This window comes from Nicotiana sylvestris, chromosome 3 (assembly GCF_000393655.2).
Source record: "Nicotiana sylvestris chromosome 3, ASM39365v2, whole genome shotgun sequence".
NCBI classification, from domain to species: domain Eukaryota; kingdom Viridiplantae; phylum Streptophyta; class Magnoliopsida; order Solanales; family Solanaceae; genus Nicotiana; species Nicotiana sylvestris.
In genome coordinates, this window is record NC_091059.1 from 61,111,586 (window position 1) to 61,183,674 (window position 72,089).

The 72,089-nt window shown below is 38.6% G+C and overlaps 1 protein-coding gene and 1 pseudogene across 1 annotated transcript; both read left to right on the forward strand.

Annotated features, from left to right (window-relative positions):
* The first annotated feature begins 19,144 nt into the window (after positions 1 to 19,144).
* Positions 19,145 to 21,007, forward strand: LOC104223786 (uncharacterized). The gene is made up of 5 exons (XM_009775292.2): positions 19,145 to 19,800; positions 19,848 to 19,923; positions 20,116 to 20,394; positions 20,477 to 20,593; positions 20,660 to 21,007. Exons 1-5 carry the CDS (start codon positions 19,145 to 19,147, stop codon positions 21,005 to 21,007), a joined length of 1,476 nt encoding a protein of 491 aa, XP_009773594.2.
* Positions 21,008 to 54,130: 33,123 nt separating this feature from the next.
* Positions 54,131 to 58,792, forward strand: LOC104245818 (7-deoxyloganetic acid glucosyltransferase-like; annotated as a pseudogene).
* Positions 58,793 to 72,089: the final 13,297 nt, after the last annotated feature.

Genomic DNA, 72,089 nt, shown 5'->3' on the forward strand with positions numbered 1-72,089 from the left:
GGATGTATAATGATCTTCTCCTAGATGGGATCGAATAGAAAAGTTCTTTGCTGGTTGAGTAAGTAGTTTCTTGTAGCTCGGAGTGGATTGCGAAGTTCTCATAATCTTCATTTAGGAGGTATAGTATATGTGGTATGTTGTGTGGGGTTGAGGTTTGCATGTGTAAGGTCACGGTTCAGTTTTGAAAGAAAGGTCATAAATTCTTAGATAGCATGGGCAGTTTTAGGTGACTAAATGAATGAGATCACCGATTGGTGGCTTGATGAGGGTATACATTTCAGATAGGGCTATGTGCTTAAGTTATGGATGCTTATTGGTATTGCGGCACTATCTTGTCTGACCGTCTGATGATATTCAAGTCTGCTTGGTGGCACAGAAGAATTATAGGTGTACCTCTCATGAGATGATTGAGTACTAGAGGTGTGCTATATATGCGAGCGGCGGAATTGGGATCAGATATGGTAATTAGTGTGCTTTATGGACTTGGAGACTAGAAGTTCTCATATACAGGTTAGCTCGTGGTTGTGGACGTCAAATATGTGGGTAAGTTAGTCAGATGATAGTGTGTGCTATGATTCGGTCATTGTGAACCTTCGGAGGATTATTTATCTATTGTGTGTGACTAGAGTTGATATGTGGTTCATTGATAGACCTATATGGATGTGTGTTTTGCATCGTGACGGCTTTGTTGACTTCGAGTTACCATTGGTGAGGGATGTGTTGATTCGGTTGTTATCGAGCTATTAGTAATCAGGGGGATATATGAGTTACCTTTCCGTGTTGTGAGCCATTAGGATTTGTTGATTATAGGAACATATGGCACGATGTTATTAAGGCCTCTCAGTGGAATTCGAGCGGGAAGAGCACTGGGTATTGCTCGGTGGATGGCATATCGGTTATGTCCTTTCGAGTTGTGCGGTGTCATGTAATTTCCTCGCGGTGGTTATGATGATTGCTTGGGTTTTAGACATCATATTGCGCACGGTTGTTGATTTAGAGCATAGTAACTTAAGGTGTCTCATGTGGACCAGTGTTTGGATGAGGTCGCGCATTGGAGCGAAGTTATGTGAAGGTATGACCTTGCGGGTTAGATTCGTGTGTTCTGTTTATATGATGTGTGATGGGTTCTTAGCCTTGTGTTGTGGTGGTACTGGTGAGCTTGCGGTACAGCTCTTTTATTTGAGTCATTTTCATGAATTGAGTAAGTTCAGATTGTGGCTTATTGGTGCACGGATTGCACAAGTCGTGGCTTTAGTCTGTATTGATGTGTCAATGTCACCAGAGTAGTTGTGTTGGATTAGATGAGATCATCGGGATCTTTAATGACTGCAAACAGACTTGATTTCAGCATGTTGGAAGGATAATATCGAGGTTCAGCTTAGAAAATTTGCGATGATCTTTGCCAAAGGAGAAGTGGCTTCATGAATCGTTGATCTGAGAAAACGGTTATGGCTTACTGTGTGTTTCATTTATCATTGGCAGTATATGGAAGTGTTGGAATGAGACTCTAGTTAATAAGAGGTTTCATATCGATATTCGGTATTGTGGGCAGCTGATATGATTAGAAGTTATTACTGTAGGCGTTTGAGATATGTGGTATATCATGTAATCGCACCAAGGTTGCGGGTATGGGTTATTACAGCTTGTTCGGGCTTAGTCTGAGTATTGATGTGAGATTTTAATCTTGTGGATGAGTTCGGAAGTGGAAATGTGGTTCTAAGTTTCATGGGCTAGGTTGGACTGTGAAATTTCAGTTACACTGTGTTATCGGACCTATGCGAGATAGGGTGACATGGGATCCCCCCGGGTATATGCATGGTAAGGTTATTCAGCGATTGGTTGGCTTTTGGAACAACTCTGGGCACGTTCGAGGACGAACGTATGTTTAAATTGGGGGAGGATGTAATGACCCGACCGGTCATTTTGAGCTTTTTCACTTTGCTCGCCAGTTCTCGGGCATGAATTGCCGCGTGTGATGTATTATGACTTATGTAAATCATTGGTTTTGGTTTTCAGGGTAATCAGAATGAATTTGGAAGAACAGTTCTCAGTTTCAAGCTTGAAATTTGAAAAAGTTTGACCAAGATTTAACTTATTGGTATATGATCTTGGATCAGAATTTTTATGATTGTTTAGCTCCGTTAGATGATTTGGGACTTAGGATCGTGATCAAAATGCATTTTGGAAGTCCGTGGAAGGTTTAGGCTTGAATTAGCGAAATTGAGATTTCGGCGTTTTCCGGTTGATAAGTGACATTTTGATATAGGGGTCGTAATGGAATTCCGGAAGTTGCAGAAGCTCCGTTGTGTCATTTGTGATGTGTGTGCAAAATTTCAGGTCATTCAGATGTGGTTTGGTTGGGTACTTGATCAAAAGCGTAATTCGGAAGATTTTGGAATTCTTAGGCTTGAATTCGATGCAATTTGGTGTTTTAATATTGTTTTGAGCGTTCCGAAGGTTTGGACAAGTTTCAATGATGTTAAGGGATGTGTTGGCATGTTTGGTTGAGGTTCCGAGGGCCTCGAGTGAGTTTTGGGTGGTCAATCGGGCCATTTCATATTTTTAAAAGTTGCAGAAAACTGATGAAAGATTTCAGGAAATTTGACCTTCGCGTTCGCGAAGGGTTAGCTGGTGAGGCTGAGGAATTAGCCTTCACGTTCGCGATGAAGGGTCCGTGTTCGCGAAGGGCTAGAGTCTTGTGCATCGCGTTCGCGAGGTCCATGCCGCGTTCGCGTAGAGCAAAGTGGTCAGCTGGGTTTGAGGTCAGGTTATTCATCGCGTTCGCGGGTGGAGGGGTGCGTTCGCGAAGCATTGTCTGAGGAAGCATTGCGTTCGCGATGGGCAGGTCACGATCGCGAAGAAGAATTTTTGGTCAATGTTATTTTTGTGCTTCGCGAACGCGAGTCATTGACCGCGTTCGCGAAGAAGGTTTTTGATGCCTGGGCAGAATGTTTAAATAGTCATTGTCCGCGATTTTGGGGTTAACTTTCACCATTTTTTGACGATTTTGGAGCTTCTTGAGAGGATTTGAAGAGGGATTCAAGAGATAACACCTGGAGGTAAGATTTTTGAACTCAATACTCGATTCATGTGTGAATTCTACCTAATTATTCATGGAAATTGAGCCTAAAAATTGAGAAATTAGGGCTTGAATTTGGAGGGTGTAAATTGGGAATTTGAAGAGGCAATTGAGGTCCGATTTTGATGTTCTTGGTATGTATAGAATCGTGAGAGGATGAGGATTCCATTGATGTTAATCTTGTCGGATTCTGAGACGTGGGGCCGGGGGCCGGGTTTGAACAATTTCATAATTTTGATGCATATTGGATATTTTCGAGTGGGCTTTGTGCCCTTAGCATATTTTAATAGTTATGTACTGATTGTGACTAGATTTGGAGCATCCGGAGATCGATTTGTGAGGGCAAAGGTATCACGGGCTAGAGTTTGGACCGCATCGAGGTAAGTAATGATTGTAAATACTGTCATGAGGGTTTGAAACCCCGGATTACACATCGTAGTGTTACCTTGAGGTGACACACATGCTAAATGGCGAGCGTGGAGTCGTGCACCGTTGGAGATTGTAACTTGGTCCGTCCCGTACGACTGTTAAGTCGCGTATTTGATTTGAAATATTATGATATTCCGTATTTTAGAGATTGATATTATATTTTGGGATGTATGTCATGCTTGGGGCCTTGTCCGACCTGTTGAGACCCCTAAGGGTATTTTTACTATTTTTTCTCACTCTATTTGTTTTGAAAGCATATCCGCAGTCATGATTTACCTGTTTATTGTTTAAATCTGGTTTTATAACTTTAATTCTTTAAATGTTAAAACTGTTTGGGCTGAGTTCCCTGTGTTACTGATGGTCCGAGTGATTGTGAGGTTGATGATTGAGATAGACCGAGGGTCTGATTGTGAGGGTATTGACTAGGATAGATCGAGGGTCTGATTGTGAGGTTAATGACTGAGATAGACCGAGGGTCTGATGGTGAGGTTAATGACTGAGAGAGGCCGAGGTTGTGAGGATTATATATTTATGGATCGGGCTGCACATCGTAGCATATATATATATATATATATATATATATATATATATATGTATGTATGTATGTATGGATCGGGTTGCACGCCGGAGCGATATATGGATCAGGCTGCATGTTGCAGCGATATAGTGCTTTGGCTGTAGGAGCCCCTCCGGAGTCTGCACATCCCCAGTAAGCGCAGTCGACTATATATATATGGATCGGGCTGCACTCCTTAGCGATATATGGATCAGGTTGCGCGCTGCAGCGGTTACTATATGGTACTTATTGAGTGTGAGTGCTGAGTGTGAGCGCTGATTGATGAGAGTTGAGTCTCGAGTGACTGAGAGGCTTGCCCTAGGGGCTATAGATTTACATGTACATGAGTGATGCTTTGCTTGAGCGGCCTGTTTATGAACTTACTATTTTTCACTCCTCCTTAAAGTGAGTTTTTACCGAATATGTTGATTTAATTACTGCTTTCACTCATCTTTAGATATACATGTACATGAGCAAACACTTTAAACAACTTTCATTCAAACTGAAGTTTTTAAGTTATGAAATGGGTATAAATTTATGTGTTGCCCGAGGGGCTGTATACGAACTATGTTTTGCCCGAGGGGCCTATTATGGTTTTCATCTCTTTTATTATAAATGGTATTGAACCCCTACTCAAACTGTTGGAAAACATTTTCAAATGATTTTTTTAAAAAGCTAGATTTTAAATGAGACAATTGACTCGTATTCTAATTTGGAAAGCCTATTGTGCTTATTGAGCTTATCATAAATGTGAATTCATCATTTCCTACTATCCAGTCTTTATTTACTCTTATTAATTACTGGGTTAGAGTACTCACATTACTCCCTGCACCTCGTGTGCAGATTCAGGTATTTCGGAACCCGGTAGCGGGTGTTGATTGCTTAGACGTAGAGTCATCAGAGTTAGCAAGGTGGTTGCACGACGTTCGTAGTACTGATTCATTCCTCTCATTTTCATTACTGTACTCAGTACACTTTTCACTATTTTTTTGTTGTATTCAGACCTTGGTAGATGCTCATGACTAGTGACACCCCGATGTCGGGCTTGTGTAATTATTCTGCACTTTTCTATTTGATGTTCATTATGAGATTATCGGTTTATAAATGGCAAAAAAATAACTTTTATTGAAAAATGGTTGATTTGGGAATTGTGTTGGCTGGCTTTATTTTCACGAGAGGCTCCATCACGATCGGGTCCGGTTTGGGATCGTGATAGATTGAGATAAGGGATTTCAAGAATTTTCTAATAGATGCAAGATTAGATGAGCTGAAAACTGTGGGAAGGCAATACACATGGACTAACAACCATGTACATAGTAGGATTGATAGAATCCTGGCAAATGAAAAATGGATACAACAATGGCCTTACATGGAGGGAATCATTATGAATCTAGGTTTTTCTAATCATTATCCTCTATATGTGGGATTTGACATCACTAACCAAGTAGGCATGAGACCTTTCAAATTTCTCAACTGCTTGGCAAGCCTAAGTGAGTTTGATACAACTGTAAAGCAATTCTGGAGGAGCAGCAAAAGAGGACCTGCCATGCTATCTGTGTGGAATAAGCTCAAAGCACTGAAAGGGGCCCTGAAACAACTAAACAAACAAGAGTTCAGTGGAATATGGAGTAAGATATAAGCAACAAGGGGGAGGTTAGAAAGTATACAAGACCAAATGAACATCCCAGCTCAAGATGCTGAGATAGTAGCCCTTGAAAAAACTACAAAGTTAGAATTTGAGAAATGACTGATGGTTGAGGAGAGTGTTCTAAAATAAAAATCTTGAATACAGTGCCTTAAACTTGGAGATTCCAATACAGCATACTACCATGCTTGCATGAAAAATAGGCAAGCAAGGAATAGTATTGGCATATTAATCACTAGCAATAGGCAAATCTTATAAAGTCCAACTGAAATGGAGGAAAAATTCTAAGCTTCTATAGGGGTCTACTTGGTACTACAGCAACACAACAACCAGTTGTTAACCCAAAGATCATGCAGAATGGCCATATATTAAATAGGAGGCAACAATTGCAGCTAATAAGACCATTTATCAGAGAAGAAGTGAAACAAGCTATAATGGACATTGATGACAACAAGGCACAAGGGTGTGATAGATATAACTCTTTCTTCTTTAAGAAAATATGGCACATACTGGGTGAGGAAGTAACTGCGTCAGTTATAGAGTTCTTTGAAAGTGCATATATGTGCAAAGCCATCAATTGCAAAATCATCACCTTGATACCAAATGTTCAGAATCCAACAAAAATTAAGGACTTCAGAATCCAACAAAAATTAGTATGCAACAATCACGGACAACCCAAGTGGATATTTATACTAAGGCTGGCAATTCAGCAAAGACTTGCTACTAAAGAAAAGCTAGCAAGATTGGATATAATTGCTGAACAAATATACTCATTATACAACAAAGAAAATGAGATAGTGCAACACCTATTCTTTGACTGTGAGATAGCTGGAGAGATATTACAACAACTACTGGAATGGCAAGGTACACGAAGACCAAAGAAAGCTTGGCAGGAGGAAGTGACATGGCTGGAGCGGGAGAGCAAAGGAAAGAGTGCAAGTGCAGCAGTATGTAGGATGACCCTAGCAGCTGCAGTCTACCACGTTTGGCAAAAAAGGAACAAAGTGATTTTTTAGAAGAAGAGGAGAACAAGTAATGCTATACTACGACTGATCATTCAGAAAATACATATTAAGGTTGGCAATTTTCCTTATTTAGATAGAGCAATGGCTAATTTGAATTGGTATCATGAAGTAAAACCGAGTATGAAGCAGCAGTTAAGCAATAGAAGTAATAGTGATAGGTAACTCCTAGTTGGGGCTTCATGTCCGGTAGGAAGTATGCTAGAGCTTTTTATAGTAGATTGTATGAGTTGTAAATATTATTACTTGCTAAATATAATACTTTAATTACCAAAAACAAAAACAAAAAAACAAATTCTCCCATTGCCAAAGGGCAATCTCACAATTAGATATTTGTGCGTTACTATATGATAGACATTGCTTTGCCAACTTAATCCACACTAAATACTTGTTTCCGTCTGTTACTTCTATTTATATAATTTATTTTTTTAGTGTTTTTTCAACGGAAAAGATCAGTTTCAATATTAATAGAATTCATTAACCAAATAGAAAATTAAAGCATATTTGCATTGTGCAACAAAATTTATAATAAGTAAATAAACAAGACAGATATGACGAAACTGGAGTAGCCATTATTAATTAGTAGGTAATTAATCAAAACAGCAGTAAGAATATATTTCTCTTTGAAATCAAGGTAATAGTATGTTGGTATTACTGTGTTCAAAATCAGAAAACCAGAGAAGTAAACAAACGTTAGTTCAATAAACAAAACGTAAAATAATTCCGACCCCACTGAATGCACAGTGTGTCCTTAAGGAATTTACTCCCCTCACGGTTGCCCAAGGTATACGAATTAATTCCTCCCAGGATAGAACGGAAAAAATATTTTGCGATAGCGGCACTTTAAATCACAGAACTTCAGCGAACATAACAAACGGAGCAAATCACACTTGACACTTATGTTTATTTAGAAAATAATGCAACAATGTAGAAAAGAGGGGAGAATATTTCAGATTTTCCTTCTTTAAAAATGAGGCCAAGCCTCTAAATTTACAGACAATGAAAGGGTGAGATGAAGAGGTGCAACCCAAGAGGTGCCTCTTCCATTTTCCATTCACACCCCTTAATAAAAACGCAGCAATCCCCCACATGAATGGGGAATGAGCATATGTGTAAAAACATGCATCAAAATACAGTGTGATTCACAAGTAAAGATTAATCGTATCTGGATAAGTAGGTTTTCCTTTGAACTTTTCGTAGTGAACTTATGTCGTATATATACTCGGTCAATTGGTATATTTGATATCTTTGAACCGTCAAGCTTTGGTGTATACCTAGACAACCATAAGACACGCAATTAATCCTTAACCGTCTTTGGTTCTCACAATTGTGTTTGTTTCCGCCATGAACACTGCCCGGTTTCATGAGTGCTTAGAGAATGGACCTTTACTTTCATTTCCCTTAAAACGGCTTACACTTCACACTCACATAGGTGATATCTAAACGTGTAATCTTATAGACACACTATCTGGTCATATCCTGCCAGACTTAGCAAATCATTAAAAAGCTTTAAGATTTATTGACTCATCAAAAAGCCTTAATGCTTTACCTTGATTTCTAAACATTGTCTTCATCACGAGAATGGGTTGAATTATTTGATAATGTTAAACCGTCATTCATAACTTTGTTTGATCTCTTTGAACCTAGCTCTTGGGATCTCTAGTCTGCTAGGTAGAGTTACCGCCATGATGACTTGTCCTAGGCCTTAGCCCCATTCCCTTTGATGATATTTCAACTGCCTCTCTATATAGGCCTTTTGTAAGTGGATCTGATATGTTATCTCTTGACTTTACGTAGTCAATCATGATAACACCACTAGAGAGTAGTTGTCTAACTTTATTGTGTCTCCGTCGAATGTGACGAGATTTTCCGTTATATATAACGCTCCCTGCCCTGCCTATTGTCGATTGACTATCGCAATATATACATATAGGTGCCAAAGGTTTGTGCCAAAATAGAATATCTTCCAAAAAATTCCGGAGCCATTCAGCTTCTTCACCGGCCGTGTCTAAGGCTATAAGCTTCCACTGTAGAGCGGTCAATGCACATTTATTTGGACGATTTTCAAGACATCGCTCCTCCACCGACTATTTAGAATCGGTTGAACTGGTGATCTAATTTGCATCACTATACCCCTTTATTATCGCGAGATACTTCTTGTAGTGCAAAGCATAATTTGGACTATATTTCAAATACTTCAAAACTCGTTTCATTGTCATGAAAGTTCAATGCAAACTTTCTTATGTTGTAGACTAATACGTCTCGACTTTCGATGTCATATCAGATTATTGACTACACTTAATGAAGCAATAATATATTACAACAACAGGAATGATCGGCATCAGTTGTGCCTCAATCTTTTAATATATAACACATTTCGCAATCACTCCACCATTTTCAAGTATTTTATGCTATTTATTCATACGTCTATATGATATGCAAATTATAACACCTTCATTTATGAAACAAATCCAACTTTCAATGGATTTTGGTCATGTTCATCGATTGGTTCACCTCATTATAGACCAACGTATTAATATGTTCGTTCATGAATGGTCATATTCATACAAAACATACAAACGCACTTTTTATAAAAAAAATCGCAACCTTCCAGGTGACACCTTTCATAAAAGAGCTAAAAATTATACATGTTCAAGAAAGAACAAAATATTTCTGTAAAGGCACGTAAACTACTTTTGAAATTATAGTTTCATCACTAGTCATCACTAAGACTGAACAAGTAATGAATTCTCTGACTACTATATCAATATCCTTAAGGATTCATGGGGTTCGAAGAATCATATCATCTTGTTATTCAAAATAATATAGACATCACGTCTTAGCTTTTGTTATGCATAAGCTAATGCCCCCACATTTCACATGTTTCATGTGCCTTTTCTATCAACATATAATCCATATATAATCAAACAATGACTACATAATTTAGAGTATTCTTAATGTAAATACACTAGTTTGAAATCATTTGAAAACATTTTAAAGTCAAAATTCGCATGCCATTGTTTGGATGCTTGTATAGTACATAAAGTGACTTAACAAGTCGACACACCTTTCTTTTTCCAGGAACCACGAAACCTTCATGTTGTTCCACATAAATTTCTTCCTCCAAATCTCTATTTAAGAAGGTTGTCTTTTACGTCCATCTGGTGGATTTCAAGGCCATGCACGGTGGCTAACGCTATTACCGTCTGAATAGATGTAATTCTCGTTACAGGTGAGTATGTGTCAAAGTAATCAAGACCTTCTCGTTGTCTTAATTCTTTGGCACTCAATCTTGCCTTATATTTGTCAATAGTACCATCATCTTTCATATTTCTTCTGAAAATCCACTTAGAAAGAAAAGGCTTATTTCCTTGAGGAAGATCAACCAATTCCCAAGTATGATTACTTAATATGAATTATATCTCACTATTGACTGCCTCTTCCAATATTGTGCTTCCGAGGAAGACAATATTTCTTTAAACGTTTGAGGCTCATTTTCCAACAAGAATGTTAGAAAATCTGGTCCAAAGGAAGTAGTTATCCTTTGACGTTTACTACATCTTGGAATTTTCTAATTCAACGTACTTTCCTTTGCTTCTTCCCGATTTCGCTTAGATATTTCACTAGACGACACACATTCCTTTTTATACAGATAAATATTCTCAAAGAATTCAGCATTATCTGATTCGATAACCATATTAATATGAATATCGGGATTTGCTGATTTATGAATCAGAAAACGACATGCCTTACTAAACAGAATCAACAATGTTCGATCTGATTTTTATCTTTTTGGGTTTAAGAACTTACACTTTACCCAAATACCCCCCACACTTGAAAATATTTCAAGTGGGGTTTTCTGCCTTTCCATTCTTTTTATATGGAATGGAGTGTGTCTTGCTATAGGGAACGGGATGAGTATTTGGTTAGTTGTAAGCATAGCTTCCCCCCACAAGTTTTGGGTAAACCAGAACTTATCAACTAGGCATTCATCGTCTCCTTTGACATTCTATTCTTTCTTTCCATAATTCCATTAGATTGCGGTGACTAAGGGATGATCGTTAGGTGAATAATTTCATATTCCAAACATATTTCTTCGAAAGGAGATTCATATTCGATGCTCTTATTACGTTGTTGAGCCAACCACAAGAATTGTTGTTTGTGTCACGACATAGCCAGAATTAATAAATGGTGAAGTTTTTAATCTTCAAACCAATCTGACACATTCAGAATTAATAAACGGTGAAGTTTTTTAATCTTCAAACCAATCTGAAACATTTAGAATTAATAAACGGTGAAGTTTTTTAATCTTCAAACCGAGTAACATCTGATACAACTAGATCTAATAAACGGTGAAGTTTTTAATCTTCAAACCGAACAATATGTGACACAATCAAATTTAATAAACGGTGAAGTTTTTAATCATCAAACCGAGTAGAAAATCACTAAGATTTTAATCTTCAAAACGAGTATAAAGTCACTTAGACTTCAATTTCCGACAAACGAATAGGAAGTCACGAAGACTTTAATCTCAACGAACGAGTAAAAAATCACGCAGATTTTGATCTCGAAGCAGGAGTAGAAAATCACGAAGATTTTATTCTCCATAACGGGTGTAGAAAATCACAAAAATTTTAATTCTCTTTCCAAATGATTTTCCAACTAAACCATTGTACCCCTAAATATTTCAACCGTTTGATATGTGTTATTCTTATTGATCCAATATCTTGTAGTGGCATAAATCACAAAGTTGAGAGAAAAAATAGTACCAGTTTAATGTAGTTCTGCTCTCTTCAAACATCGGCCAAAATAAATTAATCAAGCCCGAAAAGTCGTGCCATTTGGCTCATTCAAAGACAACCGTTCTTAATCATTACACTGAGTGATGTACTCCAAAGCTAAGTAAGATTTTCCTCCCAACAGAGAATAGATCTTCTCATTATAAATATGGTCCCTTCATCATTTGCCTTGTAATCGTGTATCACAGTAATTGTAGGAATATTTATGCCTGCATCATATGCCATTAATCATGATGGCATCTTTGCCAATGCTTAACAAGTATTGGCCATAAATATTGACCATGATCAATGGACATTTCATGTGCCAGGAACTCTTGGCATGACAATTGACAAAGCAAAGGCAACTGTGACTCCTTTCTCAAACGACACAATCAGTTGGTTATTAAACCAGTGCCCTATCAACGTAATTTGTTGGTGGTATAAAATTAATTCGACCTTGTGACTCGTCACACCAATATCATTTTCTATAATTTGGGTTGTGACTTTCCATCAAATAGCACTTTGAATCAATACCACTACTAATAGTAGTTATATAGCACCGTATCTGTGTGTCATTTCAATCTCAAGCATGCATTATTGGAATGCAATTGCCATCACCAGAGCCAATTAAAATTCATGGTAGATTGTTTTATTCAGCATGGCAAGGCCATGTACGTAAGACACAATACAAGCAAACAGTTCTCTGGTGCAAAGGCTAACAGATTTTAAACCAACTCTTCTTCTCCTTTAATTTATGTCTTTCTATATACCTTGCATTAGTATTTTTCCTTTGCCAAAAGGGACACATGTCCATTTGTTGAGCAATTGAAGAAAAACTAATAATTGTATACCAACTTTGAAACTGATCTGGTTTGTCTTCGCACTGGAATGTACAAAATTCATCCCAAAAATATGCACTCCGCATATATATAGAACTTAAAACAAAGCACCACCATCTTCATGTTCTTGCATCGTAGCAAGATTTTTATTTATCAACCATCTGCCAATAATTCTTTTACTCTGTTTAGTCTCCAACAAGCAGATGTTAAGATGCACACAGAAAATAAAAATTAAATTCCTTAAGATTGTTGGTATTACTGCGTTCAAAATCAGAAAATCATAGAAGTAAACAAACGTTAGTTCAATAAACAAAACGTAAAACAATTCTGAGCCCACTGAATGCACAGTGTGTCCTTAAGGAATTTAATCCCCTCACTGTTGCCCAAGGTATACGGATTAATTTCTCCCAGGATAGAACGGAATAACTATTCTGCGATAGCGGCACTTCAAATCATAAAATTTCAACGAACTCAACAAACGAAGCAAATCACACTTGACACTTATGTTTATTTAGAAAATAATGCAACAATATAGAAAAGAGGGGAGAATATTTCAGATTTTCTTTAAAAATGAGGTCAAGCCTCTAAATTTATAGACAATGAAAGGGTGAGATGAATATTTCAGATTTTCTTTAAAAATGAGGTCAAGCCTCTAAATTTATAGACAATGAAAGGGTGAGATGAAGAGATGCAACGCAAGAGGTGCCTCTTCCATTTCTCATTCACACCCCTTAATAAAAACGCAACATAGTATACTCTCTATATATACATACATACTATCAGGAAGAGACCTACGTTCAACCTCCCCTACCCCCGCAGGAAATCAAAAAACTATGGGTTGCATCGATAAAGCAGAAGTTTCAACCGTCGTCCCTCATGTTCTCATCTTCCCTCTTCCTATACAAAGCCCTGTCGATTCCATGCTGCAGTTAGCCGAACTCTTGTGTCTCGCAGGCCTAAAAGTCACTTTCCTCAATACCAACTACAACCAAGAACGTCTCCTCTTTCACACCAATATTGTCGAATCCCGTTTCGACAAGTATCCTGAATTTCGTTTTCGAACCACCTCTGATGGACTTCCTGAGGAAAATCCACGCTCGGCTGAATATTTTTGCCAGATTATTAGCTCTTTGCAAGCCATGGCTGAGCCCTTCCCTGGAGAATTCCTCGCTACAGAGCCGGTGACATGCGTTATAGCAGATGGGCTGTTCTATTAAGTAGTTGATATCGGGAAAGACAAGGTAGCCGGAGAAAAAAGATAGCCAAAACCGAAGCAAACTGTTCCGTTTGTTACCGGAAAGAATGATGCTCATAAAGTTGCAATAAAGGCGTACCACCCGATAGCATTTAATGGAAAATATTATATATCATTTATACACTGCCCGTTACAAAAAAATATGACATTCATCTCTGTCGTTACACATTCTTCAATGACCCTCATTATTGACATTAAATAGGAGCTTGATCCTAGGATCTTATTCCTTAGGTGTAGCTATAAATAGGAAGTTCTATTATCATTGTATAGGCAGGAAGTTCTCTAGAAAAACTTATGCTATAAACTATTAAAAGCTTTATACAATTTGATCTTCTTGCATTTTTTATTTCTTTGTTGTTGTGCCCGGAAGCCCTGCTCCCGAAACTGCTGCTTCTGCCATTTACTCTTCATCCCATGTCTAAGTATTGTATATTTGTTCAATTCTTTTATTAATTCAGGATCGAATTAAATCACTTGTCTAGAAACCACGTATAAATTCAATTGTACTATTTTACCGGTATACAGTTTGGTGCCTACAATGGGGTCTAGACAGTCGTGTAATTAATTTGATCCTTGCCTCTTTTACTAATATGTTTTAATTATCTATTCTTAGCAAAAATCACAGAAAATGACAGATAATGGTATTAACAGCATACATAATCTTGAGACCCAAGGAGACCAGACTCAGCACGAGGATTCAATCAGTGATATCCGCGCTGAGGGAAACGATGTCCACGGCAGGCGGTACCCGCGACATGTTCATGAGGCGACTCTCGAGGATGTGAAGATGAGCATATTGTTGAAGCGGTAAGAGTCCTGCAGGAATAACAATGTCACGACCCAAACCTATAGGCCATGACGAGTGCCCGAGTTCTACCTATCGAACACCCCTAGGCATATGTCTAAGATATAAATATAAAATAAGTGTAGGTCATGCATAACGTCAGGAAAGAAACTACTGATTCATAAGAACAACATATATGGGAAAATATATATATATATATATATATATATATATATATATATATTACGGAATACGGTAGGGCGAGCCGACAAGGCCACGTACTATCCAACTATACATAACTGTCTACAGACCTTAACAGAGTGTACAACTATATAAAGGACGGAACTGGGTCCTGTCATATCCATATTGACACAAAATTATAGTACCAAACTCAATAGCAACTCTGAAGCAAATGGAGCACACCAATCTATCTAGGCAAGGATCCTAAGATGGGGGACTATCAACATGTCTACCTGCACCTGCAGATATGAAACGCAGGCACCCCGGTAATAGGGGCACCAGTATGTATGATGTGCCGAGTATGTAAGGCATAAAATTTAGTATATAACAGACATAAAAGAAACATAGAGTAAAGGACTCAACCTTTAAGTCTGAATAGCTTTGTGAATCATGAAACATTTATAATGTCTTGCATATGCGTATAAATGCCATATCATGCATAGGTTTATGCGTACATATATCATCAAGCCTCTTAGGGTATCCCATCATATCATCTCAGATTCGGTGGGCAAAATCATAAAGGTAAACCAGCTGATCAGGTGGTGGTGCGTATATAACGCCAAGACATTTCCCCATACCCCATATACATATAATATACGCGTATATAACGTCATCTGGTCATGGGTCAATATACATATATAAATAGATGCAATGCATAATGAAGTAAGTCAATAAGATCTCTTGAAATATTATGAGACCCATGAATAGACGTTATGATAGTTGGACATATGGGGAATTCAGAACATAAGCAACCCTAGTTATTATAGTAAGTCATTTATGAAAGATGTGTTCTTACTCGTTTCGTTGTATCATATGGATCACGCCAAAAGGAAAGAAGGGATAGCCTCAACATACCTCAAGTCGTCAATGCAACTTAACAACAAACTTATGACAAGTAGCGCGCCAACCTTATAACAAAGAAATGCATGTACAACTTATATGTTGCTAGTATATCGTGTATCTCAAATGATAACTCGACTCTAAAATAAAATGGACAACATTTCCCCTGATTTTACTGCTCCCTCAAGCCTACTATAGGCGAGATATAAACACAATACAATCAGCAACTCCAAACAAACCTAATTACAAATTCGGACCTACAATACAACAAAAACCCCAAATATACCATGACACATCCAATCAAGAAGTTATCAATTAGCCTAAAACTGGTCGACGAGAGACCAACCTACTACCCTACCAGATGTGGCGCTTATCCACACCCTTTTATCGTTCCAAACTCCATAAATCAGTAGCACAATAGACCAATATGAGTGGACTACAAAACAGTCCACTAAAAGTGGAATAAATTAAACTCACAGCTTCCGATCGTCTTCCCGTGAGTTCTAACTATTAGGAAACCAATTTATCAACCTTCCTTGACATTTAAACACTTAAATATGGAAATTAGATGTTTTCTTATCTATGAAGTACCTTCCAAAACTCTAACTACAAGGAAAACGAGAGGCGGTATAATGATACTTACGTCATAGAGATTTTTATGATGTTATCGCTTCTCGATTTCGTAGCTGGGATGTTAATATTCTTTGCACCCTATTAGAGAACTCAAGCATAGGTTTTATGGGTGTTATCTGGTTGGGTTCTAGGTAAAAATAAAGAGAGAGGCGACTTAAGTCCTATATATCAACTTTTGAAAAGTCAAAGAGGTGCTAGCTTGGCACCCTAGCATTGGCCCATCTTCTGATGCTCATATCTTTTTATCCGGCTATCATATGAACAAACGGTTAAGAGAATTGGAAACTACATTCCAAGACCTCCAATTTGGAATATAATATGTCCCATAAAGACCCCATATAGTACACAAAAGTTATTGCTCAAAATGCTCTATTACAAGGATAATCCTTAGTCGTTTTTTCCGCAACTTAAATCCAATTTTTTCAAAACTTTATATTTTATATCCAAACATCATATATAGTCATATTTTGACTTTAAATCATTTAAGTTATGATTACCAAGTCTCGTATACATTATATATCACCTTGGGGCGCATAGGGTGAAACAATCTTCTCCACTTTAGAAACATTCGTCCTCGAATGTTAAACTCCAAGAGATCTGTAGAAATTTTGGCAGAGACTCCTCTATAACGGTACTAATACCAACCTATCAAATAGCAAACCCAACAATACAAATCCACACAGGTCCACAATCATCAATAACTCCATTTGCCTTACACGACCAATTACAATAATTAACATAAGAATCAAGTACCATATACGTACCTAAAGGTTGTGATCTCTCAGTCCGATCCTCCTTCGATAGAGGAAACAAGTGAGGATCCATACTTATTCAGCTTCCCAAGTCATATCCTCCATATTCTTGTTCCTCCAAAGTACTTTAACGAAGATACGTCTTTAGTTTTCAATCTATGAACATGTTTATCTAGTATATCAATGGGAGCTTCCTCATATGATAGTTGATGTATGACCTGAACATCGTTAACCGGAATGACTCTAAAAGGATCTTTGATACACTTATGGAGCATAGACACATGAAAAATTTGATGTACTAACTCCAAGTTGGAAGGCAAGTCTAACTCATATGCTACCTAGCCTACTCTACGTATGAACGTATAAGGTCCAATGTACCGAGGGCTAAGCTTTCCTTTCTTACCGAATCTCACAACGCTTTTCATTGGTAATACCTTTAGGAATACCAAGTCATCTACCTGAAACTCCAAGTCTCGTCGTTGATTATCTGCATAGGACTTCTGATGACTCTAAGCTGCTAATAGCCTTTCCTATATAAGCTTAATCTTCTCAACTACCCGTTGTACCAACTCTGGTCCTACTAACTTAGTTTCCCCAACCTCAAACCATCCGATAGGTGACCTACACTTCTGTGCGTAAAGAGCTTTGTATGGAGCCATTTGACTGCTGGAATGATAGCTATTATTATATGCAAACTCAATAAGTGTAAGATGATCATCCCAGCTATCCCTAAAGTCTATCACACAAGCCCATAGAATATCCTCCTGTGTCTGAATAGTAAGCAGTATGCTCAACCTAACCGTCTGTTTGGGGATGAAATATTGTACTAAGACTTACTTGAGTTCCCAGTCCTTTTTGGAAGGACCTCCATAAATTAGCTGTAAAATGAGCACGTCTATCTAAGGTAATAGATATAGGACACCATGAAGTCGTACCATCTGCTTAATGTAAAGCCTTGCATAATCCTCTACTTAATACGTAGTCTTGACACGCAAAAAATGGGCTGATTTTGTAAGTTTATCAGCAATCACCCATATAGAATCAAATTTACGCTAGGTACGAGGTAAGCCAATGTTGAAATCCATATTAATTACTTCCCATTTTTTAGTCAGAATCTCTTTAGCCTGCAATAATCCACCGGGTTTCTGATGTTCAATCTTAACCTACTGAGAATTAGGGTATTGAGCAACAAACTCTCCTATATCATTCTTCATTTCGTCCCACAAGTATACCTCCCTGATATCATGATACATCTTCGTCGCTCTTGGATGAACAGAATAATGAGAATAGTGAGTTTCTCTCACACTACTAAAAAACGGCCAATATTCGACTGAAATTTCCGACAGAAAAAGGTAGTGGGAAATTTCCGACGGAATCAGTCAGAAAATACATAAAAATTAATTTTTCAATTTTTAATAATAGTTACGACTAATATTTCGTCTATATCCGTCGTAAATTTGGCGAAAATTCCGCGCCACTGTTAGCGACCAATTCGGTCGGAAATAATTTTTTTTTTTTTTTAAAAAAAAAACGACCGATTCGGTCGGAAATTTTTAGTAAATCGAGGTTGACTGCTTTGACCAAATTACCGACCGAATCAGTCGGAAATATTTTTTTAAAACCCTACCAACGCACTTCTTTCTTTTTCTTTTCCTCTTTTCTTCCTTCTCTCTTCTCTCTCTCACTCAAACTTCCCCCACCCAAACCTACCACTGCCACCAACCAGCGGCACTACTGGCACCGCTGAAGCTCCGTCGAGACTCTGTCTCCACTGCCCGATCCTTTCTTGTGCATTGCTACCTTCTGCAGTTGTCCATATTATCCGTCTTTTTTGCTTTTGCAATTTGCACACTCCTAACAATATATTTTATGGAATTAATTACACTAATATTTGTTTAAACTATTTTTTATCTCTATTAACTGTCGCACTTAATTAACAATCACTACTTAGAACAGTAAGAGCAGATTTGAGAAAAATACTACTCCTATTAGATGGCCTTTTTTTAAAATGTCAAACAATTTAAAACAAATTCAGTTTGTCAAACGACTAATTTTGAGAATGAGAGACGTATACTAAATAAATTGTTGAGGGAAAAAAAGGAAAATAGGACTTGTGGCCCTATTTTTCCAGAGTGGTTTAAAGAATTTGTAAGTATTACTTATTATTTAACATGATTTTTATTATATGTTGCTACTTGACTTATTTGGTTTCTTTGGTCGTTTAATTATTTTATATTTACTGTCACTTCTTGTATTTTTTGTTTTGTATTTTATTATGATTATATTACAGATATGGCATCTAAGGGGAAGGAAAAAATAAAATCTAAGAAGAAAAAACAATCTGTTCCAACTTCCTCAACTATGCCAAATATGAGTCATCCTCTTCCTCATCCTCCTCAATCGACTTCATTGCCATCCACCATGTTCACTATCCCCCCTCCATCTAATAATTCAGTTCAGTATTATTCTATGCCTGCTAAAGGCAGTCAAAGTAACATCGTTTTTAACTTTGTACCGACATCTTCTATACCATTATCTTCATCGGGCTTTCATGGTGGCTCACCAGTTGTTGCACCCTCGATCTTTTATGGTAGTCAACATACTAACTCACCAGCTGTTGCACCCCCGGGCTTTCATGGTAGTCAGCATACTGGCTCACCAGCTGATGCACCCCCGAGCTTTCATGGTAGTCAGCATACTGGCTCACCAGCTGCTGCACCCCCGAGCTTTCATGGTAGACAGCATGATGGTGCATCTTTTGTTGCTCCATCATCTTCCAGTCCATCATCATCATCAATTCCCAGCATATCCAGGTTGGATATTGGAGGCTCTCACCCAGCTACATCTAGTGCTGCTTATGCACCATCTCGTAGACGCAGGCAGAATCTTGGAGGGGATGTACAATTTGATAGTTATAATCGATTGATAATCGTCCCTCGCAAGGATGGGTAAGAAGGTTCTTATACAAATTTTTATGTTTTGAATGTACATTTAGATACATTAACATTAAGGAGAATTTATTTGCAATTAAAAGGTGTTTATTAATTATATATATGTTAACTTTAATGCAGGTTTTTGCCATCCTTTCAAGCTACACATTTGGTTACAGATTCTATGAAGTCATTTTATCATGAGCCGTAGACTTCTTGGGGAAAGATACCGTACAGCATCAGAGAGCAAATGTGGAATCAATTTAGGGTAAAAATTAATTATATTTATTAATAATTATCGTCTTCATCTAATGTTACTTTTTTATATTGCAGACAAGGTGTACATGGCATACTCAGCATCAAAATGCAATAAATAGTATTTTTGATAAGAAAGCTGCTATAAGGATTAAAGATACTATGTGCGCTGCTCGAAATTCCGGTAAAATGTCAGAATGGTTAAGAGAAGATATTTGGGATAAACGTATTGAGAAATGGAATACCCCAGAATGGAAGGCAAAGAGTGAACAAGCAAAGGCAAACCGTGCCTCTAAAAAAGGTGGCTCGTTACACACAGGAGGTTCGATTACTTTTGAGACCCATAAAGTAAGAATGGTAATTATTTATAAAAAATGTCTTAGTTTTACATATAGAATTTTACGTTTGTAAAGTCTAACTCATACTTTTTCTTATGAAGGAAAAGCAAAGAGGGCGAGATGTGAGTTACGCTGAGGTCTTCGAGGAGTTGCATAAGAAAAAGAAAAAGGATGGTACAAGAGAACACTGGGTGGTGATGCGTGTATCAGACACATATGTAAAATTCTAACTTCATAATTATTTATGAAGTTTGTTTACATAATATTTATATTTTTCATTTCAGGAAGATTATCATAAAAGGTTGGAAGAATGGCAACAAACTCAGCCTCCTTCAACTCAACCAACACCTGATGATATGGCTTCATTGTGGACAGAGGCAGCGGACGGAGCAAACAAAGGCAGAGTCTATGGACTAGGAGTACATCGACCTACAGGTCATCCAAACCCACTCTTAGCCAATTCTTCTCCTCAAAATCAAGAACAGATGGAAGATATGAGAAACGAAATTCGTGGATTGAAGCAACAATTCAACTCCCAATACAGAACATTTGTTACGATGCAGAAATTCATGCGTAAACATGGGCATGATTTGTCTGATGATGAGGATGAACAAACTGAATCTGATGTGTAGTAGTTTAGTTGTGATGTTTTGGTTGATTGGTAAACTTGAATGTGAGAGACAACTTTAATTTATGTATTGCTTTTAAACTTGAATATGGGCTTATATTTGGATGTTTTTATGCCCAAAATTGTTAGGTTTAAATGTTGGTATTATTGGTTTAAGTTGTGTTAATGGTTGGCATTGTTGATTTAGAATTTGTTAATGTATTGTTAATTTAGATAGTGTTAATGTATTGTTGGTTCGTATTATTGTATTAATGTATCGTTGGTTTAGATTGTTGGTTGGTATTTTTTTGTTTGTGATAGTTTGATAGGTGGTGTAGCTCGAAATTGGGCAGAATTTTGCCCAGTTTTGTACAAAATTCCGACTGAAACGGTCGGAAAGCTCCCCAGATTTAACAATAAATTGTCAGATTTTCGACTGATTCGGTCGGAAAGTTTTTTTAAAAAAAATTTAATATTCAAAAAATTTTGATGGATTTCGTCAGAAATTAAATAAAATTTAATTTTAAATTATTAATTTCCGATAGATTCGATCAGAAATTTAAAAAAAACAAATTAATATTTAATAGTTTTCGACGGATTCCGTCAGAAAATAAATATAATTTAATTTTTAATTATTAATTTTCCTTGTATTATTACGACCGATTCAGTCGGTAAATTCCGACCACTTTAGTCGGAAAGGTGAATTATTTGGTAGTCTAACCTTTTCAAAATTTGCGACCACTTTAGTCGGAAATCACCGACGGATTCGGTCGGAAATTGTTTTCCGACCAACTTTTTTCCGACCGACCAAATTCGGTCGGAAAGTAGGCGAAAAAACGTGATTTCCGACCGAATTCCGACCGGTTTGGCCGTCGGAAATCTGCCATTTTCTAGTAGTGCCATAACCTGCTGGTGCAGCCCTGCCATATTATGAACACATAATCAACCTTGATATCTAAGGACTCCATCTCCTGTAGTCTCAAATAGTGTCTTCTCTTTTTGAGGGGTTGTGTCTCTATAATGAGCTAGCACATGATCCTCATACTGGAGTTCCTTCACTTCAGTTACTAAAAAGGATGTTGCTGTGTCCTGAATAGTAACTTCAGTATCACCTGAATCTAGTAATCGAACTCCAAGATCAGCTAGCTGATGAATCTCATGGGCAATTTCTCTCTCTCTCTCTCTCTCTCTCTCTCTCTCTTATCTGGCTATAAATATGATAGGCTACCCATAGATCTACGGCTGAGGGCGTCGGCTACTACATTTACCTTCCCTAGATGGTATAAAATATCAACGCCATAGTCTTTAAGTAGCTCCAACCATCGCCTTTGACGTAAATTCAATTCCTTTTGCTTGAAGACATACCGAAGGCTCTTATGATCCATATAGATATCAAATTGAATGCCATGCAACTAATGCATCCACATCTTTAGTGTATGAATCACCGTGGCTAACTCTAAATCATGGGTCGGGTAATTCTTCTCGTGCTTTCTTAATTGTCTAGAAGCACAAGCTACAACCTTACCATATTGCATCAGTACACAACCTAATCCAATGCCCGAAGTATCACAATAGATAGCACAACCATCGGTCCCTTCTGGAGTGTCAGCACCGGTGCTGAAGTCAATCTATCTTTCAATGCCTAGAAACTCTCCTCACAAGCAGCAGCCCACTAAAACTTAGTTGCCTGCTGAGTCAACTTTGTCAATGGTGCTGAAAGAGAGAAAAAGCCCTCTAGAAATCTCCTGTAATAACCTGCCAAACCCAGGAAGCTACGAACCTCCGTCGGTATTGTAGGTCTAGGCCAAGTCTTCACTGCCTCAATCTTTTGTGTATCAAACTGGATACTCTCATCTGAAATAATATGTCCAAGGAAAGCAATAGAATTCAAACAGAATTCACATTTAGAGAATTTTGCGTACAACTTCCTTTCTTGTAGAACTTTGAGCACAGTACGCAAATGATCTGCATGCTCAGCCTCTTAACGGGAATAAACCAAATAACATCTATAAATATAATCATGAACACATCTTGAAAGGGTCTAAACACACAGTTCATCAAGTACATGAATACTGCAGGGGCATTGGTCAAATCGAATGACATAACACGAAATTCAAAGTGCTCGTATCTGGTCCCTAATGTTGTCTTTGGAATATGTTTCTCTCTAGCCCTTACTTGATGGTAACCCGTCGAAACACCTGGAACCATACAACTGATCAAATAAATCATCAATCCTTAGGAGCATGTACATATTCTTGATTGTCTCCTTATTCAACTACCTATAATCAATACGCATCTGTAAGGAACCATCTTTCTTTCTCCCAAATAACACATATGCTCCCTATAGTGATGTACTAGGTCTGATAAAGCCTTTTTCAAGCAAATCCCTCAGTTGTTCTTTCAACTCTCTCAGCTCTGCAGATGCCATTCTTTAAGGAGGAATAAATATCGATTGAATATCTGGTAATGTTCAAGATCAAACTCAATCTCCCGCTCTGGCAAAAGGTCTAGAAACTCATCGGGAAACTCATTAACCACTGTTGATACCCAATTTTTCCCTATAAATTTTAAATATGCATAAATACCTTAAAATAGCATATATATATATATATATATATATATATATATATATATATATATATATATATATATATATGCATGCACAAGGCTTTTATTATTTCTCCCATAATTTTAAGTGTTTAAATTGATTTATTTTCTCCCCTTTTATCCATAAAATCCCCAATAATTTTTTCCAAAATTATTGTTTTGATAATTCATTTATTTAATTTCTATACTCATGCCAAAATATAGCTAGTATAATTTTTATGCATTTTTATAATTACATTTTGTATTTTTTAAACTAAATTGCATATAATTGCAATGTTAGCCCATTTTAAGGTATAATTATATTTTATATACATAAAATTGGTCCCTATATTTTTAAAATGTCAATTATGTATTTTAAATCATTTTGGCACTTTAAATTATTTTCCAAATTACCTATTATTTTTATAAATTAAATACGGGAAAAATTGGCTATTTAAATTATAGCCAAATCTGGCTTTCAAATATAGCCTAAATCGGACCCCTCTCCAGCCCAATTTCACACCCAATCACCCGACCCAGACCTTATACACGTCTACCCGGCCCAAGCCAACATAAATCCTGGCCATTGATCTTTTAGATCAACGACCCTTATTCCTCCTTTCCTTTTTAATTTCCAAACGACCCCTAACCCTAAGTCATTTTTCCAAGGGCGCCGCCTTCAGATGCTCTCATATTTTCTCCTCTCTCAAACCTAAACTTAAAACTCCGTCAATCCCCTCCTTCTTCGGTCATCTCTAGCTACCTCCTTCAACCTCAACTCTCCAATGGGTCTCTCATCACCTTGCTCATCATCTCTAAGGCATTCAAGGGCCCTGGGCCATGTCGATTTGGACCTAAGATTTCTGATTCTGTTGTTCGAGGTTTCTCTGGTGTAATTTTGGGCAAAATCACACCATATGTGTTACGATTTGTGAAGTTACAACAGGTTCTTTTGATTTCTACTTGGGTTTCCTTTTGAAACCCTAACCCTCTTCTGAATCTCTCAGATCTATGTTATTTTCATGCTTTAAGCCTATTTCCTTCTATGATTCGCCTATTTCCTTCTATGAACTTCTTCTAAAAGATTGTCATTTTTTAAACCATTTTACTTTCTTTAAAAACTAGGGTTTTCTCGGAGTTCTTTCTACACCTATTCCAACTGATTTCTTCATGATTAAACCATTTTCCTTGCCTATTTTGACCAATTTTATGTTCCTACTGCTTTTTAGTTCGACTCTGTTAAAAACCCTAATTTTTAAAGATTTTTCTTTACTTTATTTCTGTGTGTTAGCATGATTTTCTTTGCCTTGATTCTGTGTGTTAGCATGATTTCCTTTGCCTTGGTTCTGTGTGTTAACCTGTTTACCTGATTCTTGTTAATCTCTCACCATGCCTCGCATATGTTCTGTTGAATCTTTATCCTACTTATATCACCTCTATATGATTGTGTTTGCTCATCTCTTGTTTCTTTATGTCTATATAGCTGACCTTGTTTGTTTGCTACTCTTGTTCATTCGTCTCTATTTATATGTTGAGAAGACAGAATAATGACTCCCCATGATTGATTCTGATTCTACTTAATTTGTGGTAATTGAAAGATTTTCTTTCAAAGCCATAGAATTCTACTCGTCTGTTTAAATTGATTGATTTCATTACCTTATTTACTATGGTACTTTGTTTTACTTAGTCTTTCCTTAATTGGGTCTTTCTTAATTTGGTCCTAATTGACTAGTTTATGCCTACTGAACCTTGACTCCTTCCTTATTTAATCATGCACTGATTCTTCTTCCTGCCTTATATGGTATTGCATCTTTCCGTTTGATCTTGATTCCCTTAACTTAAGGGAGAGCTTCCTTGATTCTCTAATTGATTGATTCTGAGTTCTTAAATTAGCATACTGCTATGATTTTTACCTTATTCCACTACCTGCTTTCAACTATAAATATTCTAAGTCTTTTACAAACAACAAGGACACTTGCTTTTTCAAAAACTCCTCTCTTATTAAAAATCCTTGTTCTTCCCCTTCTCTTGTGCTATTTGTTACTATTAGCCGGCTGCAAGCCCAGGCTAATCCTCGGTGCTCTTTGGTTCTTTCATTTTTCTTACTTCTATCTTCATTGGTATGTCCTAGTTTAATTTAAAGCCTCAACAACAATATGCTTCTCTTCTTGTTTCAGTTTCTTTTATTTCTAGCTTGATTTTACTTGTGTTCTATTGTGAAAACTGTAGTTAGGTTATATTATCAGCATGCTAGTATGACTCCCCTCCCTTTAAATCAATGTATTCTCTTATATGATTCAAAGCATGCCTGGACAACAGCTTTACCTACTGTGTACTTACCATTTTTGTGAATCCCAAATCCTTGTCCCCATCTATGTGTTTATGCTCCTCATGACTGGTTTGTGATTATGCCAGTGTCAACTATCTCTGAGCATGTCTGAACTAGTCATAAGACCCCTTGCTGGGGTTATGTGTCTGCAGTCAAATGTCTGTGTATCCCCAAACCCTTTGACCCTTGTGTGACTACTGAGTTCATTTGGATTCTGTGTAGTGCTAGATTTTGTTTACCACTCCAACCTCTTTCAAACAACCTCTATTACTTTACTAGTTGCTTTCAAAACAGACTTCTTTCAACCTGTATCCTACACTTCAACTTTACTCTTAGTTAATATGTTCTACCCCCTCTAGTATGTGTATTACCTTGGGATCCTCTTGAGAACCCTCTGAACTCTGGCATACTGAGGCTGGCCTTTTCACACTGCACTAGTTCAATGCTTGGTTACTAAGTCTAGGTGTAAGCATTGCCCGGGGTCCTTGAGACCCTTAGGGAACTTTAATGCACCTAGACTCTAATTTTTCTATGCAAATGAGGCTTGTAAGGCCATTGGAGGCTTTAGGAAACATGGGCCTGATTGCAGGCTCTCTATAGAATAGCTTCTTGATTTTCCATTTCACTTATGTAATTCAGTTATTGGCCTGTAATAATTTATAAACAGATATTTGGGGTATTTAGTAAAAAGGGTGGGTAGATGTGTACTTTGTGGGGTAATATGGGTAGAAATCCTGCTCTTAGGGTTTTACTTTCAAATCTGCCTGCTTTACTCTAAAGAAAATATGTTTATAGGGTTTTACTCTTGTTGAATCTGATTTCGTTTGCATAATAGACATCATGCCTATAGGTTTCCACTTCCAATGTCATTTGCATTAAGTAGAAATTATGTTATTAAGGTTCTACATTTTCGAAGTCACGTTCATAGGTTTTCCAATAACGTGTCTAGAATTAATTCAAGTATAGATATCATGCCTATAGGATCTAATTCCGATTCAGTTATAATAAGTCTTTCATATGTTACTGCAAATTGACTAAAACCAGTAATACGCCTAGATACCATGCCTATAGAGATTTCTATTCTCAATTATATTTGATAATCTAATTAGCCTGATAAATCAATGTCATTACGCCTAGTTCATCTTCTTAAAACTGGTCGTATTAAGCCATGACATTTCCTGAAACTAGATCTTTCAAAAAAAAATTAATCTCATTTGATATCCTGCCTATTGATATCACAAGGGTCTATTTTGAAAACCTGTTCGTTTATGCATTAATATAGACACAGTATACTGCATATACGCAAGCCTTGGGGCATTTCAAAATCTGCATTTCCCTGAAACTGTTTTGTCGTTCAACTTTTCTGATTCTGATAAGCTTTTAAAGAGGAGTCTCTAGGCAGCTACTAGGTTATAACTTCTAGATCTGAAAGTAGTCTATTTCTGCATAATCACTTAGAAATCCTACTTTAGGACTTTGATTAATAAAGACCTTACTTGTGTTTGAGTCGTGTTGTTGTATGTTTGTTTGAGGAGGAATTGTGAGCCTCTTAATTGCTCCCATTATGTGGAAGTCCTAAATGATTTTTGACTATCGCCTTAGATTTTTGCCTTTAAAGCCTTAGGGGTATATCTAGAACCACCTATAGGTAGAGGTCCTAATTCCCTCCAGGACTATTAAGAAGGGACGAGTAGCAGCACGCAATAGGAGTCAGTGACCAAGCACTCGCTTTGCATGACCAATAAGGGATGGGAAGGTAATATATGGGATATCATGACTACGCATTAATGTCACATTTAGCCCCTCATCGAGGAATGTTTGCCGGACATTGCGTGGGGTGATCCTATAGGACAAACAACCTAGGACCCTCTTTACCTAATCCTTTCTCTATTCAAAACTTTTATCTTCTACAACTTGTTTAAACCTTATCTTACTACTTGAATTATCCAACGTGCTTTACTTGAAACTTATTTGATTCAGATATTTGTATGGACTAATTTATAAATATAAGTTCGGTCGGGACCCACAGTTGTGGACCAAGAGGGGTGCCTAACACCTTCCCCTCAAGGTTACTTCAAGCCCTTACCCTAATCTCTGGTAATGCAAACTAGTTACATGAGTTAATCTCTCTAGGTGCCCTAACGCACCATAATCCGTTAGGTGGAGACTCTTTAAATACCTAATTCCCAAAAGGAAATGAGTCATTACACCCCATGGAATGTCGAAACCCGGACTACTTTCCGCGGAGGGAAAAAAGGGGTTGCAACAGCATGGTGACTCTACTGGGGATATCTTTTAGGCTCTTACCATAACAAACTTGTTTTTATAAATTAGTCCAAGCATGTTTATCCTAGACGTTGCTCCCTTATCTAGATTTAACTGTTGTTTCTTTTAAGCATTTATGATTCTGAAAACTGACTTCTCTCTTTGTTTTCCTTTTTATGTAACTGTCTTTTCAATTATTTAAATGTTATATTTATTTTTCCAACGTGAAAATACTTTCCTACATGTTATTGACTGCTACATAAATCATGCTCCCCATCATATTCCACTCGTGCATCTCAAATCCTATAGCAATGCTTTAATGAGTGGTTGCGCTCTTTCTATTTATTACCCTTGAATTTGGAAAGGCTTATTTGTTGTAAAACCAGTCGATCAGTGGTACAATAGATTGTTCCATGCCTTTCCCCTCAAGTTGTTCACTTGAGGGTACCAGTCTAAATCCCCATAGAAACCTTACTGTATTAAATTGTGCATGCATCATGGTCAAACCTAGTTGGATCAGTTATGTTATCCACATAATGATCCTTTAAGATAAGCCTTATCCAAAGTCCATCGGGTTTTTCATAATCCCAACGGATGCAATCACATTCTGTACATTAATTTGGAGGACTAAATGTCGATATGCTGATCATAAATATATAAATAGTCGAGTCTGGTGGGGGTAAGGCCTAACCCTTTTGTTTTGCAGAAAATAAGGCACGAAGTTCCCACATTTGGTATGGTTAGCAATATCCCTCCATTGTTGCTAAATTGGTGGGAAGATCTTTCCTCAAGTGACATGAAGCATGTGAAAAAGTACCTAGGTAATTTGCCTTCCCTGCTAGATATTGAACCAAACAAGAAATTGATCGAGGCTGCCACCCTATTTTGGGATATTGAAAAAGACGTGTTCCGTTTTGGCGACATAGAAATGACACCGCTCCTAGAGGAAATAGGAGGACTTGCAGGGTTGACTTGGGACAGTCCCGGGCTTTTGGTACCAGAAAACCGTACAGGTAGGGGATTTTTGAAAATGATGGGGCTTAAGAAGAATGTCGACCTTGTATACCTGAAGGACTCCTACATACCTTTCGAATATCTCTACGAGAGGTATGGCCACAGCAAGTCTTTCCACACTTATCATGATGAGGTCACCCTCATTTCACTGGGTCACATCCACCACAGAGTGTTCATGTTCATTGTGTGCTTTCTGGGGATGATAGTGTTCCCAATGAAAAAGGGAAGAATCCACACCAGTTTGGCCATGGTCGCCAAAACTCTGATGGGGGAGATTAATGGGCAGACGTATACCATAGTCCCCATGATCATAGCTGATATCTATAGGGCCCTAGAGCGCTGTCAAAGAGGGATCCAACATTTCGAGGGTTGCATCTTGCTGCTACAGTTATGGTTGTTAGAGCATCTCCAAAAGGGTTGATATCGCCAAGAATTTCCGCGAAGGGCTTGGAACTACCACATAGCTTTCCATCACCCTAAGCAGATGACCTATATTCCGGAAAGATTTACTCAGCCGGAAATTACCAGCGAATGGTTAGAGTTCTTCGACAATCTGACGGAGAAACAGGTGTAGTGGATGGTTGAGTGGTTCCCAACGGACGAGTTCATTATTAGGTCCAGTGATACTCCACATTTGGTGTTGATCGGGTTGAGAGGGATATATCCATATGTCCCTATACGAGTTATGAGGCAAGCAGGCAGAAAGCAGGTTGTACCAAGGGTCGTCAAGATGAGTCATTTCAGGGCAGATTTCCAAGACGATGACACACCTTACAAGTGCCAAGCTCAGCACATGTGGCACTGCAAAATCATTGTGGAGAAGAGCATTGTTGAGCCAGACAGATATCACGTGGGGTGCGAGCCTCTCTACTCTGCATGGTTGGAGGACAATCTGAAAGGAAAGGTGATACCAGGGACTGGTCGAGGGAACAGAATCATAGATGAGGAAGCTAAAGCCCAAGTCAAGTACAATAGGCTATGCAAGAGAGTCCACGACTTTGATAATGAGCATCGGGAGATACATGAGAGAAACGTGAGGTTGATCGAGGAATGGAAAGAGATGGCGGTCACTTCCAACAGAAAACTGGAATACCTGGAGCGAGAAATAGTAGAGCTGGAGGGCAAAGTCATAAAGAGGATTGAAAACTGTCAGAATGCTGAAAGAGCCGGGGGAGGACATCTGGCCCGAGCCTACTCGCTGCTTGGACTGCACGAATTGGGAGATCTGTTTGATGGAGTCCGGAAGATCGAATCTGGGGAAGGTCCTTCTAGGACCAAATAGATTAGATTTACTTGCTTTTCTTAAATGTAACAAGGCCAAGTGTCAGTAGTGACTTATTTTATTATTATGTTAGTGTCATTTTGGATTCGTCAACTTTTATATTATGAAATGAAGCATTTATTGGCATTTGAAGTTCTCCGAATTTATTTGTCGCTAGGCCTACCTCAGGCACAACGAGGCTCCCAAACTATGATACAAGTTTATATCTCGCACTACGTGTTTAAATACTGTAAACATTTCAGGATCCCCGCTAACTTGTTACCTTTTGTTTTATTTATTTTTATTATTATTATTCTCATCCCCATAGGTTGGTTCATCCATACTGGTTTCGTCAGCATATCATACCAGATCCAGAGGCCCTCCACCTCCTCCTCCTCCAAGAAACACAAAAAACAGAGGGAAATCAGAGATGGACGACTTAAGTGGAATCCAAAAGGAAAACATTGAGAACGTAGAGACTTCCGATGATCGTAGTACTCCGGCCCCGAATGACCTGGTTTTGAGACTTGAGCAAAAGTTACTAGAACTGCAAGGAGAACTTGAGCAGGTCCGCAATTTGGCAAACCTCTCACTCACCCTCAATGTCCCTGATATCTACCAATAGAATGCAAAGAACCCAACACCTCCTCAAAACACATAAAACTAACAACCACAAAATCTTACCATACCAAATCAATACGCAACTCCACCAAAAAATATCAATCCACTGTCGGTACCAACTCCCCCACAACAACATCATCAACCAATTCCATACCCACCAACCACCATGTACTACACTCCCCAAAATACACCACCACTCATTCCCGATCCACAAAACTCCACCAATGACCATCACTATACCCAAGTTCCTAGCACCCATCAGAGCAACCCCATATACATGGAAACTATACCACATTCCGCCCAGCCAATCCCCTGTGCACTGGAATCCTCCAAAAAGGACCTGCTCATTAAGAACATGGCCGAAGAACTCAAGAAATTGACAAGCCGAGTTCAAGGTGTTGAAGGCGACAGAGGAATAGAAGGTTTGAACTACAAAGATTTGTGCATACAGCCTGATGTGGAACTGCCAGAGGGGTACAAACCTCTCAAGTTTGAAATGTTTGATGGTACAGGTGATCCCAGGTTTCACCTAATGACCTACTATGATAAGCTTGTCGGGGTTGGAAATGATGAAAAGATTTGAATGAAGCTCTCTTTGAGGAGCCTTACTAGGGACGCATTGTCTTGGTATATCAGCCAGAATCCCAAGAAATGGTCCAATTAGGTAAGCGTGGCATCATATTTCATGGACCAGTTCAAGTTCAACACAGAAAATGCACCTAATGTTTTCTACATTCACAATCTCAAGAAGAAACCTACTGGGACTTTCCATGAATATGCTACTCATTGGAGGTCGGAAGCCGCCAAGGCCAGGACCGCTTTGGACGAAGAACAGATGAATAAATTCTTTGTCAGAGCACAGGATCCACAATATTATGAGAGAATGATGGTCATCGAAAATCACAAATTCTCTGACATCATCAAGCTCGGGGAAAGGATCGAGGAAGGAATCAAGAGCGGGATGGTAACAAATTTCGAGGCACTGCAAGCCACGGATAAGGCACTCCAATCAGGTGATATATCGAAGAAAAGAGATGTTGGGGCGGTGATGGTGGCCCAGGGCCCAAAAACTCCACTCACATACCAACCACATATCAAACACCTCCACCTGCATATCAAACACCTCCACCTGCATATCAAACACCTCCACCCGCATATCAAACACCTACACCCACATATCAAACACCTCCACCCGCATATTAAGCATCGCCACCTACATATCAACCTTCATCTCCCATATATTCCCAACCATCCACTGCCCATCATACCCATAATTCCCAACCATCCCACTTCCAATCACCACCAACTTGCCAAGATTATCCAATACCAAGACCCAATTTTGATCGCAAGCCACCCAGACAATACACTGCCTTTGTTGAGCTCATCGACCAATTGTATGAAAGGTTAAAGGCCACAGGTTACGTCACTCCTATTCCCGCTGCGGTGCTAGAAAATCCATCCCAATGGGTCAATCTGAACAAAACCTGTGCATACCACTCCGGTATGAAAGGGCAAACCACTGCTGAGTGTTGAACATTGAAGGATAAGATCCAGACACTCATTGACAACAAGGTCATACAAGAGAAGGAAGCCATACCTAATGTCCATAACAATCCCCTCCCTAATCATAAAGGTGACGGTGTATATGTTATAGAAACAAATGAGGAATGGGACCCTGAGGGGTCAATCGGGCTTATCTGAGAAGGAGATGACTTTAAGGTTGCAGTTACACTTACTCCTATTGTGGTTCATATTCAGGCACCTATTGACATCAAGGTAATAGCATCAGTTCCGTTCAAGGTGGAAGTAACTCCGCCCGCAGCTACCTCCACTCCATTTGAAGTAGACGTGGTCACACCTTTTACTGTGACGGTGTCAACCACACCCCCATTCAACTCAAAAGCAATACCCTGGGATTATGTCACCGAGGCTCGGCGAAAAGGGAAGACTAAGATAGAGGAATCTGATGTCGTACAAGGAATGACTAGAACTGGAAGAATCTACACACCTGAACACCTGGGAGGTTCAAGTAAGGATGCCACTTCTAGGTAGCCTATCATTGAGACCGATTCGGATGATCTATAGAGGAAAGCACAGGCAAAAGAGTATTCTGTTGTTGATCACCTGAACAAAGTCCCTGCTCAGATATCTATCCTGTCACTACTACAAAATTCAGAAGCACACAAGAATGCCTTGATGAAAGTACTGAGCGAGGCTTATGTACCCAATAACATCACTGGTGAGGAAATGGCCAACATGGTCGGTCAGGTGATGGAGATCCATAAGATTATCTTCCACGAAGATAAGCTAACGCCCGAAGGTCTGAATCACAATCGAGCATTACACATCACAGTACAATTTGAAGATATGCCAGGGTCTTTGTTGATGGAGGTTCTAGTCTGAACATTTTTCCATGAAATACGGACTGGAAGCATGAATGTGAAAGATTTTGATAGGTCCTAGAGGGCCACAATTAGGGAAATCAACCTTTGTTTGCAGATGGGGCCAACTTGGTTCGATGTTGAATTCCAAGTGTTTGACATACCAGCATTATATAACCTTTTGTTGGGCCGCCCATAGATCCATGCTGCTGGAGTCGTACCCTCCACACTACACCAAGTTGTAAAGTTTGAATGGAACTGCCAGGAGGTAATCATTCATGGAGATGGGAGTAACTCCATCTACACCAGTCAAACCATCCCGACCATTGGACATAGAAGAAGGCTAGGAGGGGAAACCTACCATCACATTGAACGGGTCAATGCCGTCGAGACAAGATAAGTGGTGGAGTAACAAAATAGAAAGCATACTAGCATGGTCCGGATACAAACCCGGTAAAGGGTTGGGAAAGAACCTCCAGGGTATCACCAAGCCGATACGACTGAAAAATCATGGTACCACCTTTGGGCTCGGATACTAGTATACATGGCAGGAGTACAAGGAATGGTCGCCTCCATGGTGTGGACCATATTACCCTCTTGAGAAACCGATACCCCATTTGGAACAGGCTTTCCAATAGGGGAAAGCCTCTCCCTTAAGACTGTGGCAAAGGGAGATGTTCTCAGAAACTGGACCGTCATACCATCCCGAGCCCGCCGAGTTCCTGTGTAGCTTGCAGAATTTATAGCTGTTCTAGGCATTTAAAATTTCCTACAATTTTGTTTTAAGATTTTTTTGTTTCAAAATAAATGCCCGATTCACCGAGCCAAGCTTTGTTTGAAAATTTTTCTCAGTTTTAATCAAATGCATTAATCCTTTATCATTATTCATTACTATTTTTATACTTTTTCCCTTCTACAGTGTTATTATTACTTTTCCTAATGAACCAGTAACAGTGACATGTAATGAGGCAACGCAACATGAGGATAGTGACTCAGAGGAAGAAGATGAGATACCCGAGGAAATTGTCAAGGAAGTTGAGAATTTTGAGAACAAGCCTAAATCCAACTTGGAAGAAACAGAAGCAGTAAATTTGGGAGACATAGAGACCGTCAAAGAGACCCGCATCAGCATTCATTTGTCACCAACAGAGAAGGAAGAGTACATCCGTTTCCTAAAGCAATATGAGGATATCTTTGCATGGTCGTATGATGATATGACCGGTTTGAGCACATATATAGTATCTCACAAGTTGCCTACCAATCTCATCTGCCCGCCAGAAACTCATAAAATTCAAACCAGACATGAGTTTGAAGATCAAGGAGGAAGTTACCAAGCAGATCAAAGCTAAAGTTCTCAAGGTGGTTGAATACCCAACCTGGTTAGCTAACATTTTGCCAGTTCTGAAGAAGGACGGGAAGGTCAAGGTATGTGTTGATTATCGGGATTTAAACAGAGCAAGTCCCAAAGACGACTTCCCACTGCCAAATATACACATCCTGATCGATAACTACGCCAAGAATGAACTCCAATCCTTTGTAGATTGCTTCGCAGGTTATCACCAGATCTGGATGGATGAAGAAGATGCCGAGAAGACAGCTTTTATTATACCTTGTGGTATATACTATTACAAGATGATGCCGTTCGGTCTAAAGAATGCTGGGGCTACTTACATGAGGGCCATGACGACCATCTTCCATGATATTATACATAAGGAAATAGAGTTATACGTGGACGATGTCATTATCAAATACAAAAGGGTCGTAGATCACATAGCAGACTTGAGGAAATTCTTCGACAGGCTCAAGAGGTACAATTTGAAGTTGAACCCCGCAAAGTGTGCATTCGGGGTTACTACAAGAAAGTTACTGAGATTCATCATTAGTCGCTGAGAGATCAAGCTAGATCCGACTAAAGTCAAAGCCATTTAGGAGTTACCACCACCTAAAAGCAAAAACGACGTGATGAGCTTCCTAGGACGGCTCAACTATATCAGCTGATTCATAGCACAGTCCATAATAATATGTGAACCCATCTTCAAGATGCTAAGGAAAGATGTCGAGACAAGTTGGACCGAGGATTGTCAGAAAGTTTTTGACAAGATCAAGGAATACCTGTCCATACCGCCAGTTCTGGTCCCGCCAGAACCAGGACAACCTTTGCTACTTTATCTATCCATGGAGCCTTCGGATGTGTTTTGGGACAATATGATGAGACAGGAAGAAGGAGCAAGCCATATACTATTCTGAGCAATAAATTCACACCTTATGAAGCACGGTATTCTCTGCTTGAACGCACTTGCTGTGCTTTGACCTGGACAGCCCAGAAGTTGAGGCATTATTTATGTGTCTACACTACATACCTCATATCCAGGATGGATCCTCTGAAGTACATATTTCAGAAGCTTATGCCTACTAGAAAGTTGGCTAAATGGCAGATACTACTGAGTGAGTTTGACATCATCTATGTGACTCAAAAGGAAGTCAAGGGACAAGCATTGGCAGATCACCTCGCTGAGAATCCAGTGGGAGGAGAATACGAACCCTTGAAAATGTATTTTTCCTGATGAAGAAATATCATTCGTAGGAGAAGACATTACGGAAGAATATGACGGCTGGAGGAAGTTATTTGACAGAGCCACAAATTTTAAAAGAGTAGACATTGGAGCAGTTTTGGTATCAGAAATGGGTCAGCATTATCCCGTATCTGCTAAACTCAGATTTCCCTGCACCAATAACATGGCAGAATATGAAGCCTGCATACTAGGGCTCAATATGGCAGTCAACATGAACATTCAGGAGTTACTGGTGATTGGAGATTCAGATTAGCTTGTGCACCAGATACAAGGAGAGTGAGACACCAAGAATTCCAAGATATTGCCATATATGCACCATGTGCACAAATTGAAAAGAAGGTTCACAAAGATAGAATTCTGACATGTGCCCAGAATTCAGAATGAGTTTGCCGATGCATTAGCCACCTTGTCATCCATGATACAACATCCAGATAAGAACCATATTGATCCCATCCCAGTGAGGATCCATAATCAGCCGGCATATTGTGCTCATGTCGAGGAAGAAGCAGATGGAAAGCCTTGGTTCCATGACATCAAGGAGTACTTATCAAAAGGAGAATACCTGGAGCATGCAAATCACATTCAGAAATGCACGCTCCGGAGATTGTCAAATCACTTCTTCCATAGTGGAGGGAACTTGTACAGAAGAACTCCGGATTTGGGTTTGCTATGGTGTGTCGACACAAAGGAAGCTTCTAAGCTACTTGAGGATGTGCATGCTGGGACATGTGGCCCGCACATGAATGGTTTTGTTCTGGCCAAGAAGATACTCAAGGCAAGTTACTTTTGGATGACCATGGAGATGGATTGTATTCAGTATATCCACAAATGCTTTCAATGTCAAGTGCATGACGACATGATAAAAGTGCCACCAAACGAGCTCAATGCAACAAGCTCACCTTGGCCATTCGCCGCCTGGGGAATGGATGTTATTGGTCCGATTGAGCCCACTGTATCAAACGGATACTGATTTATCCTGGTAGCCATTAATTACTTCACAAAATGGGTAGAAGCTACATCTTACAAAGCTGTAACCAAGAAAGTCGTCGCAGATTTCGTCAAGGATCGTATTGTCTGCCAATTCGGAGTTCCTGAGTCCATTATCACTGATAATGTCGCCAATCTCAACAGTGACCTAATGAAAGCTATATGTGAAACTTTCAAAATCAAGCATAAGAATTCCACCGCCTACTGGCAAAGGGAAACTCTGGCAAGGTCCGTATATGGTTCATAAAGTACTAACAGGAGGAGCACTCATACTTGCAAAGATGGATGGAGAGATCTGGCCAAAACCAATCAATTCATACGAAATCAAGAGATACTGTGCCTAGAATCATTTCACATTTCTTTTTTGATGTAATTGAACTACGCTTGACTTGATTCCCATTTAAGAGGGGATACATAGGCAGCCTTATGGGTTCGGTCATATCATAATAAATTTTCATATTCCCCCAGAATCAGAAACTGGGGCAGAATTTTGAGAAGGGTCCTCAAAATTCCGGAGCAAGTCCAGCCAGCGCCATCACATACTAGGAAGTCAGTCATCAGTCAAGAACTGGGGCGGAATTTTGAGAAGGATTCTCAAAATTGCTAAGAAGATTCAGCAAGGTCCGCCATCCGCAAATGATTAAAAATCATCTACCAGACTGGGACAGAATTTTGAGGAGGACCCTCAAAATTCAAACATAAGAGAGCTGCAATGCCTTTGAAATGTGTCACATTCGCTAGTTCATCAAAAGTTACTTGATATATCAATATGCTTCCAAAACAATCCTATTTTATCAATGAATGCATATTTTTCAAAAATTCTATTTTTCATAACAGTCAGGTGCTACCTAGGGGGACTCGAGAAGGGCTTCCAAGGCGGAGCAAAGCAAGGCCAGCAGACGAAGCAAGAACCAACCCCCCCCCCTCATGAAAGTTACAATTTTTCTTTGAACGAGGGCACATTTGACGATAGCATTCATACACAAAGCAAATTCACCATCCATCCCGTCGTTAGACGCTAAACATATCCTAGCTAAGATACGCTCTACCCTTTTCTGTTATTTTCTCTTTTCATGAGTCTAATCCTTGACTCCATATCTGCATGAGTCTAATCTCTGACTCCACATTTCCATGAGTCTAAGCCTCGACTCCACATTCCCATGAGTCTAACCCTTGACTCTATCTACATGGGATTAAGTCCTGTCCTGAATCTTGCATTGAGGTCAAGCCTTACCTCCATTATGCATAAGGCTAAGTGCTGCCTTCCATTTGCATAGGACTAAGCCCTGTCCCTCATCTTGCATGAGTCTAATCTATGACTCCACATTTGCATGGGACTAAGCATTATCCCGAATTTTGCATGAGGTTAAGCCTTACCTCTATTTTGCATAAGGCTAAGCGATGCCTTCCATTTGCATAGGACTAAGCTCTGTCCCACATCTTGCATGAGTCTAATCCTTGACTCTATATTTGCATGGGACTAAGCCCTGTCCCGAATCTTGCATGAGGTTAAGCCTTACCTCCATTTTGCATAAGGCTAAGCATTGCCTTCCATTTGCATGGAACTAAGCCCTGTCTCACATCTTGCATGAGTCTAATCAATGACTCCATATTTGCATGAGACTAAGCTCTGTCTCCAATCTTGCATGAGTCTAATCCCTGACTCCATATTTGCAAGGCTGATCCTTGCCTCTATACCTGCATGAGTCTAAGTCCTGACTCCATATTTGCATAAGGCTAAGCGCTGCTTTCTTTTTGCATGAGACTAAGCTTTGTCTCCAATCTTGCATGAGTCTAATCCTTGACTCCACATTTGCATGAGTCTAATCTCTGACTCCATATTTGCATGAGTCTAATCTTTGACTCCACGCTTGCATGAGACTAAGCCCTGTCTCCAATCTTGTATGAGTCTAATACTTGCATGAGGCTAATCCTTGCATCCCCTTTTGCATAATACTAATCCCTGCCTCCCCACTTGCACGGGACTAAGCATTGTCCCTCCTTTGAACCAATGTGGCTCCATTTTTCTACTACCATTTACTTGCTTTTCGATCGGGCTAAGCTCTGCCCTTCATTTCACAAGACTAAGCCTTGTCTTGTTACTAGGTCTAATAAAACCTTTTCCAAGCAAATCGCTCAATTGTTATTTCAACTCTCTCAGCTCTACAGATGCCATTCTATAAGGAGGAATAAATATCGATTGAGTATTTGGTAATGTGTAAACATCAAACTCAATCTCCCGCTCTAGCGGAAGGTCTAGAAGCTCATCGGGAAACTCATTAACCATTGTTGATACCCAATATTTCCCTATATATTTTAAATATACATAAATACCTTCAAAATAGCATATATAAGCATGCACAAGGCTTTTATTATTTTTTCCATAATTTTAAGGGTTTAAATTGATTTATTTTCTCCCCTTTTATCCATAAAATCCCCAATAATTATTTCCAAATTATTGTTTTGATAATTCATTTATTTAATTTCTATACTCATGCCAAAATATAGCTAGTATAATTTTTATGCATTTTTATAATTACATTTAGTATTTTTTAAACTAAATTGCATATAATTGCAATGTTAGACCATTTTAAGGTATAATTATATTTTATATGCACAAAATTGGTCCCCGTATTTTTAAAATGTCAATTAGGTATTTTAAATCATATTGGAACTTAAAATTATTTTCCAAATTACCTATTATTTTAATAAATTAAATAGGGGGAAAATTAGCTATTTAAATTATAGCCAAATCTGGCTTTCAATTATAGCCTAAATCGGACCCCTTCCCAGCCCAGTTTTACACCCAATCACCCGACCCAGTCCCTATACACGTCTACCCAGCCCAAGCCATCATAAATCCTAGCCGTTGATCTTTTAGATCAACGGCCCGTATTCCTCCTTTCCTTTTTAGTTTCCAAACGACCCCTAACCCTAAGTCATTTTTCCAAGGGCGCGGCCTTCAGATGCTCTCATATTTTCTCCTCTCTCAAACCTAACCCTAAAACTCCGTCAATCCCCTCCTTCTCTGGTCATCTCCGGCTACCTCCTTCAACCCCAAGCATCTAATGGGTCTCTCATCACCTTGCTCATCATCTGTAAGGCCTTTAAGGGCCCTGGGCCATGTCGATTTGGACCTAGGGTTTCTGACTTTGTTGTACGAGGTTTCTCTGGAGTGATTTTGGGCAAAATCACACCATATGTGTTACGATTTGTGAAGTTACAACAGGTTCTTTTGATTTCTATTTAGGTTTCATTTAGAAACCCTAACCCTCTTCTAAATCTCTCAGATCTGTGTTATTTTCATGTTTTAAGCCTATTTCCTTCTATGATTTTCCTATTTTTGAACTTCTTCTGAAATATCCTCAGTTTTTAAACCATTTTACTTTCTTTAAAAACTAGGGTTTTCTCGGTAGTTCTTTCTACACGTATTCCAACTGATTTCTTCATGATTAAACCATTTTCCTTGTTTATTTTGACCGATTTTATGTTCTTACTTCTTTTTAACTCGACTCTGTTAAAAGCCCTAATTTTTAAAGATTTTTCTTTACTTTATTTCTGTGTGTTAGCATGATTTTCTTTGCCTTGGTTCTGTGTGGTAGCCTGTTTACCTGATTCTTGTTAATCTCTCACCATGCCTCGCATATGTTCTACTGAATCTTTAGACTACTTATATCACCTCTATATGATTGTGTTTTCTCATCTCTTGTTTCTTTCTGTCTATATAGCTGACCTTGTTTGTTAGCTACTCCTGTTCATTCGTCTCTATTTATATGTTGAGAAGACAAAATCATGACTCCCCATGATTGATTCTGATTCTCCTTAATTGATGGTAATTGAAAGATTTTCTTTCAAAGCCATAGAATTCTACTCGTCTGTTTAAATTGACTGATTTCATTACCTTATTTACTATGGTACTTTATTTTAGTTAGTCTTTCCTTAATTGGGTCTTTCTAAATTTGGTCCTAATTGACTACTTTATGCCTACTTAACCTTGACTCCTTCCTTATTTAATCATGCATTGATTCTTCTTCCTGCCTTATATGGTACTACATCTTTCCATTTGATCTTGATTCCCTTACCTTAAGGGAGAGTTTCCTTGATTCTCTAATTGATTGATTCTGAGTTCTTAAATTAGCATACTGCTATGATTTTTACCTTATTCCACTACCTACTTTCAACTATAAATACTCTAAGTCTTTTCCAAACAACAGGGACAATTGGTTTTTCAAAAACTCCTCCCTTATTAAAAATCCTTGTTCTTCCCCCTCTCTTGTGCTATTTGTTACTATTAGCTAGCTGCAAGCCAAGGCTAATCCTTGGTGCTCTTTGGTTCTTTCATTCTACTTACTTCTATCTTCATTGGTATGTCCTAGTTTAATTTAAAGCCTCAACAACAACATGTTTCTCTTCTTGTTTCAGTTTCTTTTATTTCTAGCTTGCTTTTACTTGTGGTTCTATTGTGAAGACTGTAGTTAGGTTATATTATCAGCATGCTAGTATGACTCCCCTCCTTTTAAATCAATGTATTCCTTTATATGATTCAAAGCATGCCTGGATAACTACTTTACCTACTGTGTACTTACCATTTTTGTGAATCCCAAATCCTTATCACCTTCTATGTATTTATGCCCCTCATGACTGGTTTGTGATTATGCCAATGGCAACTATCTTTGAGCATGTCTAGACCAGTCCTAAGACCCCTTGTTGGGGTTATGTATCTGCAGTCAAATATTTGTGTATCCCCAAACCCTTTGATCCATATGTGACTACTGAGTTCATTTGGATTCTATGTAGTGCTTGATTTTATTTACTACTCCAACCTCTTTCAAACAACCTCTATTACTTTACTAGTTGCTTTCAAAACAGACTTCTTTCAAGCTGTGTCCTGCACTTCCACTTTACTCTTAGTTAATAAGTTCTGCCCCCTCTAGTATGTGTACTGCCTTGGGATCCTCTTGAAAACCTTCTGAAATCTGGCATATTGAGGTTGGCCTTTCCACACTGCACTGGTTCAATGCTTGGTTACTAAGTCTAGGTGTAAGCATTGCTCGGGGTCCTTGAGACCCTTAGGGAACTTTGATGCACCTAGACTCTAATTTGTCTATGCAAATGAGGCTTGTAAGACCATTGGAGGCTTTGGGAAACTTGGGCCTGATTGAAGGCTCTCTATAGAATAGCTTCTTGATTTTCCATTTCACTTATGTAATTCAGTTATTGGTCTTTAATAATTTGTAAACAAATATTTGGATATTTAGTAAAAAGGGTGAGTAGATGTGTACTTTATGGGGTAATACAGGTAGAAATCTTGCTCTTAGGGCTTTACTTTCAAATATGCCTGCTTTACTCTATAGAAACATGTTCATAGGGTTTTACTCTTGTTGAATCTAATTTCGTTTGCATAATAGACATCATGCCTATAGGTTTCCACTTCCAATATCATTTGCATCAAGTAGAAATTATGATCTAAAGGTTCTGCAGTTTCGAAGTCATGTTCATAGGTTTTCAAACAATCTTGTTTTAAATCAATTCAAGTATAGATACCATGCCTATAGGATCTAATTCCAATTCAGTTCTAATAAGTCTTTCATATGTTACTCCAAATTGACTAAAACCAGTAATACGCCTAGATACCATGCCTATAGGGATTTCTATTCGCAATTATGTCTGATAATCTAATTAGCCTGATAAATCAATATCATTACGCCTAGTTCATCTTCTTAAAACTGGTCTTATTAAGCCATGACATTTCCTGAAACTAGCTCTTTCAAAATTGCTTTAATCTCATTAGATATCCTACCTATAGGTATCACAAGGGTCTATTTTGAAAACCTGTTCGTTTTTGCATTAATATAGACACGGTATACTGCATATAGGCAAGCCTTGGGGCATTTTAAAAATCAGCATTTCCCTGAAACTATTTTTGTCGTTCAACTTCTCTAATTCTGATAAGCTTTTAAAGAGGAGTCTCTAGGCAACTACTAGATTATAACTTCTGGATCTGAAAATGGTCTATTTCTGCATAATCACTTAGAAATCCTGCTTTAGGACTTTGATTAATAAAGACCTTACTTATGTTTGAGTCGTGCTGCATGTATGTTTGTTTGAGGAGGAATTGTGAGCCTCTTAATTGCTCCCATTATGTGGAAGTCCTAAATACTTTTTGACTGTCACCTTAGATTTTTGCCTTTAAAGTCTTAGGGGTACGTCTAGAACCACTTATAGGTAAATGTCCTAATTCCCTCCATGACTATTAAGAAGGGATGGGTAGCAGCACGCAATAGGAGTCAGTGACCAAACACTCGCTTTGCATGACCAATAGGGGATGGGAAGGGAAGATATGGGATATGATGACTACGCGTTAATAAGACTAACCTATCTACAACTACATCCCCGAGCGGCAGTCAAACGGGGGCGTGAATGCGAGATGCTAGCGGAATGATCGGCAGGACAGAGGCTAGGGCTGTTTCCTCCCACTGCGTCCTTCTTTGTGTGTCGGAGATGTCACGTATAGCCCCTCGTCGAGGAGTGTTTCCCGGACATTGCGTGGGGTGATCCTATAGGACAAACAACCTAGGACCCTCTTTACCTAATCCTTTCTCTATTCAAAACTTTTATCGTCTTCAACTTGTTTAAACCTTATCTTACTACTTCAATTATCCAACGTGCTTTACTTGCAACTTATTTGATTCAGCTATTTGTATGGACTAGTTTGTAAATATAATTTCGGTCAGGACCTACAGTTGTAGACCAAGAGGGGTGCCTAACACCTTCCCCTCGAGGTTACTTCGAGTCTTTACCCTAATCTCTAGTAATGCAAACTAGTTACATGAGTTAATCGCTCTAGGTGCCCTAACGCACCATAATTCGTTAGGTGGCGACTCTTCAAATACCCAATTCCCAAAAGAAAATGAGTCATTACACCCCATGGAATGTCAAAATCCGAACTCCTCTACGCGGAGGGAAAAAAGAGGGCGCAACAACCACCAGGATAGGTTGAAAGGTCGGTGGCTCTACTTTCACATCTTATACCCGAACTATGTGATAAAAAAGCCTTTTCTGATCATCTTCCTTTCCTTGAGATAGGAAATAAACCTATCTCTCGGCAATGCAGTATTACCTTTACACTCTAGAACTGGCTCCCTTGGAACTTGGAACCAAACCATCTTTGATCTACAATCAACGTTAGCATAACAAGAAGCCAACCAATCCATACCCATTATAATATTAAATTCTACCATATCTAACTCAATTAGGACTGCTAATATAGAATGACTATGAACGACTACTATACAATCTCTATATACCCGCCTAGCTATTATTGGATACCCAACAGGTGTAGACACCTCAAAAGGCTTAATCAACTTAGGTTATATCCCAAACTTGCTAGCAACCAATGAAGTGACATACGATAAGGTGGAACCTGGATCAATCAATGCATGTACATCATATGAGGAGACTGATAATACACATATAACAACGTCAAGTGAAGACTCCTAATCCTGTCGACCCACTAATGCATAAACGCAATTCTAAGGGTCGCTCGAGCTAGATGCTCCACTTCTGCCTCTACCATGACCGGTTGGTGCCTGTGAACCTTGCCTAGATGGCCAGTTGTGTTATATGAGTGATTTCTCGAGGTGGATCGGGTTTATTCCCACTCGGAGCCTGGCTTTCGCTCTGCTACTAATCTATCGGTACCCGTTGAGCTTGGAGCATTTCGAAAATCATGTGTAGGCTGATCCCTTCTTCTTCAACATTTTGTGTGTTTCGAGCTGTCGATCGGGCTCCATCGCGAACGTTGTTTTCAGGGTTGGTATGCAAGTTTGCGTTGATGGTCACATGTGAATTCACATCATTTGGATCTGCAACTCGAATTCCGAGAGCATCAACGGGTGGCCCTGTATTACCGGGCACCATGTTGTTATTCTCATCTTGGTGGTCGGACACATTGTCGATATGTGGGAGTGCCAATCGAGCGTTTTCCATTTTAAGCCTAAAATCAAAGATACTTCAAATACCAAGTGCAAAGCAGTGTGTTATGTAGGTTTGTATCAAACAACCACTATTATCATTAGCCCTACGGTGGGCGCCGAACTGTTTACCCTTGAAATCGGATAATAACTGAATTTGTTCGCGGTTCTAAGGATACGTAGTATAATTCGGTACAAAGGCAAGAAATTAGATTAATGTAGAAATGAACAATATAAGATAGATACAACCTTCGCAAATGGAGCAGATCTTGGCCTTATGAGATTGATTTTTCTTTAACCAAAAATAATGAGATTATGCAAGATAAAGCCAAAGAATAAGCCGAAACTAAAAATAACAGTATATTGCTTATGAGTGTATTACAATGTCCCGATCAATAATTTAGTCTCTTCTATTTATAGGGAAAAAGCTTCTCTTTTTGACAATATTCTATAGGAAAACATTGGTCTTTCTGACCGTTGCCTAACTTTTTCACCAATACCGTGATTTATGCTATAATAATCAATTAGTGGTAAGAGTTATGGACCCTTGCCGGCTGAGCTGGCGGGGCTCTCCCAAGGTCATTAAGATCGGAACTAGTTACGTCTTTCACAAACTCGAGGGCAAGTCAAATGGTCTTGGTGGTTGGCTTCGCTAGCGCTTTTGATTCCGATATTTATCATGTTCTGATCATGGCCGACTGTGTCGGTCATCTGGACTTCGATATCGGGACCGGTTTCACTCTTAACTTTGATTTCTATTAAAAAGGCGTTCCGGATGCTCGATCGAGCCTCGAGCTCGGTTTTACCCGTATACACTAAGGGGTCGTTTTGTTGGAATACGGCTTATGCCGGTATAAGTTATGCTGGGATAAGTTATGCTGGGATAAGTTATGCTGGGATTACTTATGCTGGGATTGTTGTTTATTCACTATTTGGTATGTTGTATTAAGAATGACAATTGCATAATTTCTAAGAAGAAGGTATAAGTTATACCGGTGCTAATTACCCCACCCTCTATAAGGTATAAGTTACCCCGGTGTTAAAATTAATACCGGGATAACTTATACCTGATTTGCTAACCAAACAAAGTATTAAGATGGTATTAAATTTTTATACCACCCCTATACCTTCTTATACCTCATACCAAACGACCCCTAAATATCAAACCTGCATAATTAATACTTTAGGGCAAACAATTCGTGAACAGGAGTAGTAAATATATTATACCAGCCCTGAAACTACCTGTAAGTTTGTTGCGGATGTGACTTTTTTATGAATTGTAAGGAACATGGTAATAAATCAATAACCCCGCCAATACAAGATCTCCGCGATTGTAAGTATTGAGTAGGTTATTTTGAAAAGTTGCCGCACGAAGCACTTCACGAAAATTCTTATTTGAAGAGTGATGATGATGTAGTTACTAAAAAAACTTACTCCCTCCGTTCTAATTTATATGAACTTGTTTGACTAGACACGGAGTTTTAAGAAAAAATAGAGACTTTTGAAAAAATTTGTGGTCCTAAACAAGTCAAAAAGGGGCTCAGAGTATTTGTATGGTTATAAAATATTCTCATTAAGGGTAGAATTGTAAGTTTAAACTAAATTGTTACCAAATTTAAAAAGGGGTCATTCTTTTTGGACGGACCAAAAAAGAAATAGGTTCACATAAACTGAAACCGAGGGAGTACTTATTAACATATTTCCTAATATTTTTTGGTCAATCATATACTCCATCCGTTCCAATTCACATGAACCTGTTTAATTGGGCATGAAATTTAAAAATATTAAAACTTTTGAAATTTGTGGTCCTAAACAAGTCAAAAGGCGTCCAAGTATTTATGTGATAAATAAATACAAATTTAAGTTTAAGGTATAATTGTAAGTTTAAGCTAAATTATTTCCAAATTTCGAAATGAGTCATTCTTTTTAGAACGGAGCAAAAAGGAAATAGATTCACTCGAACAGATTATTCAAAAGATTTGGTGCTTTTCCGCGCCTACCTTATTTTAACTTATCAATTGTCATGTTATTAAACTATTAATACAGTAATTATTTTATGGTCTAAGAATCCATTTCACAGGTACTTTGAATTAGTTCTATTTTCATAAAATTTAATCACAGTGCCTTGAGGATGAACTTAATTTAAAAGTTATGCACATGAAAAGGTGATTGTTTTGGCTAAAAACTGTAGCATTACTCAACAACTAATCAAAGTTACTCCTTCTTGTTTTAGGAAATGACCTGGATGCCCTCATAGCAAGCGTTCCAGCCTTACAGGATGGAAGGACTTCTCCGTTGACGAGATTTTCCAAAGTTGCCAATTCGCTTTGATGGAAGCCCAGGGAATCCAACAAGCCAACGGACTCATATTAAACTCATTTCAACATCTAGATCGCCCGTTTCTTTCACTTATTCGCTCTAAGTCGCCGACCACATACGCCATTGGACCACTACACTTGATCTTAGAGAGTAAACTAGCTGCTAGAGGAACACCATTGTCAGTTTGTCACTATCTTCATATAGTTTCTGGGAAGAAGACTATGTTGTTGTTGTTTCCTGTATAGTACTTCTTATCTGGTATAAATATGGAATGATGGAAGATCAAGTTTTAACTTTTTCACTCTTAGATATATATTATCCTCTTTATCAGCTACCTACAGCAGTAACATACGTAAATATAAATGATATAACTGAAACAAAAATTAATTCGAGCTCACTGAATTCACAGTGTTTCCTTAAGGAATTTAATCCTCTCCTAGTACCCAAGGCTATGGATTATTTTCTCCCAGGATAGAACGAATTACACACTGGTGTAGCGGTACTTCAAACCCTAGTATTTCAGCGAACGCAAAGTTGTCAGCAAATCACACTTACAGTTGCTTTGTTTGTAGTTTTAAAACAATGCAGAACAAGGGAGGAGAACTCGGAAGTCAAATGGAAATTCTGAGAGGAAGGAATGCAATGTATAGCCGATGTTGAATTCTTACTGAAGAGGATATCAGATTGCAATTCGTTTTTCCAGTGTATACATAGTGTATACAGAGTGTAGTTTGAGTGTATACAGAGTGTATATCAATTATATACAAAGTGTATATCAATTATATACAAAGTGTATATCAATTATATACTGAGTGTTTCGAGTGTTTTTTTCCGGTGTGTTCTTCTTTCTCTACAACTTATGCTCTATTTATAGCAGTCATGTGAGAGAAATCCGCCCCCTCCATGATGGAACAAGCATTAGGATATCATGGAGGAAGCACTTACATGGTGGAATAAACACTTGTTTGGTGGGAGGAACACTTGGCCATGGTGGGAGGTGCACTAGGAATCTTGTTGCTTTCTTGGTGCAACACAATATACGGATTGGAAAATATCCGTTACAAACACGGATTATATCACGTTAATATTCACTATTAACAAATAAATTTGGTCCAAATAATTAATCAATCGATCGATCATTTGATCAAATCCGAATCCAAATCCAAATCCAAATCCCATTTCCCATTCACTCTCATTTTAAGACTATTTCATCTTAAATAAAAACTCAACAATCCAAAACTCAACAATCCCCCACATGAATGGGGAATGGCTATATCACAGAAGTATGCATGAAAAACTTGTGTGATTTGCAAGCAAGAATTAATTGCATCTGGATAAGTAGGTTTCCCTTTGAACTTTCCGTAGTGAACTTATGTCGGATATACTCGGTCAATCGGTAGATTTGATATCTTTGAACCGTCGAACTTTAGTGTATACCTAGACAACCATAAGTCACACAATCAATCCCTTAACCGTCTTTGGTTCTCATTGTTGTGTTCGTTTCAGCCATGAACACTGCCTGGTTTCATAAGTGCGTAGAGAATTGGCCTTGCAAAATTCTCCTTGAAGCGGCTAACACTTCACACTTACATAGGTGATTCCTAAACGTGTCATCCCGTAGATACACTATTTGATATACCCTGTATCAAATTTAGAAATCATTAAAAAGCCTTAATGCTTTATCCTTGGTACTGAACATTGTCTCATCACGAGAATGGACTAAAAAAATTTTGTTGACAATGTTGAACCGTCATTAATGACTTTGTTTGATCTCCTTGAACCTAGATCTTGGGATCTCCAGTCTTCTAGGTAGAGTTACCGCCACAATGACTTGTTCTCGGCCATAGTCCCATTCCCCTCGATGATTTCTCAACTACCTCTCTAGTTAGGCCTTTTGTAAGTGGATCTGACACATTATCACTTGACTTTACATAGTCAATCGTGATAATTCCTCTAGAGAGAAGTTGCCTAACGGTTTTATGTCTTCGTCGTATATGACGAGATTTACCGTTATACATAACGCTCCCAGCCCTTCCAATTGCCGCTTGGCTATCACAGTGTATGCATATTGGTGCCAACGGTTTGGGCCAAAATGGAATATCTTCCAAGAAATTCCGGAGCCATTCAGCTTCTTCACCGGCTTTATCTAAGGCTATGAACTCAGCCTCCATTGTAGAGCGGGCAATACATGTTTGTTTGGACGACTTCCAAGATACCGCTCCTCCACCAATAGTGAATACATATCCACTTGTGGACTTCGAATCAGTTGAACCGGTGATCCAATTTGCATCACAATATCCTTCAATCACCGCAGGATATTTACTGTAGTGCAAATCAAAGTTTTGGGTATGTTCTAAGTATCCCAAAACTCGTTTCATTGCCATCCAATGAGATTGACCTGGATTGCTCGTGTATCGACTTAGTTTACTTATAGCACAAGCTATATCTGGTCGTGTACAATTCATGATGTACATTAAGCATCCCAACACACGAGCATAATCCAATTGTGATATGCTTTGGCCTTTATTCTTTGCTAGTGCAAGATTTACGTCAATTGGAGTCTTTGCAACTTTAAAGCCCAAGTGCTTGAATTTTTCAAGTACTGTCTTAATATAATGAGATTGTGACAATGCCAGACCTTGAGGAGTCTTTTGGATCTTAATCCCCAGAATTAAATCCGCAATTCCCAAGTCCTTCATATCAAACTTGCTAGTTAGCATACGCTTAGTAGCATTTATGTTGGCAATGTTATTACTCATTATCAGCATATCATCCACATATAGGCAAACAATGACTATGTGATTTGGAACATTTTTAATGTACACACATTTATCACATTCATTTATCTTAAAACCATTTGACAACATTGTTTGGTCAAATTTCGCATGACATTGTTTGGGTGCTTGTTTTAGTCCGTAAAGGGACTTAACAAGTCTACATACCTTATTTTCTTTACCTGGAACCACAAACCCTTCAGGTTGTTCCATGTAAATTTCCTTCCTCCAACTCTCCATTTAAGAAGGCCGTTTTAACATCCATTTGATGAATTTCAAGACCATACACTGCAGCTAATGCTACTAACATCCGTATGGACGTAATCCTTGTAACTGGGGAGTATGTATCAAAGTAGTCAAGACCTTCTCGTTGTCTATACCCTTTGACAACAAGTCTTGCCTTAAATTTATCAATAGTGCCATCATCTTTCATTTTTCTCTTAAAAATCCATTTAGAACCCAAAGGTTTATTTCCAGGAGGAAGATCAACCAATTCCCATGTATGGTTGTTCAATATGGATTCTATTTCACTATTGACTGCCTCTTTCCAGAACAATGATTCCGAAGAAGACATAGCTTCTTTAAATGTTCGAGGCTCATTTTCCAATAAGAAAGTCACAAAATCTGGTCCAAACGAAGTAGACGTTCTTTGACGTTTACTACGTCTTGGATCCCCCTGATTAAATGTACTTTCTTTTGTTTCTTCCCGAGGTCTTTTAGATCCTTCACCAATCGACTCGCATTCCTTTTTATACGGATATATATTTTCAAAGAACTCAGCATTATCTGATTCTATAACCGTATTATTATGAATGTCGGGATTTTCTGATTTATGAACCAGAAATCGATATGCTTTACTATTAGTCGCATATCCTATGAAAACACAATCAACTGTTTTCGGTCCTATTTTTACCCTTTTGGGTTTAGGAACTTGCACTTTTGCCAAACACCCTCACACTTTAAAATAATTCAAGTTGGGCTTCCTTCCTTTCCATTTTTCATATGGAATGGATTGTGTTTTGCTATGGGGTACTCGATTTAGTATTCGGCTGGCCGTAAGAACGGCTTCCCCCCACAAGTTCTGTGGCAAACCAGAACTTATCAACAATGCGTTCATCATCTCCTTTAATGAACGATTCTTTCTTTCCGCAATCCCATTGGATTGGGGCGTGTAAGGGGCTGTTGTTTGATGAATAATTCCATATTCTAAACATATTTGTTCAAAAGGAGATTCATATTCACCACCCCTATCACTTCTTATCATTTTGATTTTCTTGTTAAGTTGCGTTTCAACTTCATTTTTGTATTGCTTGAATGCGTCTATTGCTTCATCTTTACTATTAAGTAAGTAAACATAGCAATATCGAGTACTATCGTCAATAAAAGTTATGAAATACTTCTTTCCACCGCGAGATGGTATTGACTTCATGTCACAAATATCTGTGTGAATTAAGTCTAAAGGATTTGAATTCCTTTCAACCGACTTATAAGGATGTTTAACATACTTAGATTCCACACATATTTGACATTTTGATTTTTCGCATTCAAACTTAGGCAATACTTCCAGGTTAATCATTTTTCGCAAGGTTTTATAATTGACATGACCCAAACGTACATGCCATAAATCATTTGACTCAAGTAAGTAAGAAGAAGCTGAAGTTTTATTATTAGTTTCAACAACTATTACATTCAGCTTGAAAAGGCCCTCAGTAAGGTAACCTTTTCCTACAAACATTTCATTCTTACTAATCACTACCTTGTCAGATACAAAAACGCACTTGAAACCGTGCTTTACAAGAAGTCCAGTAGAGACTAAGTTCTTCCTAATCTCGGGAACATGAAGGACGTTGTTCAAAGTCATGACCTTGCCAGAAGTCATCTTGAGAAATATATTACCGTATCCTTCAATGTTTGCTGTAGCAGCATTTCCCATAGAGAGCGTCTCTTCAGGTCCAGCAGAAGCATATGTAGAAAATGCTTCCCTCACAGCACAAACATGACGAGTGGCTCCAGAATCAATCCACCACTCCTTTGGGTTTCCTACCAGGTTGCATTCAGAAAGCATGGCACACAAGTCATCAACATCATCATGCTTTTCTACCATGTTTGCTTGACCCCTTTGCTTGTCTTTCTTCCGAGCACGACACTCTGTAGATTTGTGTCCGGTTTTTCCACAGTTGTAGCAGTTTCCACTGAACCGCTTCTTGCTTGGGTTGTATTTCGGACCAGAAGCCTTCTTTCTCTTTTTGTTATCTTCAACAATATTTGCTCCCATTATTGTTGAATTTCCACGGCCTCTCCTTTCAGCAGCTTTATTGTCCTCTTCGATTCTCAATCGAACAATGAGATCTTCAAGGGACATCTCCTTTCGTTTGTGTTTCAAATAATTTTTAAAGTCCTTCCACAATGGAGGCAACTTCTCAATTATTGCTGCTACTTGGAATGCCTCATTGATGACAAGACCTTCAATGAAAATTCCGTTAGTAAAATTACTAAATATTTTACGTTCAACATTAGCATTCATTTGAAATATACCTTCAGCAAGTAGATCATGAATAATCACTTGTAACTCCTGGACTTGGGTAATAATAGACTTGCTATCTACCATTTTGTAGTCCAAAAATTTTGCAGCGACGAATTTTTTTATCCCGGCATCTTCAGTTTTGTATTTCTTTTCAAGCGCATTCCACAATTCTTTTGACGTCTCCACGCCACTGTATACATTATACAGATTATCCTCCAGTCTGCTAAGAATATAATTCCCGCACAAGAAGTCAGAATGCTTCCACGCCTCAATCACGAGAAAGCTATCATTCTCTGGAGTTTCATCTGGAAAATCAGGAACATCTTCCTTGATGAACTTCTGTAGACATAACGTAGTCAAGTAGAAGAACATCTTTTGCTGCCAGCGCTTGAAATCCATCCCGAAAAATTTTCCTGGTTTCTCTGTCGGTGCCAACGCCGGAGTTCGACTTGTCGATGCATTGGCAGTCATCATCGGAACAGCTTGATTTCCGTCATTCTCCATTTTTACTGTAAAAATGACACAAACAAACGTTTAATAAACGTTTAAAACTGGAGTGAAAAATCACGTAGATTTTAATCTCCAACAAAACGCCACGAAGGCTTTACTCTCCAAATGGGAGTACACAAAACCACAAAGGTTTTAAGTTTCCAGAATAATAAAAGTAACACAAATACAGAAATTAAAATTATTAAATTCCTTAAGCTTGTTGTTGTTGTTTCCTGTATAGTACTTCTTATCTGGTATAAATATGGAATGATGGAAGATCAAGTTTTAACTTTTCCACTCTTAGATATATATTATCCTCTTTATCAGCTACCTACAGCAGTAACATACGTAAATATAAATGATATAACTGAAACAAAAATTAATTCGAGCCCACTGAATTCACAGTGTTTCCTTAAGGAATTTAATCCCCTCCTAGTACCCAAGGTTATGGATTATTTCCTCCCAGGATAGAACGAATTACACACTGGTGTAGCGGTACTTCAAACCCCAGTATTTCAGCGAACGCAAAGTTCGGCAGCAAATCACACTTACAGTTGCTTTGTTTGTAGTTTTAAAAAAATGCAGAACAAGGGAGGAGAACTCAGAAGTCGAATGAAAATTCTGAGAGGAAGGAATGCAATGTATAGCCGATGTTGAATTCTTACCGAAGAGGATATCAGATTGCAATTCGTTTTTCCAGTGTATACAGAGTGTAGTTTGAGTATATACAGAGTGTATATCAATTATATACAGAGTGTATATCAATTGTATACTGAGTGTTTCGAGTGTTTTTTTCCGGTGTGTTCTTCTTTCTCTACAACTTCTGCTCTATTTATAGCAGTCATGTGAGAGAAATCTGCCCCCTCCATGGTGGAACAAGCATTAAGATATCATGGAGGAAGCACTTACATGGTGAAATGAACACTTGTCTGGTGGAGCCAAAGAACTGGTAACATGTGTTATACCAGATGCCCTGTCTTATTATGTGGTTGATATTGGAAATGAAATGGGAGTTCCAGTTATTCCCTTTGACACCCTTAGCCCCTCCTGCGTTTGGGTTTACATGTATCTGCCAAAACTCATCGAATCTGGCGAGCTTCCCTTCAAAGGTACTCTTGTCTTTGTCTCCCTCACACATTTTTCTTTCTTTGCCTTTGTTTCGTAAATTCAAATTAAATAAGATTACAACACTGTTACTAGTAATGGCGTCCCAATGTTGGGAGAGAAGCCTATGCGTCATTATTTATTTGATAATTAGTGCTCTCTCAGTTCCATATTAGATGAAGTATTTTCCTTTTAAGCATGTTCAAAAACAAATGATACGGTTTCTAAATTTGGAAATAATTCAACTTTAAACTCTTTATTTTACCCATTTACTCTTAACGAGAAGCTTTTATAGCCACACAAATGTCATGGCCTCACAAACTTTTTACACCTTAAGCTTTTAAGACCACAAGTTTCAAAAATCTTCTTCTTTTTTCTTAAACTCCGTGCCGAGTCAAAATAACTCATTTAATATGAAACGAAGGGAGTAATAATCTGAATTACTTTTATTTTGTTAGAAACATGTATTCATATCTCTCCCTATTTGTTGGATTGAGTCAATCAGTTAAAATTCGAAGTTAGCTTTGATTTGATTAATTTTTATTTTTAATCAAAATTTAGAGTATTCAAACTACAAGAAAAATATTATAAGTTGCAACTTTTCTCACATCAAAATGGTGAAAAAAATACATTCATTATGTTAGTCATAGTTTGAATCTCATTAACTAAATTGAACAGTGTATTACATTTCTGAAGGAGAAATATAAAATACGTTAGTAAATAGCACTACTATTTATATATTCCATAAATTGATTAAAATGGATACAAATCACGAAAGGTGGGAGTGTCTTGCATTTGGCTAGATTAAAGTATTATTCTATGCGAGATGTTCTTATTAATCTTTAATTCATTTAGGTAAAAAAAAAGTCCTTTCTAAACTGACTAATGTATAAAAACATAAAAGTAGAGACTAAGAAAATATATTGAGGACCTAATGCAAATAACTGTCGGAAAACTCATTTAATGAAATACTGTTGGGCTAAACTAGTCTACATATAATATTGTCCCTTTGTCAAGTCCGTACAATTTTCTCCAAAAAATCTCACACCATTAAGCGATCATTTCATTTTATACGTAGGCTCTCAATCTTTTCAACTTTTAAATGTGGAACTTTATTCGCACACCCAATAATCTTTCTCTCGAGCTAAGTTCCACATGGCTCATCACCATGATCCACGGGCCTTTCCCTCGAGCTAGGCTGCATATATCTTATTACCAAGATCTACGAGTCAATTTTCGAGATTCACTCTGTGACACCCATATGTGAATGTATTTATGACAACCAAAGCCCGTAACTAGTGTCTTTTGACGTGCGCATCTCCAAGCTCGTAAGGGTAAGCAAATCGAGGTCGTACCTTCACTCTACTATTGTCCTACTCGTCCTGCTGAGCCTGGGCTTTGAAAGATTAAATAAATAATAAAAGAAATAAACTTTACATAGATTTAAAAATTATATATAAAGGTTTTGTTTCAAAAAAGGTCTCGCTGCCCATATAAAAGAGCCAAAATAGATTGAAATAGAAATGCGTATGAAAATGAATGACAAACGATTTTTATGAATATAAAGGGACATCAAAATATATTTGAATTTTAAGAAACTGCAATTTTGTTGTGATTTTGAGTTCAGTAAGCTTGTGTGGAGCATCAACACTTGAGAGTTGAGACAAATTATGGAAAAGACTACCACTAATAAAGGGTGATAGAAGAAAGTGACTAGCAACACTCTAGACTTATCTGCTTATTGGCAATTAGTTTCCACTAGTAATGTAATTTGAGTTATTTAATTTATGTGCAAATAACTTTAATATATTAATCTTTCAGGTAAAAGTTATATATAATCATTAAATAAATGTTAATAAAAAGTAAAAATTTCTCAAGTCTCTTAAAATTACCCATAATTTATTGTCCATATTGCATTACTCATAACTTAAAATTATCATATTCTTGTCTGTTACTTCCATTATAATACATTATAAATAAAAATATTTTTTTTTCTTGTAGTAAATTTTTTATTTACTTTTATTCTTTTATTCTATTGTTCATATTAATATTTAAATTTATCATATTTTTTATAATACCTATATTCTTATCTTTATAATTAATTAAGATAGATGTGTTGTTTATATCTTTCAATTTATTTATTTTTAAAATTTTATTAATTAAGATAGGCAGACAATATCTTTACAAAAATATTCACCGTCTTTTCATTCAGATTCAAAAAAAAATTAAATTAAGTATTAGTATTAATATTATCCTAAATTGCCAAGTGGTTTTATAGTAGGTTGTCACTTGACTTAACCACAATCAAATTTTATTTGCTATTATTTAAAATACATTCTCTTCGAAAAAATCAAATAAGTCTTATCCTTCCAAATATTTCTACATTGAAATTATATATATATATATATATATATATATATATATATATATATATATATATATATATATATACTAATATACTTTCTCTTCTTTTTTTAATTTCTTGTACGTATTGCATTACCCATAACTTAAAATTATTTGTATCCTTGTCCACTACTTTCATTACAATACATTATAGATTAATGTGATTTTTTTTCTTGTAAACCACTACTTCTAAAAAATACATTATAGATTAATGTGTGTGCGCGCGTGCATATTCTCTTGGAATTCGATTTATAAATTTTTTGATTTTTCGAGAAGTTAACAATATTACAAAAACTCAATGTCAAATTAGAAAAGAGCACGCAGGCTTAAAAAAAACTCTTTCGATGTTACCCTTTCAAATATATATTTCTTGCAAATAACCATTTTAAATGGCTAAAATTAAAGCGACAAAGTAGTTTTAAATAGGATTTACAATATCCCATAACTTTAGGGTGATACAAAATTAACACATTATATTTTCTTCTTATCCTTTTAACTTTATCCTATATCTTTCTTAAATTCTTATTACTTTGTCTTACTTTGCTATGTGTCTTATTCTTAAGACGCCACTTTATTTTATATTTTAACTCACTTCAAAGTATAAATAGTCATATGTTATCTCAATTTACGCTTTTTTATATTTATTATTTTGTTTCTATTATAGCTTTTTAGTTAATTTTTCACCTCCATATTTCTAATTAATATATAAGAAAATCTATGAGTGGATCAATATATAGATATAAAATATAAATATAGATGTAGATACCAATACATATATAAACATAAATTATAGATATATTGATTGGATTTGTCTAAGATCTATTTAGATTATGTATAAGATAAATTCAACTACTTCCATTAGTTATGTTTTCATTTATAATTTTTAATTATTAATGTTCTCTTAAAATTGTCAAGTAGCTTCATTTTAGCTTGTCACTTGGCTTAACCACAATGCATATTACCCTCCTTTTAATATAATATAGATAGATTTGGAACCCGCCCTCTTTCTCTGCCGGAACAGCCATTAAAAGAAAGGTCATTTAACTTGAAAAGGCATTTTTCTTTCTTTCATAATTTGTAAGATTCCCCAGTGAAGGGAATATTATTAAACAAATCATCCAAATTTGGAATGCAGAGCTAACTTTATATTTTCTTTCTAGACAATGACTTGGATGCATCGGTAACACATATACCTGCCATGGAAGGTCTTCTTCGCCGACGAGATCTTCCACACTTTTGTCTCATGGATTGTAAGACTGATCCAGATTTCCTAGCCGCTTTGAAGCAAGTTGAGCGGATCCAACAATCCTATGCTCTCATATTGAATACATTTGAAGATTTAGACAGGCCTTTTCTTTCTTGTATTCACTCTTACTCTCCTAAAACATATGCAATTGGGCCAGTACACTTGCACTTAAAGGCTAAACTTGCTTCAAAAAACACTCCATCTTTGCCCTTCTCAAATAGTTTGTGGGAAGAAGATCATAGTTCTATTAAATGGCTTGATGCGCAGCCCATGGGATCAGTACTGTGTGAGTTTTGGAAGTGTTGTAGTTGTATCAAAGGAGGAAATTTTGGAATTTCAACATGGCCTATTGAATAGTAAAGTTAAATTTTTGTGGGTCATGAGGCCCAACATTTTGAAGGGAGGCAAATCAGACGTCCAATTTATGAAGGAACTTGCAGAGGGTTGCAAGGGAAATGGCTACATAGTGAGTTGGGCTCCGCAAAAGATGGTACTGGCCCACCCAGCCATTGCTGGATTTTTAACACATAGCGGGTGGAATTCAACATTGGAAAGTATCTGTGAGGGAAAGCCCATGATATGCTGGCCAAAATATGTGGATCAGAGAGTCAATAGTAGATTAGTAAATGAATTATGGCAAATTGGGTTGGACATGAAGGACATATGTGATAGATCAACTATAGAGAGAATGATAAAGGATCTGATGGAAATAAAAAGAGACGAGTTGAAGAAATCAATTGAGGAATTATCAAAGTTGGCAAAACTAAGTGTTGGAGAAGGAGCTTCGTCGTACAATAACCTCGACAGTCTCGTTGATGACATCAAGGAGTTGGCTAGAACTAAAGAAAATGAAAACATAAGAACGTGACATGCTACTAGAGGTGAAATATATTAATTTGGGCTAAGCTGGTGTATTCTTTTTTATTTCTGCTGCCGAATATAGTAGTTATCAGTTTGACATGGGGTCCTAAAATTTGCCGTTATTTTATTCTTCTTCTACCTGCGGTTGTTTGTATTTTTTTTGGAAACTATTGCTTTTTCCACGGAGGAGAGACTTCTTTGTTACTTTCTCTTTTTCCAAGACGTTATATAATCTCCCTCTTCAAACATTATTTGTGGTTGAGAATTTTTATTCTACGCTTTAGCCTAATCGTATGTCCAATCCCAATATGTGCCTTCTATTATCATTGTACGTCTACGCATATCATCTGTGTGCATTTACATTGACAATTCATCAACATTATTATCTTTATTTCCGCAAGAGTACATGTTCATCTAAAATTAATTAAACAGACGGTATATTGGAACGTAGATTATGCCTTCTTTTGACAATAAAACAACTTTTGATTATTTTCTTTTTTCGACTAGATGTAATTTTGTAACATTCCACATATTTGAGAGAGTTTTGTTCACGAAAATACATTTTGCAAATAAGAAAAGACCGATTATAATAATGTAATTTATGTCCTTAAAGAACTTAAGTCCATCACAATTTTACCGCATAGGTTTGTCACAAAAATGTAGTAAAATGTTACTGGAAGACAATAACAATAATATTGTAATAATATTATAAATAAATACACAAATTGGCTGGAGTCGTGTTGACCGTTGAGCATTGTCCTAAGAAACTATTTCAACATTGTGAAATGTCTCCCCAGGATTAAACAAATCTACCTCTATTTAAGAGGATATATGAATCAGCAAAATATTAAATCACAAACCCAGAAAGTCAGAATAGAAGAAGGGAAATGACAACTAGATAGTATAAAAGAAGGAGAAAAAAGTAGGAAATGTTGGAAGGAGGAAAGAGTGAAGACTTCTTGTGTGATGATCTTTCTTCAAGTGTTTGAGCCTATTTAAAGGCATTTTTGCGTGAAAAAATTTGGCCACTTGTCCAAAATCTTAACACTTGTTGAAAGTCTTGACATTTATTAAAAAACTTTGCTACTTGTTGAAGGCCATGCCACTTGGCCATAAGTCTTCATAAAGAAGATACTAAATTGTTTATCTTTTTATTTAAAATAATCATTTAAAATAATTTATTACAACAATATCCCCCACATTTCAAAAGATTATTTTATTCTCTTTCTAAAACCAAAAGAATAAACTTATTGGATTTTATGGTCTAAATGTAATAGGTTTGGTATCTTTTGGACTATGAACCAAACTTAGACCGATATAATTTGACCCACAAAATCACTGGTGAAATATAATATTTCTATTAACCAATAATTCTTATAGTAAGTCAGAGATTTTATCAATCATATTTTGACCCTTGCAATTTTGATGTTCAACGCAGTTTTGCATCCAATAGGCCATGCCCGTGCCTGGTTATTCATGAGAGCTCTAGAGACTAGGCCAAAATCTCATAGGAGAAGCCCCACTCCACTCTCATATAGGTGAATTTATAAAGTGTATGCTACTTTTAAAACATCACCCACAAGGGACATGAATTCATTAAGAGTTATAACTCAACCTCTCAATTGGTAGCAGTCAAGCACTCTCTTTTAGTGCTTCACTGCCAATATCAACTTGCTATTACCCATATGAACCTACTTCATGTGATCTTCAATCACATAGGTAGCATTACCATTTCTATTGACAACATGTCAGTCTTAACTCATTCTTTTTTGAGGTTTGAAGAATTAATTTTCTTCTCACAGGTTTAGTTAGAGGATCGATCAAATTTATCTCTAACTTCACATAGTCATTAAAAATTATTCCATCTCTTAACGGCTATTTATCACGACCCCAATTTCCCCCTGTAAGATTCAGTCCTTATTACTTAATTGTTGCTTGTATTGATACCCATGTTACCTTAGTCTTTTCTGAGGTGCTATGGACTTTCAGTTGTTCACTTGCAAACACCACGTGGCTTATGCATTTGGTTAGGTGTAATTCAATAATTGTTTATCTTGAAAATAGTAATTACAATTAGATTTGATTTTGTGGTTCTAAAAATATGTGATCTATCTTTATGCTAGTTGTTAGGCAATAGATGCTAAGTGAAAGAATAGAAAATAAGACAATAGCTTGTAGACAGTGTAATAATCAAACTGAATGGCTGGAAATCTGGGCCTCGAGCTTGCGTATACGAGGCCTCGAGGCCGAGTCAGATGCCTGGCTAAGGGTAGTCGATGGAGGATTAAAAGTTATGATAAATTTGATGGCGGATCTTTATGATCAATAATGAGCAACAAATGAAGAACAATTAATGAAATGTAATAAATATAAGTGTTTACCGTGAAAATGGTAACAACAATTAAATTTGTAAATGGGATTATAAAAATACGTGATCTATTCTCGAGCTAGTTGTTAAAGCAGTTAATGCTAAGAATGCTAAGTTTAACGATGAAATGCGGGGTAAAAAGAGGCAGTAACCAAACCGAAGGTGGGGGCTGTTGCCCGGATGCAGAGATGGTCGATGGGACCTCGGGGTCAGCGTTAGTATCGATCTCGAACTATCGGGGATAGCCGGGGATGGGATAATAGTTAAAGATATAATTAGACAAGGCTTTTTCGGCCGATATTAAGTTATATAATGAAGAACAAGTTAAGAGGCGATGAATACGGAGACGACCTCGAGCCAGTACCAAGTGATAAACAATAAGAATGACCGAAGATAAATGGCTTTGAGCCAAGGGGAATAAGCAAATTAGAGAAGAGAGGAAGAGAGAAGATATTATTGCCCTTGAGTAGGATGATTGGAGCTGTTTTACAAGATGTTGGTGACCCCCCTTTTATAGGAAGGGGACGCCCAAACTAAGTACAAGATGTGTAGTATGACAAAAGAGAATGACATGTGACAGCATTTTAGCTTTACGTCGCATATGGGCTGACTCGAGCCTCTTGAGTAGATTTGATCAACCTCGTGTGCATTCCTCGAGGGGTTCCTGCGTTCGTCGGGGCTTCAGCCGATGTTATTCTTGGCAGGGCATCGACATGTTTCGAGGGAAGCGACTGACCCGAGATCCCGTGTTTTCGTGGTCATTCTTCGAAGTATTATGTCAAGGGGGAATCGATCCCTCGGATTTCACCGCGCACAATAAGCAAGACAACAAACGTAAGCAATAGGATCAAATAGGGAGTATGTTTGAGTTAGAGAGAAGTGAATGTTCTTGTATTGGATGTAGTGTGTAAAATATTGTGTGTTTAAAAATGACAAGAATCCCCTTTATATATCAGGGGGAAACCCTAACATCGTATAAAGTGCATTTATTACAAAAACACGTTGAGGATAGAGTCATTTAATGTCATGGTACGTGCACATACTAGCTGTCAGCCTCAATCAAGTACCTAGGGAACTTCCCATTTCTCCATCGTAGCTGTCGATCCACATTGCCCCAGAGTCGGGCATTTGGAAACCCTATGAGGCTGTACCTCGAGCCCTAGGAAGCGGGCCTACGAAGCACCATGATGACCATAAAATTGACCCCTCCAATTTTACCGCATACAGATAGTCCCTGCGTTTCCTAGAATAAAATAATAGGAAACAGTTTTGAACTCCTGCTTCTTAGGCACTACCATCATGACGTCAGCCTATTAAATCATTAAATGCCATAACTCAAAAAGCCGCGCAAGGGTCGCTCTTCAATACAACTATCGAGAAGCCTACAAACCGCTATTGGTTTGTCCTTTCCACTGCCCATATGGTTTCTATAAATACCTCAATTGTTTCGTGATTCACACTTTTACAACACCTTCAAACTTTCAGAGCCAAGGTCATCCCTTTTCACATTCTTCTTTCTTCCGTTCTTGGTTCCTTACTTCCTTTCTCAGAAAGATCTTTCCACCACCATGGCTAGAACCTCTAAAATAGTACCTCGAAAAGAGGGTGTTGCCTCTTCGTCTCGAACATCCAAGGGCAAACATAAAGTGGCCCCTACCATTGAACAGTGTACCCCTACTGAGTTCGATACCGTAAATGATTTTTCTATCGAGAGACCCTCATCTATGCCGGGCCGATGCGAACACATGTCCCGGTATATTAGCGTCATGACTAACATACAAAAAGTGAGGGAAAACTGTCAATGGGAGAGGATAGTGCTGGTTGAGGTTCCCAGTTATAATGAGAGCATAACAGATCATAAGTCCGACTTTCTTTATGTATATACGTACCCATTCACTTTGGGTTCCATTGATTCTTCAGATCCTTCTTCCCCGGCGATAGATCCGGTTATTCTCGACTTCTATCATAAGTATCAAGTGATGCTTGGCCAAATTTATCCATCTTTCTGGAGGATAGTCAATATGCCCCATTATTTCTCCAACAAGGTCGAGGGTATGACTTTCACCCTTGACCACTTGATTAGACTATATATCCCTCGTATTTTTTGTGGTTTGATTAAGATTCACCCTCGATCTTCGAAGCTGTTGTTCTTGAGCATTGATGAGAACAAAGATCGAGGGTAGATGAGCAGGTTTGTACGAGTGAGGACCTCGGACATCATCCCAGTCGAAAGGATGCCATTCCCGGAGAGGTTGAATATGGAGCGTAAGTGCCTCTCCCTCGAACATGATTTACTGTTTTCTTACCTTCTTCTCAAAAAATGCTCTTCCCTTTTTTATGCAGCTATCGTTTGGTATCCTGAAGCGGTCCAGGACCTGCCGGGGTGGATTAGGCAATTGAATGCTTCGTTCCCTCATTTCGAGCGTTCTTGGCCCGACTTGGCTAAAATGCGGTGGCCGGCCAAGAATCACGGTATGCCTTTTGTTTCCGCTTCTACCATGTTTCAATATCTCTTTCATATACCCTCCGCTTTGACAAGCTTTGAGTATTATGCTTGTGTAGGCCTTGGTGATGGAGTGCTAATGAGAGCGCCTCCCGACGGCGAGGAAGATACCTCCAAGCCTGATAAGGGTAAGAAGAGGAAGAAAGAGGCGGCTGCTAAATCTCCTACGTCAAAGAAGCCCAAATCATGCAGGCCTCGAGCTGATGCCAAGGTCTCGACTTCAGCTACTGGGTCAAGTCCCGGTGCTGAAGATGAAGATGATGAGGATAATAAGAACCCTTTAGTACAAAGGATAGGGTCGAGCACTGATTCCCCGTAGGTGGCTTGTGAGGCCCCGTGAAAAAAAAAATTCCACCCTAAACCCAAAAGCTCGTAGTGGCAATTAGGATCATGTGTTAGAGATGCGTAAAAGCTCGCCGCGGTTCGAACTTTTTTGGACTGATCTATGCTATAAAAAGTCAAGAAATAAGGTTTTCCAGAAAATGCGATTCTGCGGTTGAGAATGCGGTCGCATATCAGGTATGCGGACCGCATAATCGCCACAAAGTGAGTCAGTGTATTGGTCAAATTTGAGGTCAACTATGCGGTCAAGTATGTGATCGCATAATCGATATGCGGACTGCATAGTCGTCGTATATTTCCCGTGGGATTTTGTGAGGGGCAGTTCTGCGGTGCATTATGCGACCGCAGAATGGGTATGCGGACTACATTTCTGCCGCATACCCAGGCAGTGTGTGAAAAATATGTCCCAACACAATAAATGTGCTATCTTGACAGCTTGAAAGGGGCACAAGTATGAATTATGTATTGGAAATGTTTAGACCTTAAATTGAGATTGCAGCTGAATATGTTGTGCTATCTGCGTGAAATCTTATCTATGTTTACAATTTAAATTGCTCTTTGTGCACCTATTGTCCTAACTGGCAAAGCTAATATTGAAAATTGGGAACGATGTGAAATGTGGCCTAGTGCAAAGAATGATTTGATAAGTCATGGCCCCAAGTGCCTATGAAATGATATATGTGAAATGAATTGATTTATGAGAAGGGAACAGTGCCTTGATGAGGCGACCTAGCCGATCGGGTCGAGATCGGACTCCGCTCAAGATAGCGGTGGTATTGGAAAGGTATTGTGAATGAATTCCAGAAAAGAAGGAAAATGAGATTGTGATTGAAGCATATGTCTCAAATAAGACAACCTAGCCGATCGGTTCGAGATTGGACTCCGCTCAAGATAGCGGTGGTATTGTGAAAAAATAACGAATAGTGTGAAATTCCCCAAACTAAAAGCTATGGGAAAATGATGTGAAAGTTGTATGATTCCTTTATTTGACAATGTGGTGATCGTTTAAAGTTTTGAGTAATACTTGTGATTTCTTATTCTTGTATGAAAGTTCTTTCTAAGTAGATGGTGTTTAGTTATACATACTAGTACTATTCCAAGGTACTAACGTCCCTTTTGCCGGGGGGCTACATTTTTAAATGAATGTAGGTGGCTCCATAGCGGATAATGTCGATCGTGTGTAAAAGAGCATCCTCTTTCAAACTCTTGGTGAGCCCCTTCCTCCTTTAAGGGGTTTTGTGATATGCCTTTTGTTATAGATATCTATTTTGAGGTATAGCCGGAGCCTTGTCATCGGCGTTGTTATCACTGTCTTGGGTATCCTTAGAGGCTCCGTAGACATATGTGTGGGTTATGTACGGGCGTTGGATGGGTCTATGAACTATGATGTAATTCAAATTCTCGTTTTGCTAAAGTGTAATTGTATGTTTCTTGGGAACTTAATTACGGATTAATGCTGTGATTTATAATGAACTAACCTTGTAGAATGCACTATCTTTCCTCGTCTAAACAAATGAATGAAAACATGGTTTCCTTATTCGCATCGAGTTGGGTAGGAAGTGTTTGATAAGGCTTGCTCAGTTGGGTTTACTCGATTAAGCATTGGTCACGCCTCCCGAGGTTGGGGCGTGACATGGCTGGGCCGAGGGCCGCTGAATCGGGAACGGTCGATTCGGCTCGAGCCTACATTGTGGAGGCCCTCGAGGAAGGTGCGGATACGGTCCCCGATTTCCTAACCGAATGTGGTATTGTCCCTGTCGAGGAACCCATTGCTGATAACTTCAAAGGGACCTGGGCTCGGAGCTTTTCGGGGACAGGATTTGCCCTTCGGAGATATCGATGTCCTGGGTGGACTTAATTCGGGTCCTCGATTCTCACCCGTGGAATTCAGGGATGCATAGGATCCAAGGGTCACCAATATGAGGGACCCTCATGAGGGGGGAGATATGCTTGAAAACTTCCTCGATGGTGTCGGTGAGGACATTGATCTCGACGCTCCCAATGTTTTCGAGGAGGCGGAGAGGCTCCAACAGTAGGTGATACCTTTTTATGTATACTTTTCGTGTTTCAAGTATTTTTCCTCATTTTTTGACTCTTCTGTTTTGTTGTAGGCTAAGAAAATGTATGATCATGCTATCTCTAAGCTGCGAGATGAGCTTGTATGCCGTAGGAAGGAGGTCGAGAATCTCACCTCGGGGTTAAAGGAGTCGGAGACCTCTTCTGCCCGAAAAGAGGAAGAGCTGAGTGAGCTCCGGGCGAGGTTAGAAGGAATGTGCCGAGAAAAAGATAACCTTGTCGAGCAGGTAATACTATACTTGCAAACTTGCCCTTTGTCCTTGTAACTTGTTGTTTTACCAACTTTCTTTTCCCTTGCAGGTCAGGCAAAAGAATGCCCTCGTGGAGCAGCTTCAAGAGGAGGCAGTTGTCAAGGATGCGGAGGTCCTCGATTTGAGGGGACAAAATGGGGTCGTGGCCTCGGAGACCTTTTGCGGACGGAGCTGTCGTCAACCCAGGACCTTTTGCAGAGTGCCAATGAGGAGATTGCTACAGTATCATTGGCTAAGTCTACAGCAGAAGAAAAGGCATCCTCGTATAAGAAAGATTCCACCACTACGAACGAACGAGCTCGAGAGATATTAGTGGGGACAAGTAGAAGGTGACTTGGGCCGTTGCTTATGCTCGTGCGCAAGTGAGGAGGCAGGCTCTTGAGGAAGCGAGTGATAAGGGCGCCGATCTATCAGTTGAGATCGAGGAAGCCCGAACCTTGGAGGAAGAATCTGCTCTTTTGTCCACTTCAGGTGAGGGTTTCGACAGTGATTCCGAAGGTAGTAGGGGTGAAGAATAGACTTAGGTCGTCTTTTTTTCCTTTTTGCGCAAGAGTTTCTTAGGGGAAAGGCTTTGTAAATGCTCCCCTATTGTAAATGTATTTTTGGAAATACAACAATTTTCTGCTTCAAGTATTTTGCGTTCCATGTTTTAATGCTTTTTTCTTCCAATTCTGATGTTGGCTCTTTGGGGCATTGTTACAACCCATATCCACATGTGTTAGTTCATGCCATATATTAGTTAACATAAATCCAAGAAGGAATTATCTTTTAGATGATAAGAAGTCAATCCTATTGGTCTTAAGTGATACAAGAGTGTATAAAGGTGATTAACCAGTATTAGAAGTTAAACGAATCAAGGATGTTGTAACTCGTATTTTCAGGTAATCTAGCGGTGCTTAATACACTCAAGAGGTCATTTATTAAGGTATTTTAATCATATAATATCCGTATCATAAGTCTTGAAGTCAAACGAGTTATGAAACAAAAGTCGACAAAAGTTGTCGCAACTTAGGTTCATAATTTTACTTAAACATTAGGTCAAATGTTTCTAATATTTTCTAATAATTTACAAGGAATTATGGGGTGATCTACCAACCAAATTAAATATCTATGAGTCTAGTTTCCAACGCATTAAACCGTTCATCGATACGATCTCGGAGTAGAGAGATATTCGCGTTTTCGCGAGACTGCGCCAAGCACCTCTCTATGGGGCCCACTAAGTCGGTTTAAGATATTTGGACCTATATAGGATGACTCCAACCCGTTTTAAGTCATTTCTTTTCACTATTTTCAGACCTTAGAACCCTAGGAACATCCTCTCAAGGTTCTCTCAAGATTCAAGACCCAAAAAAGGGCAAACAACACAAATCAAGTGTCGGGAATTCCGTGGCGCTAGTAAGTCTCTTGTTCTTCTTGTTGTTGCTCATTTTTGTGTCGTTCCAACTCGTGTGGGAGGTTGTTTTAAAGGGTTTATGTTCTGTAAATACTCCCTCATGTTCTTAATATCAATCCTAGGTGATTTCAAGCCTTCTAAAGTGATTCTAGTGCCGAAAAACACTAATTGATCGCTAGTTTCGCTTTTTTGTTGTTGTGGCAGCATTGGAGGGATATTTCATGGAAATTTAAGGTCAAATTGGAGTTGTTATTTCTGTATAAAGGTAAGGAACCTCTTACTCTATATGTATTTAAGATTATCCAAGTTGCAGCTAAGCCATTGAAGCTAGAACTTGTGAAATATATATCGAAAGGCTTGGAAGTAATGTTATTGTTTTGTGGACTGTTTTGCGTTGTTGTTGGGCTGCGTATTTTACTACTATCTTGTGGAGTTTTGGAGGAGGAAGGGTGTGGAGAAACACCATATATATGTAGGGTTATGGGCTGATAGTTATTCGTAACATTTCCAGGTTGTTTGACACGACTACGGTGGTCGTCGTATGTATGGAGTGATTAGGCTGTGTGTGGACTATTTTGGGAGGCTCAATATGTTTATTATTGATGTTGTTTGGGCTGTTTGGTGATTGTTTTGAATGGTGTGAGGTCATATATATAGGGGAGGTGCTGTCTGTTTCATCGTAAAATAGGTTGTGGTCGATACATAATAGTTATGACGCTTAAATGATAACGATAGTATCGTTTCTCTTATTGTAGACTAAGGAGTTTTGACAATTGCATAGCTTGAGATTGGGGCAGTATATACAAGGTATGTGAGGCTATCCCTTTCCTTCTTTTGCACGACTCCGATTGCACATAATGTAATGAACGATCTTCCAAGATACTCTACTCTTAGAAGCTAGCAGTACTTACATTGTTTTCCCTCTTATGGAACGATTGATGTTAATGTTGCTTCTCTTAGTCTTATGTTATCAATGTTGTTGGTACTTCCTGATTCTTATAAGGTTCATAGTGAAGAGTTAGTCCTAATAACGTGTACAGAGGATACCGACCTTACGTCACTCCGAAAGGTTTAGAATGTGATTCCATGAGTCGAGCATGCATTATATATATGTATCTATTTTACTCTACCGAGCCACGCTATAGTTGGCCGGGTACGACACCTATTGTGCAACCACTGATCAGTTGGGTTTTACCGAGCTCCACGTGGCCGGGTACGATTCTACCGAGCCTATTATGGCCGGGTACGATATGATGATGATGATGCCCACAGAGGCGAATGCTTTAAAGGTTTATGTATTTATACATATGTATCATGCATTTCATGTAAGTAGCCCTCAGAGGTACTAAGATGTTACAGGTTGTATATTCTCTATCCTTGCTTACATTACTGATCGTATTTATGGTTCCTTGCCTTACATACTCAGTACTTTATTCGTACTGACGTCCTTTTATTTGTGGACGCTGCATGTCGTGCTGCAGGTCCTGATAGACAGGCAGGTGCAGCTCCCCCACCACAGTAGACTGTCCAGTTCAGCGGTGATTGGCGAGATCCCTTCTCCGGACTTGCCTTGGTCTTGGTATGCAATTTTTGTTATAGACATTATGGGTATGTCGGGGCCCTGTTCCGGCTATGTTGCAACACTTATGTTCTTTTAGAGGCTCATAGACAGGTGTCGGCTCATGTATAGTTTGGTATGCCTTGTCGGCTAGTTTTTGTTGTATAGTCTTTCATAGTAGCGTGGTAGCTCATACCTTATACGTAGTTTCTTGATTGTCTGGTCATCCCCTGCTATGTATGTTCATGCCGTCATATTTTATTGCTGGTTGTCCATGATCTAGGTCTACCATTTATATTGATCTCGTCAGCCTTAAAAGATAATAATGAAGGTTAGATGAAATGTACGTTGGTGCTCGGCAAGTGTGGTCGGGTGCTAGTCATGGCCCTTCAGTTTGGGTCGTGACAGGCATATACTTGGAGCAGTCGAGGCCTTTGAGATCGGGCACAATCTCAAAATTGGGCCGATAGTTTCTATATGGTCGATGGCTGCAATAGCAAAAATTCTCGGGGTGTAATGACTTCCGAGCACTTGCATGTTAGTGTCATTTATGTGGCATGGTTGTGAAGTGATCGAGGTGGCCCCACCGGCACACGTCCCAAAAAGTAATACTGACATTGTCAGATTCCGTTGGTCTCCAGGTCAGGCGAATAGTCGCCGCCTGCTTTATATATGCCCTTGCTTTCCCTTTATTTGAAGATACTGCTATATTGAGCGACTATCTTCTTTATAGGGTCCTCCTTTCTTGTGCCACTTTCCCTTTACGTCAAAGCTTTCGTCTAAGTCTTTTATTTCCCCTTTCTTTGTTTTACCATAACCATAGCTATTGTGCCCACATATACTTTCCAAGGAGAGGAGGGTCCTTCCCTGGTTTCGCACTTGGTCGGTGGTACACCGCCGGTGTCCGGCGAGCTAATATCGAGGTGTTTTGTCTCGAAGCAGGACTTTACGTTAGAGAAACCTCCCAATGTTCTGGGCCACTGGAAGCATGCATCGAGGTTTATCTCCTCAATAGGGGAGGAGCATCTCGAGGCAGTCAGAAAAGGCTGCGGGTGGGGAGAAGAGGTAGCAGGTACCTTCCAAGGAAGAGACCATTATGGCCCATGTCGAGGGGTTTTTGAACGTATATACGTACCCCTTTACATTGGTCCCTCTTGATAGGGTTGTGCTCTAGTTTTGTAGAAGGTAGCAGGTTACCATGGCGTAGGCTCACCCATCCTTTTGAAAGATAGTGCTGATGATAAGGTACTTTGCGGATAAGGCTGGGCTCGAATTCACCCTTAGTCATCTCATTAGTTTATATTGGCCTTTGCATTATTGGAGCCTGATTACCCTACGATGTCGATCCACCCAGCCCCTTATCGTTAGCGATGAAGAAGACGAGGACTAAGGGTGGATGAGTCGTTTTGTTCGAGCACGGACAATCAATATTATCCTTGGAGAGTTTCTGCCATTTCGTGAGAAATGGAATTTCACACGTAAGTGGTACACTTTTGCTTTCATCGTTTTTGTCCGTAGTGGAGGCGGGCTCCGTAAAGATGTTTTCCTTTTTGTTTTCTTTAGCGATCCCTTGGCTGTCGAACGAGGTTCCTAACCTGGCTGAATGCTCCTGCAAGCTGGCAGCTTGCTCGACTTATGACAAGTGCAAATGGTGAGACCTGTCCAAGGGGAGATGGGAGGCAAAATATCATGGTATGTGCTTAGTGGCTTGTTTTCTCAAAAAGGTACTTTCTTTTTAGCGCACTAACTCTGCCACCGCAGGTGTTGGAGAATTTTCCAAGATGAGGTTGTGTCCCCTCGGGGAGGAGGAAAGATTTCCAACTTCGGGGCCGAGGATTGATAACAAACGGAAGGACTCTTCGAAGGGCGAGGATGCTTGCAGCGCGGCGAGCCCTGCTCGGAGGTTCAAAAAAGACGTGTCGGTCGAACCTGTGGCCTCTGAATCCTCTATTTTTGGAAAAATGGTTCCTTTCTTGCCGCTGTCTCCCATTCCCATCGAAGGTACTTCAAGGGACAAGGGTTTTCTGCCACCTTCCTCTTCCCCTACCGAAGGTACTTCGAAGGAAATTTGAGGCCAGGGAACGGGTGAATTGAGTGGAACATCGGGCGAACGCACTCCTATCGGGAGTAGTTTTAATGGGGCCGATGAGGCCAAGCTAGTAAATGTGTGCTCGACATTTGACGAAGCTCAGCGGCTCAGTTCCATGGTGAATTTTGGTAGTCGGTACAGGCTTTTTTAGTTTCATGCCTTCCCTTTCTTATTGAGTTGCCTTTTCATAGGCCTTTGACAAGCTCAAGTTCGAGCTGCTTCGTCATGAAGCCAGGTTGCAAAAAGCTTTGGATGGGGAGAAATCCCTCAGGCTTCTTTGTAAGAAGAGGGGAGATGAGTTGGACCACTTGCGGTATGAGGCGGATTGAAGTCAAAACTACGAAAGCTATCTCGAAAGATAGGTAACCTTTATTTCGAGTCGATGTATGCTCATCCTTCTGCTTTCGGAGATTAATATTATGATATTTTAGTTGTAGAGTAGAAGGGAGGATCTGGAATGACTTTGTGGCGAAGTTGGCCGGATTAAGTATGAGTGTAACGAGCTAAAGGCTCGGGCAGATGCCCAAGTTGTGGCCAAGAGGGATGTTTTGGCCAAGGCTTCCGCCCTCAAAGTGCAACTTCGGAATGCTCGTGCAAACAGCTCGGTCCAAACGAGCATGATTGCGAGGCTCGAGTCTGAACTTCTAAAGATGAAGGTCGAGCTTGTAAATGCTCGGGCTGAAGCAGAAGATATCCAAACCAAGGCTAATAAGAAATTGGTCGTCTATTTACAAGATGCTGCCGACGCTCGAGCTGAGCTGAGAGGGGCTCTCGACCAGGAGAGTAGGAGCAAAGAGTATGTTAGGTGTAAATCTCG

Coding starts and splice junctions, on each gene's coding strand:
- LOC104223786 (XM_009775292.2), top strand. CDS start 19,145: ATGGCATCTAAGGGGAAGGAAAAAATAAAATCTAAGAAGAAAAAACAA. Junction 20,395..20,476: donor AGACCCATAAAGTAAGAATG/GTAATTATTTAT, acceptor TTTCTTATGAAG/GAAAAGCAAAGAGGGCGAGA. Junction 20,594..20,659: donor TGCGTGTATCAGACACATAT/GTAAAATTCTAA, acceptor TTTTCATTTCAG/GAAGATTATCATAAAAGGTT.